Genomic DNA, 72,089 nt, shown 5'->3' on the forward strand with positions numbered 1-72,089 from the left:
GATTGTTGCATATTACTAGTGTGGAATTTCTCTGGATGTTTGCAGCAGGGTGAGACAGAAGCTATAAAAAAATGAAAAGACTGGGAAGAAAAGTGATTTCTAAGACTTTGAAACATATCATCAACACGAAGACATTGTTAAAATGGAGTGGGGAGGGAGGTAAAAATATAACCAAACAATTTGTTTTCTCCCCAAATCACAGGAACACTCTTTTCCACTCTCTGCCAGGCTGTTGGGTTACTTCCACCACTCAGGTCCTCCAGCACCACCCCCATCACTGCAGGACTGTGGGCTGATGAAACTGGAGCAAACCTGGGGCCAGGGAGGAAGGTCTTTTCATTCACATCAACCCTTTTCTCTTATAGGACTGAGCTCCCCAGGTGGTGGCAAAGAACCCACCTGCCAATCAGGAGACACAAGAGATGCAGGTTCGATCCTGGGTCGGGAACATCCCCTGGAGGAGGAAATGGCAACCCACTCCAGTATTCTTGCCTGAAAAATCCCGTGGACAGAAGAGCCTGGTGGACTAAAGTTCAAAGTCAGGCACAACTGAGCAACTAAGCAGGCACTACCGGGCATCAGGCTATTTAAATTATTAATTAAATTAATTTATTAATTATTTTTACAATTAATTTATAAAATTATAATTATATTAATTATAAAATTAATAATTAAATTTATTTAATTAATTATAAATTAAATATATAAATAAATATAAAAATATTAAAAATAAATTATAAATTAAAATTTATAATTAAATTAATAAATGCATTCATTATCTTCTTTAATCCCTGTAAGAAGCTTTGACATGAGGACCATTACTCCCTTTTCACAGATAAAGAAACTGAATCAGAGGGGTGTTAAGTGACTTGTCAGGGGGCCAGGCCGTACAGCCTGAATGCAAGCCAGATACAGATTCTTAAATGTCAGAGCCCTTATTCTAAGTCCCGACACCCCATAGAACCACAGAGGACTGTGGGGCCAGACAATTTGGGGATCAGCCAGGGACCACATGGTGGGAGAGTGGTTGACCAAGGAGCAGAACTCAGGCCTCCCCAAATTCAGTATAACACAGTTCACCTGCATGTGGAGCACCCATGCACTCTGTAGCTCTTTCATACACACACACACACATTCATTCACCAAATCCATTCCTTCATTGGACTCAATGGGTAATCAACACTACTTGTTCAAAGTTCACTGATCATTTGTTAATAACCATTTGACCAGAACCTACACAAGTCCGTGTGGTGTAGACGGAGGTGTTGACGGGCTAGATGAAGTGGGAGGGATGCAGGAATCCAGTGCTGAGCTCCAGTCCTCTGGGAGGCCGGATGCAAGTGCTGAGCATGCTAGGTGAGTGACACAGCCGTAAACGCAGGGGACACGAACCCATAATCAGTGGAAGCCAACGTATAAACACACGAGCACCACTGATAAATGCAGTTCAGAGGGCAAAGTCCACAGGGTAACAGTCCCCCAGAGGGCACACGGGCTGGCCACAGGGGTCAGCAGGGAGCCATCCGGATGAGCTGTCACAGCATGACTGCTGATGGCTGGGTGGTCTGCCCAGCAGGCCGGTGAGGGGTGGAGGGGTGCGCCTTGAGGGCCAGGAGCCCCAAGGCGTGGGCCTCGCCTGAGGCCTGGGCACAGTGCAGTCAGAACAGCATGGGCAGGGCCTCTAGGAGGCAGCTGATGTCACAGCTGGGCAGCAGCCTCTAGAGTCAGAGCTCACACCAGCCACGCATCCTGCTTGCCTGTAATAAACATCACGGAAAGCTGACTTTAAGGGGCTATTCTCAGAGCTGACCTAATCGGATAACCTCAATTATAGATTCATATTTAAGAGTGGAGTCAGGGGTTTCCAAGGTAGCACTAGTGGTAAAGAATCTGCCAATGCAGGAGACGAGGGTTCAATTCCTGGGTTGGGAAGATCTCCTGGAGAAGGAAATGTCAACCTGCTCTAGTATTCTTGCCTGGAAAACCCCAAGGACAGAGGAGCCTGGTGGGCTACAGTTCATGGGCCTACAGAGGTGGACACAACTGACCACATCTAAGAGGGGTGTCTAGGTGTTTAATGAACAGCAGAGAAGCCGCAGGCAAAGAATCAAGGCCAGAGACAGCTGGTTATGAAGAGGCATTTAGTAGCTGAGTTTCTTCAAACTAGCTGCTTCACTTTTCTGTTCCTTGATTTCTTTCCTTACTTAAGCTGGGAATATTCATGTTACATTCACAGAAGAACATTGTGGGGCAACATGAGAGAGTGTAACTTTTACAAAATGATTAGCCTGTCAGAGGTACTGAAGATATATTCTAATATAATAAATTAGGTATATTAATAAAAGTCTAACAAATATGTATCTAATTAATAATATATGTAAGTCTGAAATTCATTAAACTTTACAAAACAATTATTTTAAAGTGGTAACTGTTATGTTTTATCTAATAAAGTCACTTCAAGTAATTTTTTTTCCCTTTTGGGATCTTCAAATTCCATGTAAATTTCATGAGACATCCCCATGGTAGGAAGGGGGATTTAAAGAGGTAATGGTTTGTAAAGGCGATTTAATTCAGCATACTCATAAGTATAAAACCACCTTGTCTATTTGGCTTCAAAAGCTATGGTTTTTCCAGAAGTCATATACAGATGTGACAGGAAGGCTGAGAGCTGGAAAATTAGTGCTTTTGAATTGTGGTACTGAAGAAGACTCTTGAGAGTCTCTTGGACTGCAATGAGATCAAACCAGTCAATCCTAAAGGAAATCATTCCTGAATAGTCATTGGAAGGACTGACGTTGAAGCTGAAGCTCCAATATTTTGCTCACCTGATGCAAAGAGCCAAATCATTGAAAAAGACCCTGATGCTGGCAAAGATTGAAAGCAAAAGGAGATGGGGGTGGCAGAGGATGAGATGGTTAAACAGTATCACTGGATCAATGGACATTGATTTCAGCAAACTCTGGGAGATAGTGGAGCTCAGAGGAACTGGCATGCTGAATTCCATGGGGTCACAAAGAACTGGACACAACTTAACGACTGAATAACAACAATATTATGTGCACCAGTGATTTAAAAAATATATAATAGAAAATCTCCAACATATAGAAAAAGAGGTACAACAAACTTTATGTTTCCACTTTAATAATCCAAAATTCATAGCCACTCTTTTCATTAATAACTCATGTAATAGATTATTATTTTATTGAATTGCAGTTGCTTTACAATGTTTTGTTGCTGCTGCTGCTGCTTCTAAGTCGCTTCAGTCGTGTCCGACTCTGTGCGACCCCATAGATGGCAGCCCACCAGGCTCCCCCATCCCTGGGATTCTCCAGGCAAGAACACTGGAGTAGGTTGCCATTTCCTTCTCCAGTGCATGAAAGTGAAAAGTGAAAGTGAAGTCACTCAGTCCTGTCTGACTCTTAGTGACCCCATGGACTGCAGCCTACCAGGCTCCTCCGCCCATGGGATTTTCCAGGCAAGAGTACTGGAGTGGGGTGCCATTGCCTTCTCTGACAATGCTGTGTTTAGTTTAGTTCGGTCCCTCAGTCATGTCCGACTCTTTGCGACCCCATGAATCGCAGCACGCCAGGCCTTCCTGTCCATCACCAACTCCCAGAGTTCACTCAGACTCACGTCCATCGAGTCAGTGATGCCATCCAGCCATCTCATCCTCTGTCATCCCCTTCTCCTCCTGCCCCCAATCCCTCCCAGCATCAGAGTCTTTTCCAGTGAGTCAACTCTTTGCATGAGGTGGCCAAAGTACTGGAGTTTCAGCTTTAGCATCATTCCTTCCAAAGAAATCCCAGGGTGATCTCCTTCAGAATGGACTGGTTGGATCTCCTTGCAGTCCAAGGGACTCTCAAGAGTCTTCTCCAACACCACAGTTCAAAAGCATCAATTCTTCGGCACTCAGCCTTCTTCACAGTCCAACTCTCACATCCATAAACGACCACAGGAAAAACCATAGCCTTGACTAGACGAACCTTTGTTGGCAAAGTAATGTCTCTGCTTTTGAATATGCTATCTAGGTTGGTCATAACTTTTCTTCCAAGGAGTAAGCGTCTTTTAGTTTCATGGCTGCAGTCACCATCTGCAGTGATTTTGGAGCCCAAAAAAATAAAGTCTGACACTGTTTCCACTGTTTCCCCATCTATTTCCCATGAAGTGATTGGACCAGATGCCATGATCTTTGTTTTCTGAATGTTGAGCTTTAAGCCAACATTTTCTACTCTCCACTTTCACTTTCATCAAGAGGCTTTTTAGTTCCTCTTCACTTTCTGCCACAAGGGTGGTGTCATCTGCATATCTGAGATTATTGATATTTCTCCCAGCAATCTTGATTCCAGCTTGTGTTTCTTCCAGCCCAGCGTTTCTCATGATGTACTCTGCATAGAAGTTAAATAAGCAGGGTGACAATATACAGCCTTGACATACTCCTTTTCCTATCTGCAACCAGTCTGTTGTTCTATGTCCAGTTCTAACTGTTGCTTCCTGACCTGTATATTTCCTGCTATATAGCAAAGTGATTCAGCTATACATTTATACATGTAGATAATACATATCAGTCAGTCAGTTCAGTCACTCAGTCATGTCTGACTCTTTTCGACCCCATGGACTGCAGCAAGCCAGGACTCCCTATCCAAAACCAACTCCTGGAGTTGGACAAACTCATGTCCATAGAGTTGATGATACTATCCAACCATCTCATCCTCTGTCATCCCCTTCTCCTCATGCCTTCAATCTTTCCCAGCATCAGGGTCTTCTCAAATGAGTCAGTTTTTCACATCAGGTGGCCAAAGTATTGGAGTTTCCGCTTCAGCATCAGTCCTTCCAATGAATATTCAGGACAGATCCCACTTTAATAATCCATTATTCAGAGCCATTTTTTTCATTAATAACTCATCTAATAGATTATCATTTTATTGAATTACACTTGATTTACAATGTTGTGTTAGTTCCTGCTATATAGCAAAGTGATTCAGTATACATATATACATGTAGATAATATACATAGAAAGAAATATACTGTTTTTCAGTTTTCCATTACAGTTTATTATAATTTTGAATATAGTTCCCTGTGCTATACACTAGGACCTTGTTGTTTATCTACTAGATTATTTGGAAGCAAATCCCAACATTATATCATTTCTGTGATTTTCAATTGTTTCTGTTTATATGTTTCTAGTATAACAGAAGAATTTAGTAACGTGATTTTCTTGAATTAATTTATGTTCTGTTACATTGTGAAGCACAGATTTGATATGATTTCCCATCTTTCCACGAGATGGATCACCAGCATCCCTCCTACCAGCATTACTCACTAATGAAATAATAGTAGTATATTAATAGCAGTAATGAGGACTATTATTTATTGAATATCCATTCTATACCAGCACTCAGTTCAGTTCAGTTCAGTTGCTCAGTCGTGTCCGACTCTTTGCGACCCCATGAATCGCAGCACGCCAGGCCTCCCTGTCCATCACCAACTCCCAGAGTTCACTCAGACTCACATCCATCAAGTCAGTGGTGCCATCCAGCCATCTCATCCTCTGTCGTCCCCTTCTCCTCCTGCCCCCAATCCCTCCCAGCATCAGAGTCTTCTCCAATGAGTGGTGGCCAAAGTACTGGAGTTTCAGCTTTTCAACTTCAGCATCATTCCCTCCAAAGAAATCCCAGGGCTGATCTCTTTCAGAATGGACTAGTTGGATCTCCTTGCAGTCTAAGGGACTCTCAAGAGTCTTCTCCAACACCACAGTTCAAAAGCATCAGTTCTTCGGCTCTCAGCCTTCTTCATAGTCCAACTCTCACATCCATACATGACCACAGGAAAAACCATAGCCTTGACTAGACGGACCTTTGTTGGCAAAGTAATGTCTCTGCTATTGAATATGCTATCTAGGTTTGTCATAACATTCCTTCCAAGGAGTAAGCCTCTTTAAATTTCATGGCTGCAGTCACCATCTGCAGTGATTTTGGAGCCCAAAAAAATAAAGTCTGACACTGTTTCCACTGATTCTCCATCTATTTCCCATGAAGTGATGGGACCGGATGCCATGATCTTCGTTTTCTGAATGTTGAGCTTTAAGCCAACTTTTTCACTCTCCACTTTCACTTTCATCAAGAGGCTTTTTAGTTCCTCTTCACTTTCTGCCATAAGGGTGGTGTCATATGCATATCTGAGGTGATTGATATTTCTCCCGGCAATCTTGATTCCAGCTTCTGTTTCTCCCAGTCCAGCGTTTCTCATGATGTACTCTGCATAGAAGTTAAATAAGCAGGGTGACAATATACAGCCTTGATGTACTCCTTTTCCTATTTGGAACCAGTCTGTTGTTCCATGTCCAGTTCTAACTGTTGCTTCCTGACCTGCATACAGATTTCTCAAGAGGCAGGTCAGGTGGTCTGGTATTCCCACCTCTTTCAGAATTTTCCACAGTTTATTGTGATCCACACTGTCAAAGGCTTTGGCATAGTCAATACCAGCACTGGTCCACACCAAATATTTTCCAAAAAATAAAACGTAGACAGATGAGCTACTTTGTCCCATCTTAGGGAACTGGTCACTGTCTAAACGGGTTTCACAGATGGCCCTAGTGGTAAAGAATCCGCCTGCCAATATAGAGGACACAGATTGGGTCCCTGGGTTGGGAAGAGCCCCTGGACAAGGAAATAACAACCCGCTCCAGAATTCTTGCCTGGGAAATCCCATGGGCAGAGGAGGCGGCTGGCAGACTACAGTCCCTGGGTACGCAAAGAGTCAGACACGACTGAGCAACTGAGCATAAGTGTGAGCATGGGAGCTGTCTGAATGGAGATTGATCTCAGGTCTTTAGAAATCTAAGCTTGCGGTTGTCTCATTGGGAAAACTTATTGAGACTGCATGTTTCCTTAGATGCATCTCCATGTGTGCCTCGATAATATTTAAAATGTGAATCAGTGCAGTGTTACCATGTCTTTTGACCTCATCATCCTTTCCATTCAAATGAGACATTAACTTTCACAGGTGAGTTGTTATGATAGAAACGGGAAGCAAGAACACAAGCAGTGAGTCCCGGGCTTCTGGGTGTAAAGAGAGATATTTGTGAACACTTATAGGGTTAATGTGCAACGTAAGCCTCTCACTTGCTCACACTGCAACACCCAGCCCCTGATTGATAAGACACTGGAGTAAGTTGCAACATTTCCCTGTAACCCCCAGGGAGCTCTGAGCCCATGGAGAAGTGGAGCTGAGCAGAGAGGTTGCCATCCCCTCCAGTTCATTGGAGGAAGAAGCTGGTGCCTCCCTTTCACATAGTAAGAATGATGCATGACCCGAAAGACAGGACCCATATGAGGGCGCCTGCCTTGCAATTATTTCCAACTGCTCAGGACCTCCAGAAAGAGTATAATACGCACTTGGGCAAATGCCCACATGGTCAGATGTAGTGACTGGAGAAATCACATCCCTTTGCCAGAGAAGCCAGTCCTTTGTTGTAATTTCTACAAAACACTGAACTAAATAAGCATCTATGTGACTAAATTGACCCTAATTGTCTAATAGTAAGTTTCTGCCTTTGGGCCAAGTAGAGGCTTGATAGAGAAATTTTGCTCAGTTACAGAAAACAAAGAAAATGATAATGTTTGCCTAAAACGAGTGTCCTATATAATCTCACCTGCTTTTAGTAAGTAATACCTGATGTAGGTTTGAATCACAACCTTTCACTTCATGATACTGACGTTATCTAAATGGTGTATTCATCATGAGTGTTTCTCAGTCCATATGTGTGGCTTTGCACCCTCTGATCACAGACTTGCATTTCCTCAATTTCAGGCTTGAATGGGGCCATGTGACCAGTTTCAGCCAACAATGCTCAAGGAGACTTGACAGAAGGCATTCCTGGGCAAGCGTATCTGCTGCTGCTCCAAACTCTGGAATGACCAGAGACACTTCTAGCAGTGGCCTGGGTTCTGGAGTGATGTGTGGCTTTGTGGCCCTGACTGATGTAAATACTGCAGGAGGTGAGCCAGAGACACCATTTTTCTTTTCTGTCATCACACCATAAGGTGGCTCAGCTGGTAAAGAATCCACCCCCAGTGCAGGAGAGCTGGGTTCGATCTCCGGGTTGAGAAGACCCCTGGAGAAGGGAAAGGCTATTCACCCCAGTATTCTGGCCTGGAGAGTTCCATGGACTGTATAGTCCATGGGGTCACAAAGAGTCAGACACAACTGAGCAATTGAACAAAAACAACAAATTTTAAATATATCTATAAATGTTTTAAATAAACTTTTTAAAAGCTCACATATTTTAAAAATTGCTGCCTTCATTTCCACAAGGAAAAAAATAAATACCTCTGGCCACACTGACTCAGATAATATGGTAAATACTGTAACATAAGAAATGCTATAAAGTTGCCACTCTTCACTTTGGGAAACAATTTGTTCATCGTGCAGACCCTGCTTCTCTTGTGGGTGATGTCAAGTCTCCCACAGGCGGCGTTTAGGGGAAGGCAGCTCATGATCCTCTTCAGTTCTGTAATGTAGATGAATCAGCCTCTTAAGACAGTGGAGCTGTGACTGCAGAGACAGGGGATGCAGGATGGCAAGTGGCAGGAGGGGTGGCTTTCCTACTCCTGTTCCCATCGTCATTCGGTCACTGTGCCTGAAGCCGCTTGCCGGATATGACAAGTGTGACTATGTGCCACCATTTGCACGTGACATGTCTCTGCCAAGCACACTCCCCCACTTCCCCAAGCCCAGGCCGTGTTCCCAGGAGCACTCTCTGTGGTGACTCAGGGGCGCCAGGACAGAGGACGCTCTCCTCTGCACCTTCCCCCGCTGTTCTCTCCACATGGCTTCATCTCACCAGAGCTCCAATGCTGGCTTCCCCAAAATATAGAGTCTATGACCCACTAACACACATCCCCCTGATGTTCTTAGCATAATTGTGGATGTCCTTCCCAGACAGTTCAGTTGGTAAAGAATCCGCCTGCAATGCAGGAGACCCCGGTTCGATTCCTGGTTCGGGAAGATCTGCTGGAGAAGGGATAGGCTACCCACTCCAGTATTCTTGAGCTTCCCTTGTGGCTCAGCTGGGAAAGAATCCACCTGCAATGTGGGAGACCTGGGTTTGATCCCCGGGTTGGGAAGATCCCTGGAGAAGAGAAAGGCTACCCTCTCCAGTGTTCTGTCTGGGAGGATTCCATGGACTGTACAGTCCGTGGTGTGGCAAAGAGTAGGACAAGACTGAGCGACTTTCACTTTCACATTCCGAGATAAATATTAATTTGTCATTTCTGTGCAGTGTGCAAGAAAGAGGAGTCTAGGATCTGAACCTATGGAGTTGGAAGTGTACTGTGATTAAAGCAAATGGCAGGCAAGACAGTAAAAGTATTGCATGAGCTTGCTTGGGCTGCCGGGACAAAGTACTGAAAACCGGGCAGCTTGAATGACAGAAGCTTGTCGCCTCCCAGCTCTGGAGCCAGAAGTCTGAGGTCAAGGTGTTGGCAGGGTCGGTCCCATCTGAGGCTGAGAGCGAGGTCAGTTCCAGCTTCTCTCCTTTCCTCGGGGGCTTTGCTGACAGTCTTCGACGTGTCTTGACTTACAGATGCTTCGTACGAAGTTCTGACTTCATCTTCACATGACTTCACTCTCTGCATGTGTCCATGTTCAAACTTTCCCGTTTATAAGGACACGAGTCATACTGGGGCTTCTGGCTCAGGTGGTAAAAACTCTGCCTGCAGTACAGTACTCCAGGGTTCGATCCCTGGGTCGGGAAGATTCCCCTGGGGAAGGGAACATCAACGCACTGTGGTATCCTTGCCTGGAGAATCCCAAGAACAGAGGAGCCTGGTGGGCTACAGTACATGAGGTCGCAAAGAGTAGGACACAACGGAGCACACACAGCAGTGTTCCATTGTACGTGTGTACTACATCTTCTTTATCCATTCATCTATCAGCATTTCCCTGCTTCTTAATCAGGATATAGACTTATATCTTTTTCTCTATGGCAAGGTAGTGAACCCTGGGGAGGTAATAACACTGAATGATTCATCTCTTTAGTCCCAAAACTAGCACAGCACCTCACATGTACTTATGGCTAACTGATGCTTTTGGAATCAAAACAAATTGAGTGCTGAATATAAACATAAACTCATATTAGCAAGTCAGCTTTATCATATAGACAACAACTAATCATAGCACTAGGTTCAGTGCAGTCTTTCAGAGGGACAGGATGGGTGGGACGGTGAAGACTGACTCTAAGTGACACTAAAATACCTACCCTTGCTAGGTTCTGATGTCTGCATTTGACAGTTCTTCTGTCTCTTTCCTCAAAGCCTTTTTTTGCTCATCTTCCTTAACAGCCACATCCTACCTCCTAATGTGTTATTTTCCAGTCTGGAGAACTATCCTCGTTCTTCCTCATGTATGTCAAATGCATTTCCACTTCAGGGCCTTTGCATTCACTGTACCCTGCTCCCTGGCTCTCTCATCAACTTTCTTCACCACCCTCCACTCAGTCTCAGCTCCAGTGTCATCTAGACACAGGGACCTTCCCGGCCAGCCTGTGGTCCTTTGTCCTATAGCAAAGCCTTCCCGTTTTCGCAGAAACCCTCTCTATACCCCCAGCCCACGTAAGTGCCCTTCACTCATGGACTTACGTGTATTTGTTTACGTAGCGTCTCCCCTCCTTATTCCATGAAAAGAAGGACTTTGTTGTGTCCCTGCTACTTCCCAGAAGCCAACTTGGCGCTTTTTACAGGCAGGTCCATAGTGACGTGTGGGCTGAAGGAGACCTGCAAGGCTGTGAGCCTTTGGCCAGGAATAGACTAAATATTCATGAGAACTGAAGAAGCCTTTCACAAGCCCCAGTCATAAGGACAGGCTTTGCATTCTCTGTTTGGACCTGCCAGAGGCTTTGGCAGGTCAGGAACTGGCCCCTGACACTCTCTGCAGGTTCTGGGTCGCCCTCCAGCACTGAGGTGAGAGGAATAACCTCTGAGGCAGAGGAGTGTCAGTGACTGTAGTTATCAATGTAAGCCCCCCTTCAGTCCGCATCTGCTCTTTATGAGCACTTCACACACACACACATCAAGAAGCACAGGTGTGTCTGACTGAACAGCACGCAGCCAGTTGTTTTCCGGGTCTGCAGAGGTCCAGTTTGTGACTTCTGTTTCTTCACACGCTGGTGTGGCTGCAGAATTGTGTCCTGACCGAGCAGCTGGCCGGCCTCTGATCCCACGTCTGGACCCGACGCTGGCACCAAACTGTCAAGGTCCCCAAATGGGTGGGCTTTCCTCAAGGTCACCACAGATACACACCATGGCTTTCTCGGCACCCTCTTTTTACAGAGATCACAGAGATGTTCAGGGTCTTACTGGGGGGCTGCTGGGGCAGAAGTGGAATGTAAGACAAATTTTAACACAGGTAGGATCGATTGCAGCCCAGGGAGCCTCTCCCAGTGCCTGGATGGCGCAGAGTTAGTTCTCCTTTAGAGCTTGGGGACTCCCATGCTCCTCTTGGAGTTTTCTTATCATAAACATAGCCCATCAGTCATTTTCAGAGCTACAAAATGAATACCTGTCCTCCCCACATACACTGTACCTTCTCAGTCAGGTCAGTGGCTCAGTCGTGTCCGACTCTTTGCGACCCCATGAACTTCAGCAAGCCAGGACTTCCTATCCAAAACCAACTCCCAGAGATTACTCAAACTCATGTCCATTGAGTTGGTGATGCCCTGCAACCTTCTCATGCTCGGTTGTCCCCTTCTCCTCTCACCTTAAATCCTTGCCAGCATCAGGGTCTTTTCCAATGAGTCAGCTCTGCATCAGGTGGCCAAAGTATTGGAGTTTCAGCTTCAGCATCAGTCCTTCCAATGACTGATGGAAGTCCCTCTATTCATCCTTTTTTATTGCTGTACTCCTCCTGACTTTGTCAGTGAATTAAATAAATTTGATCAATAATACATTAAACAGAATTCACATCAGCTACAAAAGTCTGAGAGGGCTACAGGAAGCTTTAGGTGATTGGCAAGGATACAGTGCCTTTGGGGACTGGTGGACTCAGATCCTGCTTTCATGAGCATCCCTCAGCCATTCTGGTGGAATCTCATGGAGTAGAAACATTTAAAAAGACCTTTTTGTCAAAACTATTGCTTATTGATAGGGGAAAGGTTAACAAAACCGGAGAGTAAACATATTATATGAGAAATATAAATGACCTCAGATACGCAGATGACACCACCTTTATGGCAGAAAGTGAAGAGAAAGTAAAGAGCCTCTTGGTGAAAGTGAAAGAGGAAAGTGAAAAAGTTGGCTTAAAACTCAACATTCAAAACACTAAGATCATGGTATCTGGTCCCATCACTTCATGGCAAATACATGGGGAAACAATGAAAGCAGTGACAGACTTTATTTTGGGGGGCTCCAAAATCACTGCAGATGGCAACTGAACTGACTGAGGTTGGTCATAGCTTTTCTTTCAAGGAGAGTTGACCTATAAGGAAAACTGAGTGCTGAAGAACTGATGCTTTTTAACTGTGGTGTTGGAGAAAGCTCTTGAGAGTCCCTTGGACTACAAGGAGATCCAGCCAGTCCATCCTGAAGGAGATCAGTCCTGGGTGTTCATTAGAGGGACTGATGTTGAAGCTGAAACTCCAATACTTTGGCCACCTCATGTGAAGAGTTGACTCATCGGAAAAGACCCTGATTCTGGGAAAGATTGAAGGCAGGAGGAGATGGGGGACAAAAGAGGATGAGATGGCTGAGTTACGGTATCACCAACTCAATGGACATGAGTTTGAGCAAGCTCCAGGAGTTGGTGGTGGATAGGGGAGCCTGGTGTGCTGCAGTCCCTGGGGTTGCAAAGAACAGACAGGACTGAGCTACTGAAGTGAACTGACTGAAACATATTATGCTAATCTTTCAAAATCTTTTCTTGAAAAAAGTTAACAACATCAAAAGCCTACTCTACAGTATTAGGTGATTAAAAGCAAGGGAAGCAAAACAATATTCAGCTTGGTGCTAATTTTTTAAAATACTATGTATGTGTGTGTGTGTTTGGGTGTGCGTATGTGTATTTGGGTGTGCAGAGAGAAAGAGCATGACCGCACCAATATTTACCAGGGGTTGATATTGAGAGTATACTTGTGCTTTTTATATTTATGATCTCCCATATTCCAGAAGTCTCTATCATGGATGTATACAAAAGGGTTCAAAATAAATGGTTTGCTTCTACTTTCTTCCTTTCAAATCACCGTAAATAGTAAAGGACTTTCATGGGAGATTTCTGGTGCTAGTTAAACTCTATCAGACTATTCAGAAAGAATGCCCAGGTTCTTTCTACAGGAAGAGAAAAAAAACCTGATTTAAGGAAACTGGCAGGTCTGGATGGGAGGAGAGTGGGGGTGGAGGACGGATATATATGGCTAAGTCATGTCACTCTGCACCTGAGACTATCACTAACTATCACTAACCGGCTATACTCAATACAAAATAGAAAGCTCAAAAAAAATTGGCAAGTGATAGTACAAATCATGTATCTTAATCACCTGTATCTGTGTGTGTGTTTGTGCAGACATGCACACACAAATGTCTATATCGGATTCTCCCTGCATCAGTCTTCCTCCCAGCTTCAGGAAATTTCCTACCTTATAAATATTGCTGTCTCTCACTCAAGAAGCTGAGAAAGACCAAGACAAGCATTCCCAGCCGGCTAGATGCACTGGCTTAGAACTTGGAATCATGAACATGGAGCTAGGCCCTGGGTGTCAGCGATGGAGCATTTCTGGGGGCGTCACAGCTGTGGGGATTGTGGAATTGTCCCCCACGGGCTGCTGACACAGAAGCCACTGGGTAGCTTTTGGGGCGTGGATTTTGGGCTCGTGCTAGCTGCTACCCAGCCTTCTTTGCTTTTCTGTTTCCAAACTGGGTTCTGCAGCTTTTCAGAAGATTCTACTCTTTAGTACATTTGTCTATTTTTATTTGTTGACCAGAGCTGATTTCTACTGCTTGCACCTAAAAGCCCTGGCTATTTGCTCTGTGTGCTATATGACAGTGCTTTGGATTCAGGGCCAAATGTGACCTTGAAAAGCACATGAGAAAACAGTTCAGAAAACATTGCAGACATTCTACAGGAGGGGTTCTGATTTAGATGCTAAAGGAACATAACTTTCCGTTTAGGAAGCCTGAGTCCATTAGTGAACTCCACTAATAGGTCACAAAAAGTAATAGCTAATAAATATTTTATTAGCATTTTTTTGTATCTTACTAATGGGGAAGTCAACAATTTCAAAAGTAGCAAGAATCACATTTGGCACCAGGCCATTATTCAATGCTTAGTGTCTGCTCTTTCTTAGGATATTTTGTGGAATAATTAGAGAAGCTCAAATAGAATTATGTGGGCAACCACGAATGTTTTTATTTTTATATTGTAAACCATCATATTTTCTTACCTACATTATGTATGCAATACTAATTTTCTATCTATGGCATAGTAAATTTATGGCTATGTTAATATGCTAATATTTCTCCATCTAGAAAATGAAATGAATGATTTTTATATGCTTTGTTTGTGAAATATTAACTGCAAAAATTCATTAAATATAATAATAAGACTCATTACATAGTATCTTTCATCCTGAAGATTATTAGAAACCTTTACAAAAAAAAGAAAAAGAACCAACAGCAAAGAAAAAGAAAAAAAAAACACCCAAAGCTAACAGAACCACCATCCGTCACTGAAATAGAGCTCTGCAATTGTTTTCTCTGCTTAGTCTATTTGAAGTCTTTGCTGTTGTTGTTCTATTGTTATGTCCAACTCTGTGACCACGTGAACTGCAGCATGCCAGGCTTCCCTATCCTTCACTATCTCCCCGATTTTGCTCAAACTCATGTCCATTGATTTGGTAAGGTGATGCCATGCAATCATTTCATTCTCTGTCACCCCCTTCACCTCCTGCCTTCAATCTTTCCCAGCATCAGGGTCTTTTCCAATGAGTCTGCTCTTCACATCAGGTGGCCAAAGTATCAAAGCTTCAGCTTCAGCATCAGTCCCTCTAGTGAGTTGATTTCCATTAGGATTGACTGGTTTGATCACCTTGTTGTCCAAGGGACTCTCAAGAGTCTTCTCCAGCACCACAGTTTGAAAGCATCAATTCTTTGGCATTCAGCCTTCTTTATGGTCCGACTCTTACATCTGTACATGGCTATTGGAAAAAACATAATTGTCTTACCTGTCAGGAGACAAAAAATCAAGCTTAAACTGCTAAAAAGAAAATTACCACCTAAAAATTAATATGATATTCTGATTCCCTTAAATTATTGTGCTTTGTTTTAAGGAATGGAATTAGTTAGAAGTGAGAGAAAATCACTATGGGTGTTAGGATTTGGAAATAGGACTGGAAATCTATATTAGTCCAGGCTGTTCAATAGGATTCATACAGATGTGTAAGAGGGGATTTAATATGGCGACTGGCCTCTATGATCTCGGAGGCTAAGAATGCCATGATCTGCCATTTGCAAACTGGAGACCCAGGAAAGCTGGTGGTCTAATTCTTTCTAAGGCCAAAGGCCTGAGAAACAGGGAAGCTGCTAGTGTTAGTTCGCCAAATCCAAAGGCCAAAAAACCAGGGGCTCCAATGTCTGAGGGCAGGAAAAGGTGGACACGCAGCACAAAGTCAGCAGAGAGCAAATCCAACCTTCCCGTGTGTTTTTGTTCTACTGGGGTCCTCACAGGATTGGTGAGGGTGGTTGTTTTTCCCTCTGTTGACTGGTTCAAATGCTTATTTCTTCCCATAACATCCTTGCACACACCAAAAAATAAGGTTTTATCAGCCATTTGGGCATCCCTTAGCCCAGTCCCATATTCATGGAAATTAACAATCCCAGGGACCACTCTGGACTCCCCAACATTTTCTCTAAAAGTTTTTGACTGGCCTTTCCTATTAAAGTGCTGTGGCCCCCAGCTGTCAACACAGTGACTAGTCACTTAGCCAGGCACACTCCTTCAGCAGTTGACTAAGTCATTCCACGTCTCCTCAACTCTAAACCAAACCCCAAGCCGCATCCTCCCTGCATGTCCTTTTTGCTTTGTGTCTTTGTTAGCTCTTGTAGAACATCTCCGTTTCCTGTTTCATTTTGTATGTAAAAGTATATAACAAACCATCTGTCCCAACTCAGATTTTTTTTTCTTTTCTTTTCTCTCCTTTAGTACCCATTCCCAAGGCTTTGTATCACTGGACCTGGACATCAGTTTTAATGCCCATTAATTTAAATCGGTAGGCCTCCAAAAGCTTTACAAATGTTAATTAAGCAAGAGAAGACCCTCATGAAACAAAGATTATGGTCCTCATTTCACAGGTAAAACTCCAAACACATGAAGCTTGAGTGACGCTGACGCCCGCCCATCATTTGAGAACCGCCGTTGATTTCATTGGAAGGACTGATGTTGAAGCTGAAACTCCAATACTTTGGCCACTTGATGTGAAGAGCTGACTCATTTGAAAAGACCCTGATGCTAGGAAAGATTGAAGGCAGGAGGAGAAGGGGACGACAGAGGATGAGATGGTTGGATGGCATCACCGACTCAATGGAGATGAGTTTGGGTGACGTGGATGGGTCGCACAGAGTCGGACACGACTGAGCAACTGAAATGAACTGAACTGTTGATTTCATTGCCGGGCATCACAATGTTGATGGCTGGGCATGTGTCAGAGCCACTGCCCCACTATCCAGAAGATACAATGAGATGAGCGATTAGGACAGTGTCTGAACCGTGTTAAACACTCAGACTGCTCATTATTTACAGGCCTGTAGGACTTCCCATTTTCCTTTATTTTCTCACCATCCCTCCCTTCAGTGACAGCCACTCAGTGAACAAGCAAAGAAAAGTCAAGGTGTGGCAAGACAAGTGTGTGTTTATTCTCATTACTTGGTCCTAAGACGCTGCTTTGGGGCAAAATAAATTTTTGTTTTGTATGATTCTCTCTCAAATTTAGGACCCTGGGTCTCAGAAGCTGGTCTGTGGCCCCACAGCCTCAGAATCACCTGGATACAATGGTTAAATGTACAGTTTCCAGGTCTCACTTCAAAGACACCGAATGAGTATTATGGGAAGTGGGCCCAGAAGTCCGTAATTTTGACTGTGTGATTTTGTCATTTATTTCTTACGTTTGAAAACCAGATTCATGTTTTGTGAAATGTTACCTGTTTTAATGCTGTAATATGCTTATGCTTTTGCAGTTAAAGATGTTCATCAGCTGAAATAAAAATGATTTTTTAAAAAAACTTCTATCCACCAGCATGGAGTTTCCTTTAAAAATGAAAAATACAATTACCACATGATCCAGCAATCCCACTCCCAGACTATATCAGGAAAAGACGAGATCTCTAATTTGAAAGTATGAATGCACCCCAGTGTTCATTGCAGCACTATTTACAGTAGTCAAGACATGAAAGCAAGTTAAATGTACATTGGCAGATGAATGGATCAAGATAGAGTACTACTCAGTCATAAAAAAGAATGGAATAATGCCATCTGCAGCAGCATCAGTGGATGCAGACATTGTCGCACTCAGTGAAGTAAGCCAGACAGAGAAAGACAAATACCATAGGATGTCACTTATATTGTGAAATCTTTAAAAAATGATACAAATGAACTCATTTACAAAACAGAAATAGACTCACAGACATAGAAAACAAAGTAATGGTTACAAAGGAGAAATGGAGGGGGATGGATAAATGGGGAACTGGGATTAACAGATGCATACTTACATTGTCGTTCAGTCACTATGTCATGCAGAACTATATAAAAAACAGATAACAAGGACCCACCACATAACCCAGGGAACTATATTCAATATACTGTAGTAACCGATAATGGAAAATAATCTGCAAAACAATATATATAATACACATAGATACAAAATAACTAAATCATTTTTCTACACACCTGAAACTAACACCACATTGTAAATCTACTATACTTCAATGAGAAAATAAAAAAAACCTTGAGATTGAGAATTTCCTTACCTCAAAAATAATTAACTTCTCTCCTCTCTTTTAAAGTGCAACACAGACCTGCCCCGAAACAACAGAATGAAACACAGGGCCAAGGGCCCTTTAGTTCGGACCAGTGGATGTTTGAAACATCAGTTAGGCCTTGTCTCTCCAGCTTCCACGGGCCACGGGGTGTCTGGTTGTCTTCCTTATTCCTTCCTTTATAGGACCTGCAGATTCTGAAAGCACAAATTTATACCAATGCCTCCAAACAGGCCCTCTCCAAGTAAATAAATGTTGGCTGCTTAGACCTTTCAGGTCTAAGTTAGTTCTAAGAACTTTCAGGCCTAAGATAGTTCTAACAACTATCATTTAGTTGTTAGACCTGAAGGGAATCTCAAATATGATCTAGTTCAGCCACCAGTTTATGCATGAAGACACAAGGAACCAGAGAGGCAGAGCAAGTAATTCAAGGCGGCACAGCTGAACAGGAGACTGGACAGAATGGGAAACCACTTCCCTATTTCTTCACCCACTGCTCCTTGCAGTAGAGCACGCTGTCTCTGTATTCCAGTACAGACAGAGGCTTCTATTCTTGTCACGTCCTTCAATCCTGGCTATTAAATTTTTTGAGCAATCACCCTCAATGTAAGTATTATTTTCCAAATTATATACATGTGCCACCGTCAATCTAATCAGTAAATGCTATGAAAGGATAATATCATTTCCATAAACTAGAAAAGAAATATAAACAAAGCACAACTATTTTCCACCGTCATCCTTCAGAGGATGCTAAGCAACCTCTTTCGGAGATCGTTGCATCAGGACCTGAATTGAACTTCTCAAAGAAGAGCGATAAGTCCTTAAAGAGCTCACAGAAAAATGATTTCTAACTGGTAATTGATGGCTTTGTTACCTTTAGAGACCACTGAACTACTTTAAAATGACAACGTATCAAAAAATCACTTCTAACTCTTATTCTTCGCCTCCTTACATAACTCCTTGATGGACGCAAAGCTGAGATCTGTATTTAATGCATGGTTTTTCTCACCTATGGAGTAATCCAAGGTGACCAACCGTCCTGACACCACCTCACTAGTCAGGAATTACAAATCACTGTCATCCCAGTAAGATTGTGTCGCTATTTAAATTGCTTCTCTGCTGTATTTTTAAGAGAGTGCCTCCAAGGTAGCTGGGGATGACCTCCTTCAGGTGTGGCAGCAGGAAGCTCCGGCTGAGAATGCAGCGCGGGAAAGTTCTCCTGAAACATCAGTGAGCTGCCTTGTGCTCTTCCCTGGGAGAGGAGGAAAACCCTGGAGGGCGTGTTAGTGGCCAGTCTCCTTTCTGGAACTGACCAGGCTTCTGCTCCGACACTGGCCGACTCACCATGAGGCCTCTTCTCCACTCACAGGGTCGGCCACCCGTGCTCCCCAGTGAGTCCCCAGAGCCCCAGCCCAGAGATCTCTGGTCCAGCCTCACTTCTGACTTACTCCTGCAGCACACAAGAGAGGAAGTGCCAGGTTCTGGGGACCCAGGACCCCACAAGGCAGCAGGGTCCCTGCCCTCGCAGGGTGACGGCCTGAGGCAGTGCCTTTGATGACTGAACTCTTTCTAGGAGCCAAGGACCGCGTGGTGTCCTGACGACCACGTGTGCGCCGGAGCACAGCTGTACCACTCAGAGCAAGGTCAGGCGCGCGGCATGGTGGTCCCCACTCCAGGACTGTATGGCAGAAAGACAGGAAACCGGGCTCTCCAGGCTGCAGGGTGGGGTCTCCCACAGACACGCTTAGTCCCTTCTGCTCCGGTTTCATCTTGTGGGGGGAGGGGCGAGGCGGAGAAGCAGGGTGACCACGTGGAATTACCATCCACATAGGAACTGGAAGAGAAAGGGCAGGAAGCCCAACCAGACCTCTCTCTGGGCTGCCTGGGATCACCCCTGAGCCAGCTCTTGACTTCAAGGACCTTTCTCCACAGATGTTTTTACAACAACTAAAATATGAAATGTCCCCAAGAGTGCCCCTGGCCTTCCTCCCCCTTCTCCACTCCCATTAATGTCACACCAACCAAGCGAAAAATCAGATTTACAGACTCTACTGTTTCTCTTCCCGGACTCTTTTTTTTTTTTTTTTCTTCCCTTTAATCCAAACACAACCAAATTCCTTTATTCCTCGTGCTGTATTCATCCTCTCGCTCCCTCACCCTCGGAGGTCACCTCCCCTCTGCCAGCTGCCTCCCTCCCCCAACTCAGGGTCCCCAGCCTTCTGGGTCATTCTGGGCTTTTCAGGGTGACTGGCCATCTCGTCTACCCCAAGGCTCCACTCTGAGGGCTCTCCAACTCGCTTTGCTTCTGGCTACACTTACTTGGCCAGGCCTCCTCTCCTCCCCCTCACCCACCATGCCCCTCACGCAGCCCAGAGGCCTTCCTCCACATCTCTGGATCCGTACAGACTTGGACCGAAAAGTGGCATCTTAGCCTCCTGCTCAAGCCTCTCCACTGGGGGCCACACAGAGCTATCTTTCGGTCTTCCAGCTTGCCTGTGCGGCCCCGCCCCCAAGCAAAGGCTCTTTACTTGTGTTAACTCCTGCTAGATTTTGTTCCAAAAAGACTTTTTTTTTTTTTTAATAAACCACTAGCATGTGGAAAGGGCTTAGGCAGAAGTGAATCTTCTAGAACCTTCTGGTTTGATTTAAAATGACGTTGAGTAGAAATATTTAAGACGCGATCTCATATTCCCCAGCCTTGTTAAATAGGTCACAAATGAGCACCGTTTAAACACGTTTTTCATGGCTCACTGTCACTATTATAAACACTGATTTTTATAATGTGATAGAACACAGTGACACATTCAGAATCACCTGAGTGCAGCTGTTTATACTCTCACGAGATGACCCCAGAGTTTTGAGCTATTAATATGTGTGTGTCTTTATAGATTCCTTATAATCTGTCTTCTCTCCCTCCCACTTCTTTCTTCTCCTCCTCCCCCTCCTTCTCCTTCACTTCTGCTTCTTTAGGTCCTGAATTCACTCCACTAAGCTTGTGACTTTTGCCATTCGACAAGTTAGAAAATCAAAATTTTACCTATAAGGGACAAAATAGGAATGAATAGCATTTGAGGACCCCTTCGTTTTGAGATGACATCTACCAACTGAAATAAGCCCTGATTTAACACAAGAGTGAGGAAGGCTATGCTGGGGACCACGGTCCCTGAAGAGTTATTTCTTGGCAAAGGAGTCCTGACACATCTGACAGTTGAAGATGAATGTGGGATGCTGTGCCATCCTAAAGGTGTAAGTATCTACAAATGCAAAGTCGTTCTCAAAGAAATCTTTGATGTAGATGTTTCTTAAAAATGAATCTACAATTTCAGAGGGTAAAGCCAATGTCCTGTGTGACTGTGGAAATGCTTGACATTTCTTTCTTTCCCTCTTTATCATTTTTGAAAACTTATTTTACTTTTGTGCATTTGACTAAACTCTTTCATTTTCCAGTATTTAACACGCTATCCTCACTCTGGCTATCTGAACTGCTTTCGGTTGTTCTCACTGGGTTAAAAGAAACACAGATGCTCTCAAATAATCCCAAAGAAATAGGGGTTTATTTGGTTTCGGTTTGGCCACATTTAAGAGAAAGTCTGTGTAACTGCCACCTACTCAACCCTGAGCTCTGGTTGGGGTGATTTGGCGGGCTGGTCAAGGACTCTGGAATTCCATTTCCCTCTGCTTCAGGCTCATACCTGTGGCTCCAGCCATGACATCTACATCCCAAATGGAAGGAGCCTTTGCAGAATGGCATGTGACCACCCCATATGCCTTCCTGTAAAGGTGTTTTCCTGGAAGTCTCACTGAGCTGGCCTGAGCAACATCTCCCTGCTCAGAACCATGTCACAGGGCACCTCTCTGCAAGGGACGCTACCTTTCCAGCTGGTCTTATTGTGATTCAAACCAAAGTGTGCATTTTAGTAAAGAAAAGTGGACAATCAACTATTGAGTTGACTGCCAGCGTCCACTGATTTCTGTGGTTAACCCCGCTGAACCGGGCCTGCAGCCACCAGGGCACCTCCTCCAGGCAGTGGAGTTCTAAGGAGTCACAGGACTCTCCCTCAGGATTTCTCTGCCTCCCATTTCTGCTTCTCAGTTTCCCCCTTGTTTTTGGCCTCTTTGCAGCTACAATGCCTACTCCAGCCATACGAGACCTTCCCCACCTCTCGATCCAAATCCTGCAGAGAAGTCAGCAGATCTATGTGTTTTTCAAGCCCAAATTTGAGAAGGAGGATTCTGACTATAAGTTCAGCTTAACTCTTGAGAGAGACAGAATGAGTTCCAGGTTTGAAGCAAGCCTTTCATCTATGAGTGACCTTTCTGTTTTATTTTTTGGGGGAAGGTTTGCTTGTGTTTTGTCTGTTTGCCAAGCTGCTTGGTGGCTTATGGGATCTTAGTTCCCCAACGAGGGATCGAACCTGGGCCCTCAGTAGTGAAAGCACAGAATGCTAACCACTGGACTGCCAAGGAAGTCCCCATGAGCTATCCTTTAGTTTGGGGACCTCTAGGCCAAATTAACCTCAGTCAGGGGCCCTAGGAAATACAGGGTCTTCAGGTCCAGCTGAAAAGGGGAGTATGCTAAAGCTAGCAGAACTAGCTAATGATGGGTACTGAAACGATTGGCACCTATGATGTGTAAACTCAAGCTAAATATACACTGGTGATTATTTCATAGAAAGAGACATCAAAAAGGTGAATCTTATCCCTCCTCATTTTTTTCAGTCTACTCAGTGTGCTGTCTATTATGATAAGCTTTAGCTTTCTGTCTGGTCACAGAGGGAACAGTCTGTAGCTGTGCACTTGTTCTGTGAGATGACAAAGTGTAAAGCGATAGTACCTCCCCTGCTATGGCCGTATTCCATACCTGCGAGTCTTAGAAGATCAAAGTGCATCGCATTTTTAATGAAGTTATATGGGCTTGACCCGATAGCAAAATCAGGATTCAGTGATGGCCCATTCACCAGCTATACATGTCATAAAAGAATTTACTTTCAAGTAGAACCAGTGTAGCTTCCAACAAGAGTATCATTCATCCTTGAGTCCAGGCTTACTGTCTCTACTGTCCTTTACAGATAAGCCATCACTGAGGGAGGGGATATCTCCTCTTCCTTTCATTCCTGGCTAGATTTAATGGGACTCTCACCAAGCCAGAGTTTTCACATTTTATGCTTTCCTACCAGTGATATTTTAGTCATAGATGTCTCTTCAATAATTTAACTGGTGATTTTTTTTTTCTGTTTTTATGAAACCCACATCTTGAAAGTCAAGGAGTATAACAAACAGCACAAGGAGTCGCAATGAGGAATTTGAAACACATTCAGGATCCTTTAGTAATTAATTGCAAGGAATGTTTATGCCAGGTATCATTCATACAGGGTCTATTTTTTTTGTTTGTTTCCTTTAAAATATAAATAAAATAAAATTCTACCGAAGTGAAAAACATCCTAGGATATTCATGAAGTGAAAACATTGACTATATTATCTGATGATAAGACTGAGTTGCCATAGATAACTCAGTTATTTGTCCTTTGGTTTGTACTGAAAACTGGTGTAACTAAGCACTTATGTGTGGTTGTGTTACTTGTGCACTTGAAAATTTGTTACAATACAACACAAACATTTCTACAAAAGCAAATTTAATATACAACAAACACTCACCATGTAAACACATCTTTTAAAAAATCTGGTAATAGTTTCAAGGATCACTTACAGGCTTCCATAAAAGTATTTTATATCAAGAATCTCAATACAGAATGATTTCTATGTCAAAATACATTTACGCTGTAAATTGTTATAGAAAAAAAAAGACACAGAGAAACGGAGTTTGCTGGTATTGAATTCAACAGCAGCAACTGCCCCTGATCATCTTCCTTCATTTTCTACTTCAAGCATTTCTGACAACACACGTCCATCTACCCTTCTATAGTCTATGCTTTGACTCACTCAATTGACCAGTTAAAAATCTCAAGACATTATTATCATGCTTATTTGCAACATCAGCAGCTCTCAAACCTGCCCAAAGCATTTCTGGGGGCCTGTTCCTCTCCAGGCTGACACTCAGAACTTTCCAGAACCTGTCCACGGTATCAGTATGGAGGACCACACATTAGAAAATGAACAGTAGTTATCAAGATGCAAAACAGGAAAAAAGCCACATGAAAACCGCAAGTGCAGATCAATCACACAATTTTATTAGAGTCTTTTGAACAAATGTATTCCTCTGTGAAAAACTCTTGCAAAAGAGACATTGGGGTATACTATTTTCAACCCTGAGCAATAGCGCTGCATACCAAGGGGGTGGGGCGAGAAGCTGGTTCCATTGAAACACCAAGCACAGCCACTGATATGCTCTATGTGATCAGGTTTTTACAAAAAAATACATAGTTTTCAATAAATAATGCTTAATTTTACAACTTTGATACAGCAATGTCATACACCGTTTTAACACACGAAACTCTGCATGCTAGACAGGGTACAGAAGACAAGACTTCGCCATGCATTTTCTTTTCCCCTTAGTGCTATCGGACATCATCCTCCAGCGCCCGGCCTCGGGGAGCGGTCCCCTCTGTTTCACAGCCTCTGGTCGTGCGCTGGCATGCAAACTCTAAAAAAGGTTCCCCCCCTCCGCAAACCACTCAGACTTCTAAACAAAAGGGTTTTTTTAGCTTTCCTGCTCCCAAACCTGGAGTGGCTCTGAAAATAGACTTGGGCAGCGTCCTGCTGGAAACTGCTCTGGGTGTCAGGTGGCCCCGTCCTGGTGGCCTCCAGGGAGCGCTGTTACGCCACCACCACTAGGAGCCCCACATTGGAACAGCAGGCTCCTTCCTAAAGCAGTCCGTTCCAGAAAAGGGTGTCATGGAACAAATGCCAAAGACTCTTAAACCCACCACATATGTACAAGAGTAAAAATAGACAAAATGGGAAATTAAGGGTAATGGCATAGAATGTTTTGCCCGATGTGATTCCAAGGGCACTGTGTTTGTGAATAAGAAGCTAGATGAAGAAATGTGTGTCAAGAGGACCCTTTGTCAATATCTATTTGATCAAAATTCTTTAGGTTGCATATTAGCAATATTTCCAGTGGCTTTTTTTTATAACGAGGAAATATAATAGATCTAATAAAATAAGGTCAGCGTCAAAGTCACTTCAAGAACCCTAGAGTGAATTTTGTTTTTACGCATTTTCCAACAGCTTGTCATTCTGCTGTTGTGTCATTTTCACAGCAGAGAAAATCCACGTCTATGTGACTAAGTAAAAGAAGCTTGATCAAACATTGAGAAGGAAGCCTCACGTCTGCCCATCCAGGTTCTCAATTCACCAATCGCTCATGTCAAAACACATCTCCGCTTGACCATATTGCTCTTAGTGGTTTGTTTTCTCTACAGAGAAGTGATCCATTTGCAACAGAAATTCCCGGGTCATGTAAAACAGTCCTGTCTGTGCACTGGCAGAGGTATTGAATCTTCTCGGAGTATCTCTACCCAATAAAATTATTACTTTTATACATGGAACATTATGAACTTATGTTTCCCTTTGTAAGCCATTGTATACTTTCTGCACTTTTGTGCTTTTACTGAGTATAAAAATAGGTCTCCTTTAAAATTCTGTTTAAGTTCACTAAAAAACTACTTGTTTGTGAAATTCTCTTAAAAACTCACTGCATCCACATGGAAGAGATAAAACTAATTAGGCAGCTAGTTGATATAGGTAGTGTTAAAAAAAATAACTACAGTGAAAAAAAGAAAAAAAAAGCTATGTTAAGATTCAAGAAAAAAGCCAGTAGCAAGGTAAAATGGAAGAGAATTGAGTTTAAGAAATTGTGTTTCATCTTTATTGTGATCAAAAATGAGGGCTCCACAGAAAGGGGTAAGAAAAAGGAGTTATCAAAGAGCAGACTTTGCCAGATCATTAAATGAAAGGGGGTGTGGCAGAAAAAACCCAATAAATGAACAGTGAGAAAGGACCAATGATTAAAATAGCCAGATGGCTGAAAAGCACGTCTAAGAGTCATTACATGGAGACGGTTACTTTGGGAGCTTGTGAATTCCCGTGTTAGATACATAAGGCTCAGTCTTGGTATTCTTACAGGCCTAGGCTATACAAAGGGTATTTGAAACTGACATTCCTAATGAAATTTTATAAAATTTGGCCCTTACAATAACTGAGAAGTATCCTGAAAAATCTTCCCTGAAGCTGTAATAAAGAAAGTTTCTTATCTACTGATAAAATCGACAACTCAGTAAACTATTTTCGCTGGTCATCCTACATAAGAAAAAAGCACAAATATATTGGCCTCAGAAATCTGTTAAAAGCAGGGGACCACAGTAAAAGAGTATAAAGATTCTATAAATGGGAGAGTCCAAGAAAACCTCTCTATAAAGTGTTCACAAGGATACATATGCCCATTAGAAGAAAAAGTAAGAATATACATATTATTAATCATATCAGAGAATAAAAAAGGTAAGATTGATATAATATATTTATATTGAATGACTACTTTAAAAAAGAGCAACTTATTTGCTTTATTTCTCAGATTACTTTCAAAAGTCATTTAAATTCTGAAGAGAAAAACAAGTGTAAGTTTCTCAAAGTGTACCAATAGCAAATGACTCTGGTTCCAACTCCCAGAGAAGGGAAAAACAAGTTGCTGTTTGAGTCTTTTTCTTTCTCAAAGAAAAGAAAAAAAAAAAAAAAACCCTAAGTGATCCTGACTGCCATATACATGCATATTTAAATCACTTCCTCTCAATTAACATTAAAATGAAACATCTCTGCTCAAAATGGTTTTAATGATTCCCCCCTCCCCAAAGGATCTAACAAATAATTTGCCCTGTGACTGTAGTCATTCATAACATACATAATATTTGCAAAGCACAGTTTAAATACACTGCCTTCATTAGCATTATATATTTTTAATAAAAGGATGCATATCAGAGTGTAAAAACTGGAAGATTATTTCCACAGTTTAAAGAATTAATAAGAGAATGCTGGTTCAAGTTCTTTAAGATGGAAATCTTAGTAAAATGCCATCCTAAATCTGTGAACAACTTACAAACAGCAGGATACCCACTGACTAAGCTGCAGTGCACTAGGCCTCCCTCCCCCCTCCCCCCTCACTATTTAAAAATATTCTGTCAATGCTTAGTTCAAAATAAGACTTACTTAAGAGACCAAAAAAATGCAATTAAACTTTTATTGAAGACTATCCAGTGGCAAGAATACCTTGTGTATTATATTATGTTTTAGACATTCAATAAAGAATTCATAAGAATGATTTTCACAATGCATTCATCGAAACAGCCTTAAATATTGTTAAAAGCGCATTCAAGCGCCTGTCCTGAGTTCTAACAGGTTTTTAATTTTAGATCGCCGATCTCTATTTTTTTTTTTTTTTCTTCTTTTACTATCAAGAACTTAGGCTACATAGCTTTTTGAAAATTTTCATCCAGACTATGCTTTTCCATTCTGAAGCCAAATCATTACATGTTACTACTGCAAAGTTTCTACCTCACCACAGAAAATGTCCGACTCATCTATGATTGAAACATAAAATGCATGCAAAGTTTTCAGGTTTTCCAAGTACATCGTCTCAGTTTTATGAATGGGTTTGTGTTTTCAACAAGTTTTAGAACTGCAGCAGAGGGCCACTATGTAAAATTCCCAGCACAGAGAAGCCTCAATTGTAAACCGCTGGTTCAATTACTCGTGGCTAAAATAAATGTCCCACCAACGACTACATCAGTCTTATCATTTGGGAGGCGGGGGCGGGAAGGGGAGGTAAACAATTTCAGAGATCCAGTTCTAATGTTGAGAACCTTGTTATTTAACACCCTCAGCCCTTTCTCCTCCCAAGTGTTCTACGGAAATCTGATGATTCCTAGAAATGAAACAGCCACAGAAAAGAAATGTGTCCATCTACGGCCAAAGCTTGCTGGCTTCGCATCCCAGGGGGTAGGGGCCGGGGTGGAGGCTTGCCAAGAAGAGGAGGGAGGCCGGGGGAGGCCAAGCAGGCAGGGACGGGGCCCTAGAGGCAGGGGAGGAGGAGGCCAGGCTGGAAGGGTGCCCGCGCGCCCCTGGCCTAGCAGCTCCCGGCAATGCGTGGACGCTGCCCTTTCATCTCGCCAGCATCTCAATAAAAACGGAGACCAAACCTTGGTAAATCATTGCAGTAGGTGACCAAGAGAGTAGTGGTGATTTTGCACCTAGTTTCAATGAGCCACTGCAAACCTCCCCCACTGCAGGCGTCCGCTCTCTCGGAGGCAGAGCTTGAGGTTGGCGCTCGGGCCCCGGCGCGGCCTCCGTGCAGCCTCCCTGCCTCCCTCGGCGCGGCCCCCGGGGAAAGACGGGCCGAAGGCACCGAAAGGGCGCGGGGCCAGGGGTGCGCGTGCCGGGCGGCGCTTGCCAGCCGGGCCCGCCGCGAAGGCTCCGTGATACACGCGGCCGGGTCTGAGGAAACGAGAGTGGGGGAACGGGAGTAGACGGGCCAGGCAAACGGTGCCCAGCACTGAGAACTCGGCAGGAGCCGAACCACCTAGGAGCCCACCCCGCCCCCGGCCTACCTCCGGGGCGGCCCTAGAAACGGCGCGAGACCCTGGAGCCGGGGGCCCGGGCCGGCTTTCCCGCTCATCCCCGCAGTTTGGCGGCCTCGCGGCCCCGGCGCGGATCTTTCCGCGCGTCTCCAGGCCCCAGGGCGCGGCGCCGAGGGGCGCGCGGCCTCCGCGCGGAGAAAGCCAGGCGCCCAGGACCCAGGGCCTTGTCTTCGGGGTCCCCGGCCGCCGCCCAGGCACCCTTGGTTCCACGCACCATCACCCTCCGCCCCCTCGCCCGGCCAGCTCCTCCCGCAGCTCCGCCCGCACAGACTCTCCGGTGGCCGTGCCCCGTCCCTCCCGCCGCCCTGGGGTAGCCTTCCGCGCGCTCCTTCCCCAGCCTCGGGCCCGCCGCGCCCAGCTCTCCTGGCGACGCCAAAAAGAGACTGAACACCGACCACCACGCCCTAGCGCCGGTCACCGCTCGCGGTCCAGAACTGTAGCAGCGCTTCCCACCAGCGCACAGGCGGACATGCAGCGTCAAGGGGGGGAAAAAAAAAATTCAAAACTGGAAACGGCTGTCCCCCGCCTCTAAGGAGGGAGAACTGCGAGCATCCGCGCGCGCTCAGCGCTGGCCACCCAAGGGCGCGGGTTACCGCGACGCGCAGCCCCGACGCGGCCCCTCGCGGAGAAGGCTAACCCCCGCCCGGCCCGGTGCCCGCGCCCCCCGCCCGCCGTCCGGATGGGCAAGGAGGGGAGGGTGGGAGTCGCGGAGGAGGAGGTGAGAAAGGAAATGGGGTTGCAAAGGGGGAAGGGAAGGGAAGGCCGACAGAAAAGAATCCTCCGCCCCGGGTTTGCCTAACCAGCCACCGAAAAAGAGAAGCGAGGAATTGGCCAGCCATTGAGCACTTCCAGCCGAAGCCCGGAGAATATGGGATTCCCTCCGGCCACCTTCCCACCCGCGCGCACAGGGGCCTTGTCTCTGAATGCCCTGCGACAACACCACCGCCAGTAGGACTTCCATAGAGACTATGGGCGATGCGAGTTTCTATCAGTTCCAGCTGATTTATTAAAATTGTCAAGATACAGACTTCCAGCACCAAAAAAAAAAAAAAACAGGCAATGATGTCGACAGTGCATTGAGTCTGCTTTGCCACCATTTGCTACAAAATATGCAGATGGTCTGTACTTTATTTAGATTATATTGCACAAAATGAGAAACTTTTTAAACTATGTGCCTTTTTCTTTTTGCTAAAAATCGAGAATCCAGTTTCAAACCTTCCATCTGGGGCCCCATCCACATATCACAGCGTATGAGATACATAAAGTCCTACTATAGTACAGTACATATACAATCTTTAAACTAAGATAACAGCTCTGAGGTCTATATCACCGTTTTCAATAAATCTTTACCTACAAATATTGAACAAATCTCTACTATAGCTGTACAAAAAAAGTTTGCTTTTTTTTTTTTTTAACCACAAGGCCTTTAGATGCAAGGATTATTTTAAAATTTTAATCCTTTTTAAACCAGGACATAACGTACCAACATACTTGCATGCTAAAAAAAAAAATAAGAGGAAAAAAAGAAATCAAAAGGGAAGAAGTGCCTGAAAGTCTTACTGAAAAAACACAGCAAGAATGTTCCCTTTTCACTGTACAAAAATACGCCTGAAAATATATTAATTTTTAAAAAAGACTGAGGTCTGTTATGTATCAAAAATGTTTCAATACCTTTTGTACTGAGGTCTAGGCTGCCTGGTATTCAATCAAGGAGGTATAAGGGAACAAGTTACAAAAAAAAAGTTGGCAAGTAGAAATCACATTTGTAAAACCATAAACAATTTGATCTGAAAAGTAAACTCTGATCTTAAGTCAGTTCACAGTTTTTTTTTTTTTGTAAGCGTTTGTACAGTCTGCATTTTTTCAAGCTCCCTGCAGTTTTGTTAAGAATCGGATGCATAGAAGACATCAGTTTTCTCCCTCCAAAAAAATAAAATTAAATTAAAAAATTTGCCATGGTCCCTTTTTTGTTTTTGTGTTTGTATTTTTTTTAAAAAAAATCACCAGTTCTTTAAGATCTCTTAAGAAAAAAATAAAATAAAATAAAATAAAATCTCCAACCAACTCCCCAGTTGTGCTGCCAAAGGGTCCTCTGCAGGCGTCTTCCAGACTTCAAAGACCAACAAGCTTCAAACAGCGCCTTCCGGAGCGGGTCCTCGTTCCCCTCCCCCGCCCCGTCCCCTCCGCCTTTGTTGCCATCGCGAATTTCAGGAAAAAAAAGAAACAGTAATTACAAAAACACATTTGAGGGGGGTGGGGGTGGAAATCACAACTCCAGACTAGGTATTCAACTACCTTGAGACACGATCAAGGAAGGGAGAGGAGGTTGGGGGGGTGGGGGAGGGGACAAAAAAAGGACAGGAAAAATGTTTCAAAAACTACTCATTTCACTTTAACTCCACCAAAATTTTCAGCATCTTTCCAATTTCTTTGTATCACGACATCGTATCAACATCAGCATCTTCTTCTCGCCCCTCCACCCTACCGCCATCACCGCCGACACCAAAACCTTGTTATCATCATCAGCATCATCACGACCACCACGACTTCCTCCCAAGGAACCCTGCTCTGCACCCGCCAGAGAAAAAAGAGCGAGAACGGGGCGCCCCCATCCCACCCCTCCTCTCAATACGTGAACACCAGGTCGGAGAAGTTCGCCTCCAGCCAGTCCCCCGCGATCATCTCGCTCAGCTCGGGCGTGCAGTAGTCGGGGAACTCGAAGTGGGAGCCCAGGCTGCCCTCGCTGAACGAATCCAAATCCTTATCCACCAGCGACAGGGACAGGTTCCCGGCCGCCGCGCCGCCCCCCAGCTGTTGGTCGCCGGCACCGTGCGCGCTTTGGGAGAAATTCAAGCTCAGGTCGAACATCAGGTCGTCGGCGTCCTCGCCGCCGCTGCTGCTGCTGCTGCTGCTGCCGCCGCCACCGCCGCCGGACGAGGAGGACGAAGAGGAGGTGGACACGGAGCGCGCGGACGCGGGCGACAGCGCGGGCTGCGCCAGCGGCGGCGGGTGCTGCTTGGTGATGTTCTTGAAGCTGTAGTAGAGGCGGCTGCCGCCCCCCGCGCCCGAGGCCGCGCCGGCCCGCACCTCGTCGTACAGGCTCGCGCCCTCGGGGGACTCGGCCGCGCTGCTCAGCGTGGGGCTGGCGGGCACTTTCGCGACGCTGTAGCGTCTCAGCAGCGGCGGGGGCGGCGGCTGCTGGCCCGGCGGCTGCAGGAGCTGCGCGTGCGGCGGCGGCTCGTCGTCGTCCTCGTCCGCCTCCTGCTTGATCCGCAGCTGCAGCTCGTCCTCGTCGTCCTCTTCGTCCTCGTCGTCGTCCAGGAATACGCACTTGACCGTCTTACCCGCGCCGCTCACGCGCAGGCTGCCCAGCACGTAGTCGTCGCCCGCGCCGCCGCCGTCCCCGGGCTGCGCCGCCTTGCCCGCGCCCGCCTTGGCGCCGCCGGCCGCCGGGGCCGCGGGCGCCTTGAGCTTGCCGCATTTCTTGCTCGAGCCCTTGGAGGTCTTGGCGCCGCCGCCCGCGCCCGCGCCCGCGCTCCCGCCGCCGCCGCCCGCCGCGCTCTTCTCCGGGCTCTGGCCCGCGCTGGGCTTGGCCGACGGGTCCATCTTGGGCTTTTTCCGGGGCCGGTACTTGTAGTCGGGGTAGTCGGCCATGTGCTTGAGCCGCAGCCGCTCCGCCTCCCGGATGAACGGGATCTTCTCGCTGTCCTTCAGCATTTTCCAGCGCTTGCCCAGCCTCTTGGAGATCTCGGCGTTATGCATGTCCGGCGACTGCTCCATGATCTTTCTGCGCTCGATCTTGGACCACACCATGAACGCGTTCATCGGCCGCTTGATGTGGCCCGACGCCGTCTTGCACCAGTCCGGGTCGCTCTCGTCCAGGGCCACCGGGCTGCAAGCCATGAATTCGCCCTCCTCCGTGTCCAGCGCCTCCCGGGGCAGGTTGCTCTCCGCTTCCAAGCTCTCGGCCTGCTGCACCATGATCCGCGGCGGGGCTGGGCGCTCCCACCCGGGCCGCTCGGTCTCGTGCGGGGCTCCCCCTCCCCCGCTCGGCCCTCCACCTTCCCGGGCAAGTTGCAAAGTCCTGGGCACCCCGCGTCCGCGGCTCCCCCCCTCCCCCCCTCCCCCCCTTCCAGTCTGCACACAGCGGCTGCGGCGACTCGGAGCCGCCCGCGCGCGGGGCAGCTGCGGCCCGCGACGCGAGAGGAGGCGGCGGCGGCGGCGGCGACGGTGGTCGGAGCAGCCCGGGGACCCCCTCTCTCTCTTTCTTTCCGGCTCCTGGCTCTCGCCGCGAGCGCCGGACCCCACGCAACTCCCAGGCGCGCGCGCTCCTTCTGCAAAAAGTTGAGGGCTCTCTCCCAACTAGTTATCAGGGTGTCATCGGGGTGACGTCACCCCGCGGGCCAGCCAATGGCCGGGGCCGGCCCCGCCCCGCCGCCTTGATTAACTCGGCGGCCCCGCCCCGTTCCCGCCCCCGGGCTGCAAAGATGGGGTGGGGGAGGGGTAGGAGGAGGAGGCAGGTCTCGAAAAGTGCTCTTTAAAAAAAAAAAAAAAAAAAATTCGTGTGTGTGCAGCGAGGCGCCCCCCTCCCCGGTACGCTCGGGAGCCGCGCCCGTCCCCGCGGGAGGGCCGAACTGGGCCAGTCCCAGCGTCGGAGCGAACCGAGCGCACCGGGTCCGGGGAGGGGCCCGGCGCCCCTTTGTGCCCAGTCCCCCACCACCCGCCCACCCTGGAGGCCGGTCCGGGTGAGCCGGCCAGGCGCGCTCCCTCCCCGCGGGCGCACGCCCGGGCACGCGCACAGCCCGAGCGGGCGGGGGCGGGGGCGAGGGTCGGCGGTCGGGCCGGGGGGTGGGGGTGGGCGCTGCTGCTGCTGCTCCCCCGAGGGGCGCGGGGAGCCCGCCGAGCCCCCAGGCCGACGGCAGGTGGCGCTTGGACACAACCGCCTTCCCCGGGCACGTGGGCGCTCCCCTCCTTTCTCTCCCTTTCTCCAAGGCCGAGACATCCCCTTAAAGCCCGGCCGGCTGGAGCCCCCCGCCCCGGTTGGCGCTTTCAGTTTAGCCCTTTCTCCGCGGCTGTCTCCCCTCCTCCCCGCGTTGGGACGCGCCGCACGGTGCGCGTTTGGCGGCGCCGGGCCCGTCTGCGCCCCGGCCCCCGGCGGAGGCCGGAGTAACGGTCCGTGGGGCTCGGCCTGGCCGGTCCTTTGGCCGGCGATCGGGCCCCTTCCCCGGGCTGGTTCCAAACCCGGTCCAGACGCAGAGCTGCGTCCCAGCCCTGCCGCGCGCCCCGCGCCCTCCCCTCCCCCCTTCCTTTGTCCCCTCCCCCCTGTCTCGCCCCCCCAAAGCAGCCTCGTCCTGAAATCCAGCAAGGAGCTAGCACGCCTTCTGGATCACTCGCTAGTGTAGCTGAACAACCCAGACCCAAGAAAAAACGGGAGCACCCCAAGTTTCAAGTCGAAATATTCCCTCTTTTCCCGTGGAAAGGTGGGACCGACCGCCCAGAGGACCAGAACGCGGCGTGCAGGCCAAGCTGATGTCCCAGCCCCGCGCCCCGTCTGTCTCGCGCCGCTCCTTCCGAAGCCGTGTTTCTTTGTGTGTGTGTGTATATGTTTGGTCCCTGTTAACCATCCCTGGATATTCTGGGGGCAATTAAGAGGACACCGCTGCTTCTTTTCCAGTCTCTGTCGTCATCCCGGTCTTCACACCCTCCGGGCGTTGGGAGCTGGCAACTTTGAACAGTTCCCGAGATACCGCCCTGAGGATTTCACAAGAAAAGTCAGCTGCTTAGGACTAGTAAAATTAGCCAAACCTGCTTCCTTTCAGGTGCTCTGTCTGCGAGAAAAAGACTGCATTACCTAAGCATTGCAGCTTGTCTGACGTCTTTAGTAACAGGGTACCATTTTTTCACAGATGCTTTTTTTTTTTTTAATCATCCTGGCCATACCCTCCCCCCTTCGTCCATCCTAAAGAAAAAACAAAACAAAACACTGCATCAAATACTTGTGATATTCAGGCCAATAAGACTGGCAGTTTATTTTTTAAAGGGCCAGAGGGACCGAAAGAATTGACAGTCATTCTTATGGGTTAACCTGAAATCTGGAGACGTCTGAAACCCAAAGCAGTGTGTGGAAATTCATCTCCCCGCCCCCCTCAAAGGCACGCACTGCATCTTGTGTTTCTGTAGCCTCACAGGTTTCCCAGCCATTCCAGTCGTTGGGAGCACCACAGGAGGGTGGGGTGGCCTGGGTGGTGACCCTACCCCGGCTGCAACCCCACACTTCAGCTGGAGGGCTTGAAATAATTTAGGTCCTTGCAATATTTTCAGGCAAATTAGGAGGGCACCTAGCATTTTAGAAAGAGAATGCATTTGAAAAGTCTTTGCAAATTCAATATTTAGGTACATTTTTCACTAAATAGCAAAAAATCAGGTTTAACTTCTTACTTATTTAATATTTTACGTGAAAACATTTTGGGCTTTTATTTTCTCATTTCTCTTTGCCTTTGTTACAGAGACTCCTAAAATCTATCCTTGGGAATATACAAGTAAGCTGCATTCATATTCTTCTTAAAGCATCTATTTTTTTTTCAACTTTTAAAAAATTAGCTTTAATCTTAGAATGAGAATTATGTGAGGGCTGTAAAATAATAGGATTTATTCTTACAGTGTGGGTGATCTTCTTAGAGGAAATGTAAGGTAAAATTTACTCTTTCAAATAAGAAGTGTAATTTCTGTGCAAAGATGACCATTTTGGGGGAAGATAAAGCTGGAGGAAGGGGGTTGGTTATTAGGCAGAGAGGACTGGGAATGATAAGTAGAGATGAGTGGGTGAGAGAAAGCCCTGTGATTTGAGGAGTCTTTCAGTAAACAGACACGGGGAGGGGGGCGTTGCTGGTGTGCACAGGAATGTGGAAGAGCAGAGTTCCCCCTCCCTGCCATAGGCAAGGCAAGACAGTTTTCAGGAGGATTAACTAGATTGCTGTTTTGTAACATGGATCCACCCTACACATTCAATGTTAGCTAATTTACTGAGGACTAGGATCGAAGAAAAGAAAAGAAAATTAAATAACTTCTCTCTATGCTTTCTGTTTGTTTCTTAAGTATATCATTAAAAAAAAAAAAAAGGGAACATGTTTGAGACTCGCACATTTCTCACAGGAAGAGTATTTACTCATGAAAAACGAGGTTTGCAACACCAGCAGTACCCAAGTATTTAGAAGAATTTTAGGCTAACAAAAACTGTGGCCTTCTCTAATGATACACCTCTTGGAAGTCTAATTTGGTAAGACGGAAATCTATCTGCTATTTTTTTAAAACACTGAATTTACCTCAGGATTAGATGCATCTGTGTTCTTTTAATAGTGAATATGCATGTCCTATTTGTACAGCCACCTATGTATGCACTTGTTTAGAAGTGAGGGATGCAATCTTCTTACTAAGAATAAACATTGCTGGGTATATACTTAATGTTCAGAGACTTAAGATTTATTTTTGATCATCAGAGCTACAAATGACGATTTTCTGTGGTTATTCCATCTTCATTGAAAAATGTATAAGAATTGTTGTATAAGAGGGTAAGGTATGCTACAGAATCTCTCAACATAACAAAAACGCAATTAGGACGAATATGACATGTTCCTCTTTCCTTTGAAGAAGAAACATTTTGCTAAGTAAATAACACACTAAAAATATCACTGCGCGAATACCCGACTCACTGAAAGGAACATGCCATTTTTAGACGTATTCCACTCCATGCCTGTCTCCATTGCTGAGAGCATGCTGTGCAGAACGGCTCTTCCCTTCTCTGCCTGGACCTGCTCTCCCAAGGTGAGTCCTTGGCTCTTCTGATTCATCTACATCAGACCTAAATCCTGAGTTTGGATCTGAATCTCTTCCATTTATGGGGGTCCGTTTTGTGTGTCCCTCAGACATGCACTAAGTCACTTCAGTACTGTCAGACTGTGCAACCCCATGGACCGTAGCCCGCCAGGCTCCTCTGTCTATGGGATTCTCCAGGCAAGGGTACTGGAGTGGGTTGCCATTTCCTCCTTCAGGGGAATCTTACCAACCCAGGGACCAAACCCACATCTCTTATGTCTCCTGCATTGGCAGGCTGGTTCTTTACCACTAGTGCTACCTGGGAAGCTGGGTATAAATTGAACTTACCCTAATTTCCAGGTGTGTGCACACACACACACAAACACACACACATGCTGCTCTTTACTGCTGCTTTTCATGTATTTCCTACCTTGGTGAAACCTACCACAACATCATGTTTAGTCACTCTGTTGTGTCTGACTCTTTGCAACCCTATGGACAATAGCCCAACAGACTCCTCTGTCCATGGAATTCTCTAGGCAAGAATACTGGAGTAGATAGCTGTTCCCTTCTCCAGCAGAACTTCCCGACCGAGGGATCTAACCCAGGCCTCCTGCATTGCAGGCGGATTCTTTACTGTCTGAGCCACAAAGGAAGCCCCTGGTGGAATGTTGGTTGCCAGGACATACACATTCACTAAAATAGAATGTGGACACCATCTCAGAATCATTACTCGATACACTTACTTAAATACTGAGGTCTTTATAAGGTGACGATTTCTGTCTCAAAGAATTCCACAAGTCAGCATGATCGGACTCCTGCCTCCCTCTCCAAATCACCTCATTCTTCTCATGATGCTTTGCCTTGGCATTGTCCTACCCACCTGAAACTTTCCCATCACCAGATGTCTGCATGTGAAGGGCATTCACTACATTCAGACCTCAGGTGCAGTGCCCCTCACCCAGGAAACAGGCTGCCAAGGACTTGTCAATACCCTGCTTGGCCCATCACACCTCTAAAGTGAAGATTTTCTTGCATTCTCACTTGTTCATTCTCTGAGTCACCCAGCCAGAGAGTACGCTCCATTAAAGCAGGAGCAGTCCTGGCTGGGTTGGCGTAGGATGGGAACTCTGAAATTTATAAAACTGGATTTTACATTGTACACACCTTACAAAAACCAAGGTGTCAATATCAAATATTGATGTCAAATCATTCTCTCTCCTTAGTAAGTACAGTTCAGGCTATTTCTTTAAGCAATGTTGGCTAAAACCCACCAAATTCACCTATTAGGTCTGTGCTTTTGGAGTTAAAAAAACACTGACTTTTTGAGAGCTAATGCTCAGAATATTCTGTCTTGGATGGAACATTCTGGTTCCAGCATCTTTTTAAATTTTTTTTATTTTTTTAAATTTTATTTTATTTTTAGACTTTACAATATTGTATTGGTTCTGCCATATATCGAAATGAATCCGCCACAGGCATACATGTGTTCCCCATCCTGAACCCTCCTCCCCCAGCATCTTTTTTTAAACTGATGGATCTCATCATGTAGTTCCCTGAGTTTTATTTAATAAGAGCAAAAGAATTATATAAACTGCTTTTGAAATTAATGTCTTTTTTATTAATCATTGGAACAGTGTATTATTTTTTTAAAAAATAGACTATTTTTTGAGAGTAGTTTTAGCTTTACAGCAAAGTGGAGTGGAAAGTACAAAGGATTCCCCAATATTCCGTGTCCCCACACATGCACAGCCTCCCCTACTATGGACATCCCCCACCAGATAGTTAAAGTGATGGACCTGCCCTGACACATTACAATCACCTGAAATACATAGTTTACATTAGAGTTTGCTCTTGGAGTCATACTTGCTTAGGTTTTAATAAAGAGATAATGACATGTATCCATATTACAGTATCTTGCAAAAGTTTCACTGTAAAAATCTTCCTCATTCTCCTCCTTCCAGCCCCTGACAACTTGTGTCTTTGTACTGTCTTCATAGTTTTTGTTTTCCAGAATATCTTATAGTTGGAATCATATGGTATGTAACCATTTCCATTTCAGAATGGATTATTTTACTTAGTGACAGGCATATGGAGTTCCTCCATGTCTTTTCATGACTTGACAGCTTACTCCTTTTTATCGGTGACTAATATTTCATTGTATGGTTGTACCTCAGTGTATTTATCCATTCACTTACTTAAGGTTATCTTGGTTGCTTCCAAGTTTTGGTAATTATGACTAAAACTGATGTAAAAATTCATAGGGGCTTCCCTGATGGCCCAGTGGTAAAGAATCTGCCTGTAATGCAAGAGATGAAGGAGATACATTCAGTCCCTGGGTTGGGAAGATCTCCCAGAGGAGAGCAATATTCTTTCGTGGAGAATCCCATGGATAGAAGAGCCTGGCAGGCTACAGTCCATAAGGTTGCAAAAAGTCAGACACAAATGAAGCAACTTAGCAAGCTTGCACACAAAAGTTTACAGAGAGGTTTGTGTGGACAGAAGTCTTTGATTTTTTTGAGTAAGTGCCAATGGTCATGATTGCTGAATCAAATAGTAAGAATATGTTTAAAACGGCACCATGAATGAGAGTTGCTGTTTCTCCACATCCTCACCAGCATTTGATGTTGTCAGTGTTTTGGATTTTAACCAATCTCATAGGTGTGTAGTGGTATATCGTTGTTGTTTTAATTTGCGTTTATCTGATGACATCTGGTCCAATCACTTCAAGGCAAATAGATGGGGAAACAATGCAAACAGTGATAGACTTTATTTTCTTGGGCTCCAAAATCACTGAAGATGATAACTGCAGCCATGAAATTAAAAGATGCTTGCTCCTTGGAAGAAAAGCTATGACAAACCTTTTGCATATTAAAAAGCAGAGACATTGCTTTGCCAACAAAGGTCCATCTAGTCAAAGCTATGGTTTTTGTGAGAGTTGGACTATAAAGAAAGCTGAGTGCCTAAGAACTGATGCTTTTGAACTGTGGTATTGGAGAAGACTCTTGAGAATCCCTTGGACTGCAAGGAGATCAAATCAGTCCATCCTAAAGGCAATCAGTCCTGGGTGTTCATTGGAAGGACTGATGCTGAAGTTGAAACTACAATACTTTGGCCACCTGATGTTAAGAGCTGACTCATTGGAAAAGACCCTGATGCTGGTCAAGATTGAAAGCAGATGGAGAAGGGGATGACAGAGGATGAGATGGTTGGATGGTATCACGGACTCAATGGATATGAGTTTGAGCAAACTCCAGGAGTGGGTGATGGACAGGGAAGCCTGGCGTGCTGCAGTCTATGGGGTCGCAAGGAGTTAGACACAACTGAGCGACTGAACTGACTGAACTGATGACATATGATACGGAGCAATTTTTCATATGCTTAATTGGCATCAGGATGTCTTCTCCGATACAGTGTCCATTCAGGTCTCATGCTCATTTTTGAATCAGGTTGTTCATTTTCTTATTGTTGACTTTTAAGAGTGCTCTGTATGTCTCCGACAGCAATCGTTTTTCACATGTGTCTTTTGCAGACATCTTCCCCGAGTCTGTGGCTTGTCTTCTCATTCACTTGAGAGTGTTTTTTAACTAAGTTACTTCACCCCTCCGGGACTTCAGTTTCCTCATTTATAAAACGGGCTAATAGTAGCCACCTTACAGAAGTGTTGTGATTATTGAACACAAGAGTCTAGAACAGAGCCTGTGCCCCTAGTGTTATTATGGTTATTATTCTAATATTTTATGCTCCAACGTCTGAAAGAGTTCCTGGCATGTTATTCTATAAATGTCCACTGAATGGATAACTTTTCATATGTGTTCACATACACCGGTAAGCTCGGTTTTCACTCTAAATCTCTTCTGAGTCCATTCCATCGTGAGCATTTCTCCCATCACTGTGCATGTGTAGGCTCTCCTCCATACTCCAGTGGAACTTTATCACAGACTCCAAACCCCCGGCCCCTCTGTTCCTGCACTGCAGCCAGGCTGTTCCTTCTGGCACAAAACTTGGACACAGGACTTTCCTAATTCCATGTGCAGGAAGGCCTTCACCCTTGAGTGAAGTCCCCTCCCCTCTGCAATTCAACTAAGGCATGTAAGTGTCTTCTCCTTGTGCCTCTCCAGCTTCATCTGTTTCACAGTTAACATGATCACAGAGAAGTGCTAGGGTGGTCAGCACAGGGCAGGGCTTCCAGACACATCTGGACAAGGACCTGCTGTACAAAATACTTTTTACACCGCAACTCAGCACACCCACACTCTGCACAAATACAAGTGATGCTAACTACAGGAGGGATGTTTGTGGTTCCAGATAAAGCATTTTCACATGTTCTCATGTGTCCTATTAACCAGACATTTGCTAGAACTTGATTTCTTTCGCAATTTAAACAAACTTTATTTTCATTTAAAGTATATTAATCCAACTGTTTTTCTTTCTTTTTCGAGAAGCTGCTCTGGAAAAGGCATTCAACTGGATACCCCAGGGATTTTATAAAGAAGGTGAATAACTGTTTCCTAAAAGCACGTGTTTTTAGTGTCAGCAGAACTGCCCTGTGACACTGACCGCTCTCAGTGGCAGGCCTTCTCCAGCTGCAGACACAGAGCTCCAGGAAGGGAAACACAGAGGTGGGGAGGGGGCAGGAAGATGGCTTCTGCACATTATGCTGATCCTTTATGGTCTGAACAAAAGAGAGAGATAGAAGCACTGCACACACGCCTGAGTGCCTGCCTGGAGTTGCGGTCTGAAAGGAGAGGAGAAAGGACCACTGTCTGCCCTCTGCTACTCTCCTAGACTGACTCCACTCCCTTTTGTGCCAGCATCCTTGTCTTTCATCCTCAGGAAGATGATGTATATGGTTGTATGTGCGCATGTTTGTAAGAGCGTAAAATAAAGTGTAAAAAAAAAAATACAATGGATGGATAATTTTGAAAGGACAGTTTTAAAATTCTTCCAATCTGATTTCTTCACACATGACTACTGCCTTGGGTGATGTGCCTTAATCTTGTCTTAGAGAAAACATCCGTGTCCAGAGCTATGCTGTGTCATTACTTTTGGCGATGTCTCCCCTGGGGAAGGGACAGAGCCAGTGGCTGTCTTGCAGGTGAGCATCCTGTCCATTTCCAGGATGCTGCCGGTGCCGATGTGGAGGGAGATGCCTGCAGGGGCCGACCGGGAAGGGGAGATCATCAGTCGTGTCAGATACCACACCTCTGTTCTCCGGTCTGGATATGATGAGGTGAAGTCCGGCATGACTCTCTCTGACTATGCAACTTAGCTGTGGCCTGCGAGGCATCTCCCTCCCTCCACGGGCCCCATAATCAGCTAAATCTTTTCCTTAATTGACTCCTGAACTCCAGCGTCTATGGCTGTTTTCTTTTCTGGCCCTTGCTGAATAGATTGCTCTCTCTGTCTCACTGTCTCTCCAGGCACTGCTGCGCACTTTCTGTCTCTCTCACAGTCTGTCTCTCCTTTTCTGTCTCATCTTTTTTCCTTTGCTATAGCTGTGATTCTTTTCTTTGGCCTTGAAACGTTCAGAGTGTTGGTGAGACCTCCGTAGTATAGGCAGGCTTCCCTGGTGGCTCAGATGATAAGAATCTGCCTGCAGTGGCAGGAGACGTGGGTTCAGTTTCTGGGTTGGGAAGATCCCCTGGAGAAAGGAATAGCAGCCCACTCCAGTATTCTTGCCTGGAAAATTCCATGGACAGAGGAGCCTGGTGGGCTACAATTCTTGGGATTGCAAAGAGTCAGACACGACTGAGCGACTAACACACACACGGTATAGGCAGAGCTGCAGGCAGTACACATTTTCAATAGTCATAGCACAGACAAGAAGTGGAGTGAGACAACTGGAGTGGAGGGGATGGCTTCAGTTCCTCTCCTTGAAAAGTGTGTTCAGGAGCCCACCTGCCTGTGCTCCTCATCACGGGAGCTGTCTGCTGCAGAAATGGAATAGAGGGTGTTTCCTGGCAGGGGTGGTGGAGGATGGGCAGTGAGAGGACTTGCGTGTCCCCTTCCCTTGGAGAGACACTTGTGGGGGCCGAGCAGGGGGGCTGTATCCCAGATCAGGGGGAGCTGCCTCCATTGCTGGTAGTGATGACCTGTGTGACCTCCAGGCCGGTTGGCACCACCCTGGATATTGGTTCCTCGCGCACTGGACAAGTCAGACCGGATGACTTCCTGCCTGCTTCTTACCTCTTAATAGTTATGCATGACTAAGCTCATCATTCTCACAGAATTCGTAAACCAGGGGACGTTGTTTGGGTTTTATTCTATTAAATCACCTTTCTGATACTTGCAGACTCATTGTATTTTAAATATGCTCACTTCATTGTGACTCCAGTACTTTATGGTATTTATGGTTTTTCCTTCTTCCATTTAAAGGTAACGCACACAGGCCTATCCTTTTTTATTGCACTTCACAGATTAACTGTGTTTTTCACAAACTGAAGGTTTGTAGCAATCCTGCATGGAGCTCGTCTATCAGTGCCATTTTCCCAGCAGCATTATTTTTCAATTAAGGTCTGCACATAAAGAAGACTGAGCATCGAAGACTTGATGCTTTTGAACTGTAGTGCTAGAGAAGACTCTTGAGAGTCCCTTGGACAGCAAGGAGATCAAACCAGTCAGTCCTAAAGGAAATCAATCCTGAATATTCATTGGAAGGACTGACACTGAAGCTGAAGCTCCAATACTTTGGACACCTGATGCGAAGAACTGATTCATTGGAAAAGACCCTGATGCTGGGAAAGATTGAAGGTGGGAGGAGAAGGGGAAGACAGAGGATGGGATGGTTGGATGGCATCACTGACTCAATGGACATGAGTTTGAGCAAGCTCCAGGAGTTGGTGATGGACAGGGAAGCCTGGCGTGCTGCAGTCCTTGGGGTGCAAAAGAGTCAGACATGACTGAGTGACTGAACAATGATCAGCACTTTTTTTTAGACATAATGTTATTGCACACTTAATAGACTAAAGTATAGTGTAAACATAGCTTTTAAAATCAATTATTTCTTCATTTTGTTTTAAAAAAAACTATGGTATATACATATCATGGAGATATTATACAACCAATAAAGATAATATAGATATGTATTTATTGACATGAAAAAGTATCAGTGTAAATAAATACATATAGGTATTTATTAACTTACATATAGGTACACATATAAAGGGAAAAACATAGCAATGGAAAATGTGTAATTTAAAAAATTTTTTAATTTAATTTTTTTAATTGGTTTATAGTGGATTTATAATGTTGTGTTAGTTTCAGGGACACAGCAAAGTCATTCAGTTATACATATATGTATATTCATTCTTTTGCAGATTCTTTTCTTTTACAATTTATTTTTGGCAGTGCTGGGTCTTTGTTGCTGCATGGGATTTTCTCTACTTTCAGCGAGCAGCGGCTACTCTCTAGTTATGTTGCTCAGGCTTCCCATTGCTGTGGCTTCTCTTGTTGCAGAGCATGGGCTCCAGGGTGTGCAGGCTTCGGTAGTCACCTCACATGGGCTAAGCATTTGCGGCTCCCAGGCTCTGAGCGCATTCCTCCAGACCTGTGGTGCACTGGCTTAGCTGCTGCGCAGCATATAGGATCTTCCCAGCCCAGGGATTGAACCTGTGTCTCCTACATTGGCGGGTGGATTCTTTACCATTGAGCCACCAGGGAAGCCCTATTTTTCATATTCTTTCCCATGTAGGTTAGCAACGGGGAGATGTGAGGCGGAGGATAAATTAGCAGTTTAGGATTAACACACACTCACTACTATATACACAATAGATAATCCACAAGGACCTACTGTATAGCACAGGGAACTCTACACAATATTCTGTAATAACCTATAAAGATAACTGTTATATGCACTAAAAGCGAAGTGAAGGTGTTAACTCGCTCAGTCATGTCCAACTCTTTGCGACCCCATGGACTATAGCCTGCCAGGCTCCTCTGTCCAAGAAATTCTCCAGACAAGAATACTGGAGGTGGGTTTCCAGTTCCTTCTCCAGGGGATCTTCATGACCCAGGGATTGAAGCCAGGTCTCCCGCATTGCAGGCAGATTCTTTATCATCTGAGCCACCAGGGAAGCACCCAAATGTGTGTGACTTTGCAATACTTGCTTTATTCTGATGGTCTGGAAGCAAACACACCATATCTTCAAGGTGTAGGAATGTGGAATTATAGAAAAGCAGATAAAGAGATCAAAGTTACCTACTGATACCCAGGGCTAACACTGGGGTGCCTCTCCTTCAATCTGGGCGATGCTCATTTCTCTTGCTCCAGGGTCTGGTCCTCAGGACCCTTTGCAGAGACCACATCCTCTTCCTGGCAGCCTGGCAGCATTTCTGTTGTGTGATGCCCTCCCCCAATCTCTGGCATCCCTTCGCCACTGTTCTCCACTGGAGAAAGTTCCATCACTCTCAACCATGAGCACAACCCTCTCTGAGCCGGTCCTTTCAGGGAAGCCCCAGCCATCCTCCTTCTTCCACCTCCTCTGACTCATAGATGCATCCAGAGGGCTCGCCTCCCACCCCCCCAAGACACTGTTGCATTAAAGTCATTTCAGTTGTGTCCAACTCTTTGTGACCCTATGAACTATAGCCTGCCAGGCTCCTCTGTCCTTGGGATTCTCCAGGCAAGAATATTGGAGTGGGTTGCCTTGCCCTTCTCCAGGGGATCTTCCTGAGTCAGGGATCCAACCTGTGTCTCTTATGTCTCCTGCATTGGCAGGCAGGTTCTTTACGACTAGTGCCACCTGGGAAGCCAGCCAGACACTGGGAGACCCCAAGTAGCTATGGCCTCGGTTTCTCCTGAATTCCCTCCCAAGCTGGGGATGTCAGGCATGATGGTGGCCAGCTTCTGCTCCCAGACACAGTCCCCAAAGGATGGTAAAACCTGCCAGGTTGGCTGAGGACAAATCATCAGGGCAAAGAGGATCCTTCTCAAACCTTAGAACTGAATGGGACTGTGCATGCTGGAATTTTGGCTAAGTTGGGCCTGTTACCCCTATTTTCCTTCTGGCTTCTCCTTTTGTGGAGTGAGGGTGCCTACTCCATGCCCAGTCCATCTCTGTGTTTGCTAAGCAGATCACTTGTCTGATTTCCCAGGTTCACAGCTGGAAAAGGATTTGCATCAGGATGAATCAGAAATACAATCTCCTTCATACCTGATTTGTTGTTGTTGTTCAGTCACTAAGTCATGTCTGACTCTTTGCGACCCCATGGACTGCAGCACACCAGGCTTCCCTATCCTTCACCATCTCCTGGAGTTTGCTCAAAGTCGTGTCTATTGAGTCAGCAATTTACATGATACTGAGTAGAGATTTGGGGCTTAGAGTTAATGAAGGAATGGACAAAGATTTGGTGGGGAAAGGGTGTTGGGACTGAGTGAATGTATTTCACATGTGAAATTTTTAATGACATTTTTAATGGCTAGAGAATTGACTGTTAGGAGATCAATTGTGGTCCCCAAACTCATATGCTGAAGTCCTAACCCTAAGGACCTCAGAGTGTGACTGTATCTAGAGAAAGGGTGTTTGCATTTGATCAAGTTAAAATTCAGCCATTAGGATAGGCCTCAGCTGTGGATAGTGACCACAGCCACGAAATTAAAGGATGCTTGCTCTTTGAAAGGAAATCTATGATAAACCTAGACAGCATATTAAAAAGCAGAGATATCACTTTGCCGACAAAGGTCTGTAGAGTCAAAGCTATGGTTTTTCCAGTAGTTATGTATGGATATGAGAGTTGGACCATAAAGAAGGCTGAATACCAACGAATTGATGTTTTTGAACTATGGTGTTGGAGGAGACTCTTGAGAGTCCCTTGGACAGCAAGAGAGCAAACCAGTCAATCTTAAAGGAAATCAACCCTGAATATTCATTGGAAGTACTGATGCTGAAGCTCTAATACTTTGGCCAATTGATTGGAAGGGCTGACCCACTGGAAAAGACCCTGATGCTGGGAAAGATTGAGGACAGGGGAGGAAGGGGGCAACAGAGGATGAGATGTTTGGATTGCATCAACTCAAAGGACATGAGTTTGAGCAAACTCCAGGAGATAGTGAAGGACAGGGAAGCCTGGCGTGCTGCAGTTCATGGTGTGGCAAAGAGTCAGACATGACTGATGAGACTAAACTCACTCAGACATGCTGTTCATGTCTGTGAATGAACAGCAACAACAACCCAGTGTGACTGGTGCTTGTAGAGAAATGAGGGAGCTTGAACACAGACATGCACAGGGGGAAGATAAGGTGAGACACAGGAGAAGAACACCATTCCCAAGCCAAAGAGAAATGTTGGAACAGACTACCAATCTTGACTTTCAGAAGAAATCCACCCTACCCACACCTTGATTTCAGATCTCAAACTTCATGCTTCTGGAACTGGACATCCACACAGGTCCATGGCTTCCAGCCACTCTGTATGTGTGGTGTTTTCTTAGGGCAACTCCAGGAAACTTGGCTTCCCTGGTGGCTCAATGGTAAAGAATCCACATGCCAATGCAGAAGACACAGGGGATGCAGATTCAATCTTTGGTTTGGGAAGATCCCCTGGAGAAGGAAATGGCAACCCACTCCAGTATACTTGCCTGGAGAATCCCATGGATAGAGGACCCTGGTGGGCTACAGTCCTTGGGGTCACAAAGAGTCCGACACGACTTAGTGACTAAACGACAACAGCAACCAGGAAACTAAGAGAGAAAGGGAACAGAAAAAACACAGAACTCACTTCTCTTACATGTTCCATTGAAAGACATTCCCCTTTTACTGAGTTTCTAGTAATTCACTCAAGTCTGTTTGGAACTGTAAACTTTTGCAAAGGCGATGATCCCCATTCTTCCTTTAGAGGATGGCAGGAAGGAAGCATCAGTGAGGTACAGAGTGCCAGGTGAGCCAGGGTAAGTGTATCCCTCATCGTCGCCAGCCCTGGAGCTCCTTGGGCACACTTTCACGACCTCATCGATCACATTTACACCCCAATCTTCCTGGGACAGTGGTTCTGTAAGGGCAGAGGTCTCATGACCACACCCAGGCGGCGGGAAGATGAGACACTGCTGAACAGGGACCTTCTTCTACCCAGTTTTCCAAGTGTACTTTGTAGATGGGAAATGCTGACAAATATAAGAATATTGCTGCACATTTTAGTTGAAAGATGTCACCATCATGCTGTGTGTTACAGGTGGAATAACAAAAGCAATACTGTGGCTGAAGGAGGCTTTCCCATGTGGCCACAAGCTCCCTTCAAGTGGTTAACAAGGTGCCCGCAGAACGGGGTTCCATATGCTCCCTTAGAAAGAACAAACTGACAACTGAGGAGGGAAGCCCAGAGGTCACAGTGGCTTTGAGAGGGCAGCCAGAGAAAGAAAAACCAAGAACAACATGAACCCGCTTCTCCAGATCATTGTTCTGTTTCTGACTCACCAGGTGACCCTGCTCAAGGTCCGGGCCACTGCCCCTGGTGTTCTTTCCCATGATATTCTTCACCCTGAACTTGTCTGTTATTTCCCTGTCCATGCATCTCGGTGTTGTCAATATTGTATCAACATGTTAGCAAATTCACTCTCTCAGTTCTTTGGTTTTTTCCCCCTCTTGCATGAATGCACAGGGGGTGGCCCAAAGAACACCGTATTCAGACACGTGCTTTTATTTTGTTAATTCGTGTGTTTTTCCAACAGTTTTCCTACAGAAACTTCAGCTTCCAGGGATGACTTTTCTGGGCAGATTTCTTCCTGGTTCATGAAACAAGATTCCCTAGGGACCCTTGCAAATTGTAAAGATCTACACAATCTCATGTATTACAGGTCGCTATACAATTGGAGGGAATTTCTTGAGCTTGGAAAGTGGACCATTAGAAGACATCTCACAGCACAGGAGAGAAATAAGTCCACTGAATATGGGGTCCTAACACCCACCCACCCTCCCCACGCTGTGTTGCAAGGAGCCAGCAAGCATGGAAACCACTCATCTGATTCAGGCTGGAAATCTTAACTTACAGAACTGATAGCAGTAACCCCACAGTTTTTGAAAGAGCTCTGTGTCTTTGCCTTCACTTCCCTCACTCCGCTTCTTGGAGCAATGGCATGGTTTATCCTGTGTCTTTGTTATTTTTCCCAGGTCTTAGCTCTGTTATGTCTATACTGGTGTTAGGTCTCTGTTTACCTTCTTATAAACAGAGAGCAAGGGGATAGTTAATGGTATTTGGGTCGAATACATGGCAACAGGAGTGAGACACTGCTGTGTGTATTTTTGGTCCTGGCAGTGAAGAATAGGATCTGTGGCATAAAAGGAAAGATATTTATAGTATTTCCTGGTCATGCATTTACTTGCCCAGCCACCTCAGCTGTAGCTTGTTTATTGTGTTAATGCTAATTACAGCCATGTGACAGAATCCTATTACATCTTGTACAAAAATGTTTAGTCGTTCTATATGACACATTCAAGACCAAATACATGATCGACATAAAAACCCCCACTCCACAAACATAAATCGAGTCTAAATTTGGTCATATTTTCCAGAAGTGAAATACGAGAATCAGGCAAGCATCCCTCTACTCCAACCCCAAACACACAGGAGGTGATCTGCCTTAAGTCCAAAGACAGTGTATGGTATCCAGGTTGCCTGTTTAAGAGAGAAGCAGACTACGAATTCCCTTTACAACGATATTCTTTAGTAACTGATTGGAGCTCCTGATGGCAAATTTCACTGCTGTGTGTTCCGCAGTGTTTAGAAGTGACACTGTTTCTCCTGGTGTAAGAAGCACGTTTCCATACACACTTCACACAGAATATGTAGCACACATAATTTTGAGTCAGAAGTTTTGATTTTATGGCTTAGAATCTTCATTTACTTAATTGATGTGCTTAACCTGGGTAGAGCTCCCTGGTGGCTCAGTGGTAAAGAATCTGCCTGGCAATGCAGGAGACTCTGGCTCAATACCTGGGTCGGGAAGATTCCCTGGAGAAGGAAATGGCAACCCACTCCAGTATTCTTGCCTGGGAAATCCCATGGACAGAGGAGCCTGGCAGGCTATGGTCCATGGTGTCACAAAAGAGTCGGACACGGCTGAGCATAAGCATGTAGTTCCTGCTGAAGTCACTCTGATCAAAGTTGTTGGTATTGGTTCAAGAGTCTGCGTTATTTTGGCTATGGAAACATATTCCACATTAAACAAGTAAAAAGAGAAATTTGTCTTATATATTACAAAAACTGGGCTTCCCTTGTGGCTCAGCTAGTAAAGAATCTACCTGCAATGCAAGAGACCTCGGTTTGATCCCTGGGTTGGGAAGAGCCCCTGGAGAAGGGAAAGGCTGCCCACTCCAGTATTCTGGCATGGAAAATTTCAGGGACTGTATGGTCCATGGGGTAGCAAAGAGTCGGACACAACTGAGTGACTTTCACTTTCACTTCGTTACAAAAAATATCATCTCAGATCATTTTATGTCTCAGTATTTTCTGTTAGAATCAATATTCTTTATTCATTCACATATTTATGCATTTAATTACTATTTATTAAGCACCATAAGCCTGCCTCTCTTATCCTTCTCCTTCAGAGGGCAGACAGACTGAAAACCAAAATCAAAGAAAACTAACCAATCTGATCACATGGACCACAGCCTTATCTAACTCAGTGAAACAATGAGCCATGCCATGTAGGGCCACCCAAGATGGGTCATGATGGAAGTTCTGACAAAATGTGGTCCACTGGAGAAGGGACTGGCAAACCACTTCAGTATTCTTGCCTTGAGAACTCATGAACAGTATGAAAAGGCAAAAAGATAGGACACTGAAAGAGGAACTCCCCATGTCGGTAGGTGGCAAATATGCTACTGGAGATCAGTGGAGAAATAACTCCAGAAAGAATGAAGAGATGGAGCAAAGCAAAAACAACACCCAGTTGTGGATGTGACTGGTGATGGAAGTAAAGTCCGATGCTGTAAAGAGCAATATTGCACAGGAACCTGGAATGTTAGGTCCATAAATCATGGCAAATTGGAAGTGGTCAAACAGGAGATGGCAAGAATGAACATCAACATTTTAGGAATTAGTGAACTAAATGGACTGGAATGGGTGAATTTAACTCAGATGACCATTGTACCAACTACTGGGGGCAAGAATCCCTTAAAAGAAATGGAGTAGCCATCATAGTCAACAGAAAAGTCTGAAATGCAGTACTTGGATACAATCTCAAAAACAACAGAATGATCTCTGTTTGTTTCCAAGGCAAACCATTCAACATCACAGTAATCCAAGTCTGTGCCCTGACCAGCAATGCTGAAGAAGCTGAAGCTGAACTGTTCTATGAAGAACAACAAGACCTTCTATAACTAACACCCAAAACAGATGTCCTTTTAATTATAAGAGACTGGAAGGCAAAAGTAGTAAGTCAAGAAACACCTGGAGTAATAGGGAAATTTGGCCTTAGAGTACAGAATGAAGCAGGTCAAAGGCTAATAGAATTCTGCCAAGAGAATGCACTAGTTATAGCAAACACCCTCTTCCTACAAAACAAGAGAAGACTCTACACATGGACATCACTAGATGGTCGACACCGAAATCAGATTGATTATATTCTTTGCAGCCAAAGATGGAAAAGCTCTATACAGTCAGCAAAAACAAGACCAGGAGCTGACTGTGGCTCCAATAATGCACTCCTTATTGTCAAATTCAGACTGAAATTGAAGAAAGTGGAGAAAACCGCTAGACCATTCAGTTCAGTTCAATTCAGTTCAGTCTCTCAGTCGTGTCCGACTCTTTGTGACCCCGTGAATTGCAGCACTCCAGGCCTCCCTGTCCATCACCAACTCCCACAGTTTACACAAACTCATGTCCATCGAGTTGGTGATGCCATCCAGCCATCTCATCCTCTGTCATCCCCTTCTCCTCCTGCCCCCAATCCCTCCCAGCATCAGGCTTTTCCAGTGAGTCAGTTCTTCGCAACAGGTGGCCAAAGTATTGGAGTTTCAGCTTCAACATCAGTCCTTCCAACGAACATCCAGGACTGATCTCCTTTAGGATGGACTGGTTGGATCTCCTTGCAGTCCAAGGGACTCTCAAGAGTCTTCTCCAACACCACAGTTCAAAAACATCAATTCTTTGGTGCTCACCTTTCTTCACAGTCCAACTCTCACATCCATACATGACCATCAGGTATGACCTAAATCAAATCCCTTATGACTATACAGTGGAACTGAGAAATAGATTTAAGGGACTAGATCTGATAGACAGAGTGCCTGATTAACTATAGATGGAGGTTCCTGACATTATACAGGAGGCAGTGATCAAAACAATTCCCAAGAAAAAGAAATGCAAAAAAGGCAAAACGGTTGTCTGAGGAGGCCTTAAAAATAGCTATGAAAAGAAAAGAAGTGAAAGGCAAAGGAGAAAAGGAAAGATATACCCATTCTAATGCAGAGTTCCAAAGAGTAGCAAGGAGAGATAAGAAAGCCCTCCTCAGTGATCAGTGCAAAGAAATAGAGGAAAACAATGGAATGGGAAAGACTAGAGTTCTCTTCAAGAAAATTAGAGATACTAAGGGAATATTTCATGCAAAGATGGGCTCAATAAAGGGTAGAAATGTTATGGACCTAACAGAAGCAGAAGATATTAAGGAGAGGTGACAAGAATACACAGAAGAACTATACAAAAAAGATCTTCACGACCCAGATAATCACGATGGTGTGATCACTCACCTAGAGCCAGACATCCTGGAATATGAACTCAAGTGGGTCTTAGGAAGTATCACTACGAACAAAAATTGTAGAGTTGATGGAATGCCAGTTGAGCTATTTCAAATCCTAAAAGATGATGCTGTGAAAGTGCTGCACTCAATATGTCAGCAAATTTGGAAAACTCAGCAGTGGCCACAGGACTAGAAAAGGTTAGTTTTCATTCCTATTCCAAAGAAAGGCAATGCCAAAGAATACTCAAATTACTACACAATTGCACTTATCTCACATGCTAGCAAAATAGTGCTCAAAATTCTCCAAGCCAGGCTTCAGCAGTACCTGAACCGTGAATTTCCATATGTTCAAGCTAGATTTAGAAAAGGCAGAGGAACCAGAGGTCAAATTGCCAGCATCCCTTGAATCATAGAAAAAGCAAGAAGGTTCCAGAGAAACATCTACTTCTGCTTTATGGACTATGCCAAAGCCTTTGACTGTGTGGATCATAACAAACTGTGGGAAATTCTGAAAGAGATGGGAATAGCAGACCACCTGACCTGCCTCCTGAGAAATCTGTATGCAGATCAAGAAGCAACAGTTAGAATCTGCACGGAACAACAGACTGGTTCCAAATTAGGAAAGGAGTACATCAAGGCTGTATATTGTCACCCTTATTCAACTTATATGCAGAGTACATCATGAGAAATGCCGGACTGGATGAAGCACAAGCTGGAATCAAGATTGCTGGGAGAAATATCAGTAACTTCAGATATGCAGATGACACCACCCTTATGGCAGAAAGTGAAGAACTAAAGAGCCTGTTAATGAAAGTGAAAGAGAAGAGTGAAAAAGTTGGCTTACAACTCAACATTCAGAAAACGAAGATCATGGCATCAGGTCCCATCACTTCATGGGAAATAAGATGGGGAAACAGTGGCATACTTAATTTTTTGGGGCCCCAAAATCACTGTAGATGGTGACTGCAGCCATGAAATTAAAAGACACTTGCTTCTTGGAAGAAAAATTATGACCAACCGAGACAGCATATTAAAAAGCAGAGACATTAGTTTACCAACATAAGTCTATCTAGTCAAAGCTATGGTTTTTCCAGTAGTCATGTATGGATGTGAGAGTTGAACTATAAAGAAAGATGAGTGCTGAAGAATTGATGCTTTTGGACTGTGATGTTGGAGAAGGCTCTTGAGAGTCCCTTTGAATGCAACTAGATCCAACCAGTCCATCCTAAAGGAAATCAGTCCTGAATATTCATTGGAAGGACTGATGCTGAAGCTGAAACTCCAGTACTTTTGCCACCTGATGAGAAGAGCTGACTCATTTGAAAAGACCCTGATGCTGGGAAAGATTGAAGGCAGGAGGAGAAGGGGACGACAGAGGATGAGATGGTTGGATGGAATCACTGACTCGATGGACACGAGTTTGAGTAAGCTCTGGGAGTTGGGTGATGGACAGAGAAGCCTGGCGTGCTGTGGTCCATGGGGTTGCAAAGAGTCAGACACCACTGAGTGAGTGAACTGAACTGAACTAAGCATCAATTCTGTCTGGGTCATCATATTCAAATCATTAATGAAGACTGCACCTTTTATTTCATCTGAACGTGTATTTTATGTGCACCTGTAATGCACCAGATGTTGGGCTGAGTGTTAGAAATACAAAGGAAAAGACCTAGTCCTGTTGGGGAAGCACAGACACACTCAGGATTTTAGTGCCATATGTGAAACAAAAAGATGCGTGTTAGAAAGAAGGACTAGGTAGACATCATTGGATATAGCTTTCTTCTAAGAATCACTTTAGGATATTTTCCACTGTGTGAGGCAAAGAGCTTGATTCATTTTGGAAGGGAATGTCTGGGAAATACAGTCATTAGGAAGACTGGGGAGCAGGGTCTGTTTGAGAGAATCAGGCCTTGAAATCTAGAAAACAGGGAGCAGCTCCAGGCGCTAATCATCCGTACTGTGTCTCCTGAAATTCTGAGCCCAAGAGTCACAAAAAAGTCACAGAAGCATGCTGGGAGCAAAGTGGCCTTCTCCCCTGTCATTACCTCTTACTGGAAGTTGACCTTGGGAAGATCATATAATTTCCTGTAGACTCTCCTTATCCACAGGCTGGAAGTGATACCATCTTCCTTGTCCAACATCATCATCATCATGTCCATCTCCAGATTTGTTTACAGATGAAGGTGATCACTGCTTGTAACAGGATCATAAAGTATAACCTGGCATAGAAAATGGAAAATTTTTTCTTTCTCTTTTGTCAAACAATCCTTTTTATGCTAAAGTATTAAAGTATATAGATAGATAGATAGATAGTATCACCAACTAAATGAACATGAATTTGAGCAAACTCAGGGAGATAGTGGAGGACAGAGGAGCCTGGTGTGCTACAATCTATGGGGTGGTAAATCACCATATAGTGATGAACAACCATAACAATATAATCAGTATACATATGTGTCTATGTTTTCAAGTGAGTGCCAAGAGAGTTAAGACCTCTGATAGGAGGCTTCTGTGCCTATGTAAGATCTGTCTTTATTTCAGGTGTTTTTTTTTTTTTTCAATTGAAGCATAATTAATATAATATTGTGTTAGTTTATGTCATACAGTAGAGTGACTGCCACACACACACACGTATATATTCTTTCTCAGATTCTTTTCTATTATACCTTATTACAAGATATTCAATACAGTTACCTATGCTACACAGTTGGTCTTTGTTGTTTATCTCTTATATATAGTAGTTTGTATCTGCTAATCCCAAACTCCTAATTTATATCTCCCCTTCCCCTTTGGTAACCATAAGCTGATTTTCTATGTCTGTGAGTCTATTTCTGTTTTATAAATAAGTTCATTTGTATCATTTTTTAAGATTCCACATAGATAAGTGATATCACATGGTATTTTTCTTTCTCTTTCTAATTTACTTCACTTAGTGTGACAATCTGCCAACAAAGGTCCATCTAGTCAAGGCTATGGTTTTTCCTGTGGTCATGTATGGATGTGAGAGTTGGACTGTGAAGAAGGCTGAGCACCGAAGAATGATGCTTTTGAACTGTGGTGTTGGAGAAGACTCTTGAGAGTCCCTTGGACTGCAAGGAGATCCAACCAGTCCATTCTGAAGGAGATCAGCCCTGGGATTTCTTTGGAAGGAATGATGCTAAAGCTGAAACTCCAGTACTTTGGCCACCTCATCTGAAGAGTTGACTCACTAGAAAGACTCTGATGCTGGGAGGGATTGGGGGCAGGAGGAGAAGGGGACAACAGAGGATGAGATGGCTGGATGGCATCACTGACTCGATGGACGTGAGTCTGAGTGAACTCCGGGAGTTGGTGATGGACAGGGAGGCCTGGCGTGCTGCGGTTCATGGGGTTGCAAAGAGTCAGATACGACTGAGTGACTGAACTGAACTGACTGAGTGTGACAATCTCTAGCTCCCTCCATGTTGTTGTAAATGGCTTACTTTACTATTTTTCGTGGCTCAGTAATATTCCACTGCATATATGTAACATCTCTTTTATCCATTCCTGTGTCAAAAGACATTTAGGTTGCTTCCATGTCTTGGCTATCATAAATAGTGCTGCTTTATTCACATGCTTTTTAAAAATTTGGACTAATTCCTCAGTACATAAGAGTACATCAGGCCAATTTTTGAACAACTTTTTTTTTTAAAGTCTTAACATACCAATAATTTGTAAATGTATTTTTTTTTCCTTTCGTGCACATGTCCCCAGGCTGCTGAGTCATTCTGCCTCTCCTGAAAATTTTAACAGAAATATCTGAGTAAGACCTGGCAGAGTTGTTTCAGAGATTCCCTGAGGTGGAGAAGTGGAGAACAGGTGAGTGGGGCTCAGGTCTGCAACATGAGTGCTTCTCTGTGACCTAAGTCAATAGACTTACATTGTGTCCAGCTCTGTCAGATTCATCTTTGAACTTTGTCCATCTTCTGTAGGATCACCAAACTGGCTTCTTCCCACTACTCTACTATATACGCTTCTGGCAAAAGCCTCAAATTCACCATTCATCTCAGTGTTTTGACTGACTAACTCAAATAAAGCAAGCAAAACCTTTTTCTGATATTGGAGAAATTTCTTTTCTAGATACGAACACTAATTGAAAGAATCGGTAACACAGACCCATTGGTGTTAATGTGGGATTCAGTTCAGTTCAGTTCAGTCGCTCAGTTGTGTCTGACTCCTTGCGACTCCATCAATCACAGCACGCCAGGCCTCCCTGTCCATCACCAACTCCCGGAGTCCACCCAAACCCATGTCCATCGAGTCGGTGATGCCATCCAATCATCTCATCTTCTGTCGTCCCCTTCTCCTCCTGCCCCCAGTCCTTCCCAGCATTAGAGTCTTTTTCAATGAGTCAACTCTTCGCATGAGGTGGCCGAAGTATTGGAGTTTCATCTTCAACATCAGTCCTTCCAATGAAAACCCAAGACTGATCTCCTTTAGGATGGACTGGTTGGATCTTCTTTCAGTCCATGGGACTCTCAAGAGTCTTCTCCAACATCACAGTTCAAAAGCATCAATTCTTCGGTGCTCACCTTTCTTCACAGTCCAACTCTCACATCTACACATGACCACTGGAAAAACCATAGCCTTGACTAGATGGACCTTTGTTGGTAAAATAATGTCTCTGCTTTTAAATATGCTATCTAGGTTGGTCATAACTTTCTTTCCAAGGAGTAAGCATCTTTTAATTTCATGCTGCAGTCACCATCTGCAGTGATTTTGGAGCCCAAAAAAGTAAAGTCTGACACTGTTTCCACTGTTTCCTCATGCATTTCCCATGAAGTGATGGGACCAGATGCCATGATCTTCGTTTTCTGAATGTTGAGCTTTAAGCCAACTTTTGCACTCTCCACTTTCACTTTCATCAAGAGGCTTTTTAGTTCCTCTTCATTTTCTGCCACAAGGGTGGTGTCATCTGCATATCTGAGGTTATTGATATTTCTCCCAGCAATCGTGATTCCAGCTTGTGCTTCTTCCAGCCCAGTGTTTCTCATGATGTACTCTGCATAGAAGTTAAATAAGCAGGGTGACAATATGCAGCCTTGACGTACTCCTTTTCCTATTTGGAACCAGTCTGTTGTTCCATGTCCAGTTCTAACTGTTGCTTCCTGACCTGCGTACAGGTTTCTCAAGAGGCAGTTCAGGTAGTCTGGTATTCCCATCTCTTTCAGAATTTTCCACAGTTTATTGTGATCCACACAGTCAAAGCCTTTGGCATAGTCAATAAAGCAGAAATAGATGTTTTTCTGGAACTCTCTTGCTTTTTCCATGATCCAACAGATGTTGTCAATTTGATCTCTGGTTCCTCTGCCTTTTCTAAAACCAGCTTGAACATCTGGAAGTTCACGGTTCACATATTGCTGAAACCTGGCTTGGAGAATTTTGAGCATTACTTTCCTAGTGTGTGAGATGAGTGCAATTGTGCGGTAGTTTGAGCATTCTCTGGCATTGCCTTTCTTTGGGATTGGAATGAAAACTGACCTTTTCCAGTCCTGTGGCCACTGCTGAGTTTTCCATAGTTGCTGGCATATTGAGTGCAGCACTTTCACAGCATCATCTTTCAGGACTTGAAATAGCTCAACTGGAATTCTATCACCTCCACTAGCTTTGTTCGTAGTGATGCTTTCTAAGGCCCACTTGACTTCACATTCCAGGATGTCTGGCTCTAGGTGAGTGATCACACGTTCATGATTATCTGGGTCATGAAGATCTTTTTTGTACAGTTCTCCTGTGTATTCTTGCCACTGCTTTTTAATACCTTCTGCTTCTGTTGGGTCCATACCATTTCTGTCCTTTATCAAGCCCATCTTTGCATGAAATGTGGCATTAAATCTCAGGTATTTCTCTCCCAGCATTAAAGCAGGTCCTTCAATTAGGGGTAGCTTGGCCTGATGGCTTGTGGGAAAGGACAGTAAGTAGTCATGAGATTAAATCTCAAGTGATATTTCCATGGGATTTTTAACAAATATTTAATGTTTGAGCAATGCATGACTAAAAATGTATACAGTTTTTTTTTAGTGTCAGAAAATAGTGCTGGATAAGAATATAACTAACTGTACCTGATTAAACTTGGAAATATGAAGGCTGAGTGCTGAAAAATTAATTCTTTCTAATTGTGGAGCTAGAGAAGACTATTGAGAGTCTATTGGACAGCAAGGAGATCAAACCAATCAATCCTAAAGGAAATCAATCCTGATTATTCATTGGAGGGACTGATGCTGAAGCTGAAGCTCCAGTACTTTGGCCACCTGATGTGAAGAGCTGACTGACTGGAAAAGACCCTGATGCTGGGAAAGACTGAGGGCAGGAGGAGAAAGGGGCGACAGAGGACAAGATGGTTGGATAGCATCATGGACATGAACTTGGGCAAATTCCAGGAGATACTGAAGGATGGGGAAGCCTGACATGTTGCAGTCCATGGGGTCATAAAGACGTGGACATAACATAGTAGCCAAACAACGACAGGAATATGCCCAGGGAGGCATATAAATTACCTACCACTGTGAGTCACTGCCTAAGTATGGATTTTATGCTAATAATCCCACAGATCATTCAGGATGACTCAGTGTGCAATCAATGGCTTTAAAAATCACAGATTTTGGTGGCTTACATGAATATAGGAAAAAAAAAAAAAGGGCATCTAAGTGAGACTTCACTGAAATGAGAAAAGCTTGGCTTTTTAACAGCTCTTAAAAAACAAACTTACTTCACAGCCTAGAACAGGCTCTAGGCGCCTCCATCTCACTAGAACTGACTCAAAATTGTTCTTTTTTGTGGCTGTGTGATGACCTAGGGGTAAGATGGGGGCAGGGAAGGGAGGCCCAAAAGGGAGGGGACACGCGTATAATTATGGCTGATTCACCTTGTTGTATGGGCTTCCCTGGTGGCTCAGCAGTCAAGAATCCGTCTGCAATTCAGGGGACTGAGGAGATGCTGGTTCAATCCCTGGGTCAGGAAGATTCCCCTGGAGGAGGGCATGGCAACCCACTCCAGTATTCTTGCCTGGAGAAACCCATGGACAGAGGAGCCTGGTGGGCTACATTCCATGGGGTGGCAGAGAGTCAGACACAACTGTAGTGAACGAGCACGCCCCTTGTCGTATGATAGAAAGCAACACAACATTGTAAAGAGCAATTTTCCTCTAATTAAAAAACAAAATAAAAATTAAAGTAAAACAAACTCTAAAATACAATCCTTTTCTCTGTCTCCTGTAAAGAAGAGCAAATTCCATTTCAGTTTGACTGTTAGGATGTTTGCTTTAGAAAAGGTCAGGGTGCCTTTTGAGAATCACACATTCCTGGAGCCTTTCTTTGCCAGCCTTGCTCCGCCCCTGGTCCGACCCTCCGTCCAGTGCTGGACTCCAGGCTGGGCTGAGATCATTCCCTTTCATCAAGCACTGTCCTCCCCACCAGCTGCCCCTTCACCTCGCCTCCCTCTTCTCCACAAGGACTTGCTGGCTCCCCAGACACCAGCCTGAACAACATCTCTTGGGAGACCCCCTTTCATAAAACTGGCTGACACCATATGCTTTTCCTTCTGCCAGCTGCCCCATCTCCAGACTTCCAGAGCAATGACTCCCTCTGCACATCCTGAGCCACTGTGGTGCCACTCTCCCTGGAGCCTGCGTGCCCGGCTGGGCAGGTGTTCAGCTGTGGGAGCTGCAGTTGCAGGTGGAGAGGCGCCAGGTGCTTGGCGAGTGTCAGCGCCTCTGGGTGCCAGAGGAGCTGGTGGGGAGGGGATGGGGGCACACTGGCTGGCAGAGCTGGCCACCTGCCATGCTCCTGGATCACGGGCACAGAACCTGGCCTGGCCACCATGGGCCATTGACCAAGGATGCAGTGTCCTGAGCGCTCCATTTCCCCCGACCCTCCCTTCCCACTGCCATGATTTATCACTTCTGTCTGGTCACTTCCTGGCTCAGGCTAAGCCCTTGCTATTAAAATCTGGTCCCCAGTCAGCAAGGTTGACTTCATCTGGAAGCTTCTTAGAAATGCAGGCCTCGGGCTCACCGCAGGCCTGACCCGGAAGCTGCATTTTCACATGCGGCCAAGCGATGGTTGGAGTGCATCTGAAGTAAGGGTGCCCCACCAGCTACCTGGAGTCCTACTACCCCATAGAAGGAGCCAGGGTTGCTGACCTGATGTCTGACCTGTCATTTCCCTGCTCAAAACCTTTCAGAAATTCCCATTATTCCTTGAAATGGGGACAACATCCTCTGCCGCCCCAGGCATCCTAAGGATGCCGACCTGTTCCTTTTCCTGCCCGCCCTTCACTGCCTCCTAGCTAAACCCTGACCTTCAGGAGGACACACCACCCAACAGTGGTGCTGGAGTGAAGACACGTACATCTACATTTATTCAAAATAAAGTTCAGGCAATTTACAAAAATGTACACATTCCCTAGTGGCTCAGTGGTAAAGAATACACCTGCCAATGCAGGAGATGTGGGTTGGATCTCCTGGAGAAGGCAACAGCAACCCACTCCAGTAGTCTTGCTTGGGAAATCCCACGGACAGAGGAGCCTGGTGGGGTACAGTCTATGAGGTCATAAAAGAGTCAGACATGACTTAGCAATTAAAGAACAATAGATATAAAACAATAGAGCAAAATCAAATATGAGAATTCTAGACCAAAGAAAGCCCTGGTTAGAGAAGCCAGTAGAACAGTAATCAGGCTTGATCCCTTTAATGCATCCCACAGGGTTCAGGACTTCTGAGAGCTAAATATTCAGCTTCCTTGGTTCCTTCACATAAAACAAACCAGATACTTTTCCAGAATATGTTATTCTTAGTACTGAAAGTTGGATGCCTTATTTTTCTGTGAAATCTCATGGTGAAAGGATGTGTTTGTGAAGAGCAGCTTCTGCAATATTTCCACAAACTAAATCCAACACTGGGGGTCCTCTTCTCCTTCCACTGAACCTTCAGTGTGAAGTGTGAGCCCCAGGACAATCCTCATGCCCAAGAGTTAAAGCCAAACCTGAGAGGTCAGATGGTAGGATTGAGGGGCAGCCCCATGGATAGAGCAATGGTGCCATGGGCCACACTCCGCGGGTGTCCTGTCTCCTGGGACGCTTACATCATTGCACAGTTTCGGCTGAACTCTCTAGAAAGGGCCAGAACTGTGGAGTTTGAAAACTGGTGATTAAGGGCAGATCTCATCAATTGATGGGAACACATCTCAATTTTCAAACCATGCTTGACAGTCCAGTCTCTTCATCTTGTTAAAATTAGGTAGTATTCACCTATTTGGGTAGATTATTTGTTCAGTGGAGAAGTCAACTATCCTAAAAGTAGACCTCATTGACCCTCCAAAGCATTCTGTGCTTATGACCACTATGTCAACAATCATGGCCAGGAATCAGACAGGCCATGGAACCAGTAACTCCTTCAAATGGGCCAGTACATTTATCCTGTGGTCACTTAAACTCTTTCTAACCTTCCTGGCGTTAGAGAAGAAGAATTATTTCCAGTAAGACATTAAAATGCAATCCCTTTGAAAGATGGATGCTTTGATTTGATTATGGTGTCAATTAACATTTAGACCTTCCTGAGCTGTACAAGACAGGAATGAGAGTCAGGAAAAAGAAAACTAGCCAAGATACAGAAACAATCTGAGTGTCCTTCAGTGGTTAAATAGATACAGAAGAGGAATATATATATATTCATATATATATGTATATATATACACACACACATACACACACATATATATACACATATATACACAATGGATAACACACACACACACACACACACAGTGGAATATCATTCAGCCATGAGAAAGAAGGAGATTCTGACGTTTGCAACAACAGGGATAGACTTTGTCCCAGGTGGCTCAGTGGTAAAGAATTCACCTGCCAGTGTAGGAGATATAAGAGGCACGTGTTCCATCCCTGGGTCAGGAAGATGCCCTGGAGGAGAGCACGGCAACCCACTCCAGTATTCTTGCCTGGAGAATCCCATGGACAGATGAGCCTGGCGGGCTATAGTCCATAGGGTCACGAAGAGTCAGCCACGACCAAAGTGACTTAGCATGGTTGTGGTTTATTCAGAAGTAGAGAAGGAACATCTGAATTCATCATATCACGTTGTCAGAAATCAGTGAACATTTTCATGGAAGCCCTTTGTCTAGAAGGAATTCTTGGAGGACAGGGGCTCCGTCTCATTTTCCTTGTGCCAACAATGCCTGGGGGGCTGCACGCTCATGCTCTTCCCTTGATCATCTTTCGTTTCTGGAAGGCAGTTCAGAGCCTGCTGTAGAAAGTGAGTGCAAATCCGAATCAACCTAAAGTTTGGTGAGACTTTAGGCTGTCTCACCAATCTTTGTACTACGTACATTTTAGAAGTGAAGTGGTTCATGAGCTTTCCTGTTTAATAATTGTAGCGAAGTGAGCTTAAGTACACGTTTTTGTTCTCAATGACTGAGTGTAGGTCAGGATTCTAAAGGTTCAGAGTTCTGATTAAATGATACATCCAAGATTTTAGTGTGAAGACAGGCATATCTCTTCCTCAGGAGTATGTTCAAATGAGGTTTGGTGGTGTTTTTCTTATTTTCTAAATTTTTAAAAATTATTAAAATCGGAGTATTGTTGAATTGTAATGTTGTGCTACTTTCAGATTGACTCAGGTATATATGCATGGGCTTCCCAGGTGGCTCAGTGGTAAAGAACATGCCTGCCGAACAGGAGACATGAGTTCTATTCCTGGATCGGGAAGATCCCCTGAAGAATAAAATGGCAACCCACTCCAGTATTCTTGCCTGGGGAATCCTATGGACAGAGGAGCCTGGCGGGCTACAGTCCATGGGGCATGGGAGTCACAAAAGAGTTGGATGCAACTCGGCAACTGAACAACTATATACGTACATATGAATCTGAAAAATATATATATAATTTTTTCAGATTTTTTCCTTTATAGGCTATCACAAGACATTAAATAGAGTTCCCTGTGCTGTACAGTAGGTCCTTGTTGTTTATCTACTTTATGCATAATAGTGTGTATAAATTAATCCCAAACTCCTCATTTACTCCTCCCCTGTACTTTTCCTTTGGTAACCCTAAATTTATTTTCTGTGGCTGTGAGTCTCTTCCTGTTTTGTAGGTAAGCTCATTTGCAACATTTTTTTTTAAGATTCCACACATGAGTGATATCACTTGTTTTTCTCTTTCTGACTTAGTATGGTCATCTCTAGGTCCATTTATGCCACTGCAGATGCTTTTTAACAATCCATTATTTCCTCTCCTTATTGTGTCCCAGCCCATGCTTGCTTTGTGGTCCTTTTGTTTTGTCACTAAAGTGCAGTCTTTGTAGCCTTTTTCTTCCTCTGATACACGAAGGTCGTAGTAACAAGGGTCTTCATTAACTGAGGTTTGCTGTTGTTCAGCTGCTCAGTCTAGTCTGACTCTTCGCGACCCCATGGACTGAAGCACACCAGGCCTCCTTGTCCTTCACCATCTCCCAGAGCTTACTCAAACTCATGTCCACTGAGTCAGTGATGCCATCCAACCATCTCGTCCTCTGTCATCCCCTTCTCCTCCTGCCTTCAATCTTCCCCAGCATCAGGGTATTTTCCAATGAGTCAGCTTCTTGCATCAGGTGGCCAAAGTATTGGAACTTCAGCTTCAACATCAGTCCTTCCAATGAATATTCAGGACTGATTTCCTTTGGGATTGACTGGTTGGATCTCCTTGCAGTCCAAGGGACTCTCAAGAGTCTTCTCCAACATCACAGTTCAAAAACATCAATTCTTCGGCGCTTATAATTGAGGTTATGGGATAGCAAACTATGGAAAAGGGCTTGTTTCCAATCATATGTTGAGGATTCAGATGTGTATATACTTTAGCACTTTCATCTGTGAATGTGAGTGGTCAGAGTTTCACTTACATAAGACTGCAGTGGTCTAAGGACCCAGGAACTCGTGCCCTGCCGTCCTGCAGGTGGAGATTCATGTGGATTTATAACCCAAGGCAACTCATTCTCATGTAAATATCTGCATGGATAAACCACAAGGACTACTGTTCAGGTGGCCACAGCACTCCTATGGGGAGTCGAATGCTGTATAAAGATAAACACAAACTGAATACTTGGATCCACATTTGCACACACACCTCAGCTAAGTTCACGTGTAAAGATGGACAGTTTGATGTCATCTTCAGAGTAGAAGGATGGATTCATGCCTCCCTCCTTCTTCCCTTCCTTCCTTCTTTCCTCTTCTCTCTCCACCCCATCCCTCCTCCTTCTCTACCTCTCTTTCCTATCAGAGTCTTAGAGTCCTGCTTTCTCAAGGTGGGTGTGGCCTCTCCTCACCAGCCGCCTTTCTCCCGCATCACTGGGGTGTCCTTTTGGCCAAGAACATGGTTCTCGGAATTCCCCATTTCCCTACAGCTGAGCCCTGTGGCAGACCCAGACTTCCGGCAGCGTGTTGGGAGGGGTGGCAGTTTAATGATATTCAGGCCTTGGAGCAGAGAGCAGCTGCCCTGCAGGTGGTCTTCTGGAACCGCTCCCCCGCACCCAGCAGGAAGCTGGGTAAGTTTAATTCAGTGAAGCAAATTTGATCATTTGCTTCTTTGTAAATGGGGACACAGGAAGAAACAAAAAAGATATTCTTGGTAGAGTTCTAACAAAGCAGCTGCTCCTAATAGCACAAATGTCTAATTTTTTCTTTCATGGGATTTGCAGAATTGCAAGATATTCCAGGAGCTGTCAAGTCTGTGAGCTTCTGCCATCCCGGAGGAGGCGGGGGTCTCCCCTCTAAATCTCGGTAATCGCCCCTTGCATGCAGTTCTGAAAGTGCCATCCACACTTATGTAAAGGAAATGAAATGGATTCAGAACCTTTGGCCCAAGCCAGAGACTTCCTCGACTTTAGGCCATCTTCCCCTTTACTAATTAGGAGCAGCCCCGATTCATTACATGTGCATGCATTTATAGATTTTCAATTGATGTCTGCCTTTTGTCTCAGCAAACCATCTGTAAATTAAATCTACAACAGAAAATCTGCCAACCCAGAAAACCTTTTAGTACTAATTATTACGTGAGGGTAGAAGATTTGGAGCAATCTTTCATTATCACTATCAGAATTTATCTCTGGTTTTATGACAACACCGACGAGTAAATCATGCTGATATGCAGCTATCTTTATGACTGCTCTGTGCTTGCCCTGGGTACTTACACATCTGTCAGGCCTTTCTTTGCAAAGAAACAATTTTTTTTTTTTTTTAAAAAAAGAATGTTAAAATTGTCAGATATAATTCTCGAAGAGTAAAATGAGATGCTCCAGAAAAAGGTCATGGTCATTTTTTATTGTTTTTATTGCCATTAATTGATTTTATTCTTTCGGTGAATAAACTGGGGCAAAAATGTGAGATACTCAGGTGTATCTGGTAAATTGAATTTAATTTCTTTCTTTTAAAGAGAACGGGTGACCTTTTGTGTCCAGGCTTGAGTGTGTTTATTCTGGGTGAAAGTGAAAGTGTTAGTCACTCAGTCGTGTCCGACTGCGACCCCAAGGAGCCTGCCTGGCTCCTCTGTCCATAAAATTCTCTAGGCAAGAATACTGGAATGGGTTGCCAGTTCCTTCTCCAGGGGATCTTCCTGACCCCAGGATCAAACCTGGGTCTCCTGGTGGATTCTTGACCATCTGACCCACCAGGGAAGCCCTTATTCTGGTTAATTCTTGAATTTTAGCAGCAAGCAGGGCTGAAGAGGAACTAACTAGCATCTGATTGCTTCATCAGTCTGACCATGACTGACCATGTCATCACTACCAGCATTACTGTCGTGTATAATTAATTTTTTGCAAACGCGATGCAGATGGTGGCAGGCTGGCTATAGGCAAGTATGCTGCATGGGGAGACCAGGGAACTCATCACTTGTCAAAAGAGACTGACACAAGTGTTGGCCAAAGTTTGGGGGTTTCCTCTCTGCAGGCAGAGTGGGCTCACAGCTGCCTCATGGTAGGGCCGGGGTCCCCAGGGCGCCTCTTGAGGGTCTTTCGCCCCTGGGCCCCTAAACACATAGGGACCGTGACAATGGCTCAGTGTAAGATGGCATGTTGACCAGTGTTTCATGCAGGAGGATCTGGGCTCCCCCTTGGTGAGTCTCTGAGCAAAGAAGTGAAGCTGACCAGGGGCACTGAGAGCCCGAGGGCAGGGAGGAGGAATGGATACCCACTGCTGTGATGCTGTGGCTGCCGGACCAATAGCAGCAGCAGGACCCCAGATCTCATCTTCCGAGTGCATTTCAGGAGTCAGCTTGGCTGAAGAATGGTGCCCAGATGTGGGGACAAGTGCTCATCTAGTCTTTCTCTCTCCTGGATACATATATTCTCCAGGACGCCCCAGTTTCCTGTCTGCCTGACTTGCCCGCCGCCCACTCCATCGGCCAAGCCCTGCTTCGTCCCCGGGGTGCTCACTGCTGACACATGCTCTGCACCCCAGCTCCATCTCAGCAGCTGCTTGTGAAGATGCCCCAAAATACCTGAAGAATCCTCTCCCTATCTTCTCTTATGTCTTACCCCACATGGAAACACAAAGCAACTCCAGTGGTTCACTAGCAAAGTGTCATCTCTTCTGTGAAGGATTTGGACCCTCCAAAGGAGCATTTATGAGTTTTAAAAATTTATTATTATTATTATTTTTAAATTTTGGGATAGAGAAAGGACTTTAAACTTAAGATTTTCCCAATTCTTTAGAATTTTCCAATAAGGTGGTAATACCTATATATCTTAGTCCATAACTCAGAAGTCACAGAAATATAATTTTCTTTCTGTTTTTCTATAATCAGGCACAATTTTTCTTTCTTTTTTCTTTTTCTTTGAGTCTCCAGTCAACCAAGCTGGCAGAGACTTCCTGGTAGATGTTTAGGGATAATTCTATTGCTGGGAGGAGTAAACGTCTGAGGGCTTCCACTGTAAGACTTTTCTCCACTGAGCTGTCTGTTTTTAGGCCCATGGAGCTGGTCACTGTGTCACTGAGGCCTCAAGGGTTCACCTTGCCCTCCTGGAAGGTCATTGTTCCCCGGGGCAGGGTGTCTTGCAGAAGGGTCTTGCTGAGTCTGTGTCACCCTGGGGCAGACACTTCGATTCAACACCATGCAGTGTTGTCTTTCCAGATTCACTTCTCGCTTGTCTTAGTTTTTCTGCCTCCTTGGGTTTCCGGCTACGACTCAGAGAGCCGGACCCTCCACCACCTACAGCTCCACCTTCAACCTTTTTCTTTCCTTCCTGAGAGTTTGGAGAATCTTCATAACAATGAGGGTGTGGCAGGGTCAGGAGGAAAAGGAACTTTCCTCTTAATCTCTCATTTCCTTCCACACTGTGTCTGGAATCCCTGTGTCTTCCTAAGGCAGAGACTTTTAGGTCTCCAAGTCAGAAGATGGGCAGGCGATTGCCTCCTCCTAATGCTGACGCCTTCTTCTGGGAGGCCAGGTGCCTGGGGCATTTCATCTGTGACGGGATTAGAAGCAGGGGCGGGGAGGAGAGACTTGTGAACCACCATAATTTTACATCAGTGAATACTTGTAATGCCTAATACCACCGCCAGGCCAAGAGAAATTCGCATTCCAGGGGTGACTGGGAGCTCTAATGGTTTCAGATCAGATCAGATCAGTCGCTCAGTCGTGTCCCACTCTTTGCGACCCCATGAATCGCAGCACGCCAGGCCTTCCTGTCCATCACCAACTCCCGGAGTTCACTCAGACTCATGTCCATCGAGTCAGTGATGCCATCCAGCCATCTCATCCTCTGTCATCCCCTTCTCCTCTTGCCCCCAATCCCTCCCAGCATCAGAGTCTTTTCCAATGAGTCAACTCTAATGGTTTAGGGCATCCCTTTTTAAAGATTTTGTTCAATCGATTAATATAGCCTGACAGTTTTATCCCATGCTTGTAGGAGCTACATCTTATTTCTCTGTCTGTCTTGCCTCCTGCCCTTTCTTCTCTGGGTCCAGCATAGTGCTTGATCCACTGCAAGGGGACATGTTTATTTGTTAAGTAAGTGAGTGGATGATTTTCAGAGTTCAGAAACCAAAACCCTCTCCCTCAAATGGTCTCCTGTGTATGTCTCTTTGTTTGTGTTTAATGGTATAAAGCATAGACTTGGATTGCTCTGACACATTACCATGGGCGGGTATCGGTGGTATAACGATGCAGGCAAACAGATGCTACTGTGCATGCCGCAAATGGTTGTCTGCAAGGAGTATGTATAAATCAGACTGTTCAGTCTGGAGTCAGTTCGGTACATGCATATCACACTATTGAAGATCTGCTGATTAAATCACCCAAGCCGAAAAGAGTTACAGTAATTCCTGACTCAAATTGGATTCCAGTGTCAAGGCAAATCATTCATAAGAGCTGAGCTCATTTAAGCCTGGGAAGTAAACATCACAGGAAAACTGTTTGCCTTCCCCCGACTCTGCTCCTCGGTCTTTGCATCCGTCACTATGTCTAGCAAATCACACATCAAAATGCCATTAAATAATGGCATTGAATAGGTTTTCTTCTTCTGCACAATTGACTATAATGTGACCTAATAGGTTGTGTTAATACTTCCATGGAAATTTATAGACTCTAAAGAGTGATCTCCAAATCCTCCTTATTTTTCTTTTATTTCAGGAGAGGTGGTTGCTGAGGAGGGTTGTGAAATATTATTTCTAAATGTGGACCTAAATGAAAGTTGAAAACTCATTGGATAGCAGACAGTAAATCTGAAAGATGACAGGGAAACCCAGTGTATACGTGTTGAGGGCCATGTCTCCAGGGGGGCCCATTACTCAAGGTAAAACAACAAATTTGGTGTCAAGGAAATTGGGCTCCAGTCCTAGTGTTTCTGGATTTTCTCATAATTGTGAAGCAAGAAATTGGTACCTAATTTCTATGACTTTATGAACAAGAACTGCAAGATTATGACCTTTTTTTTTTTTTTGGCTCAATGGCTTTTTAGCTGGAACTGAACTGAACTGAACAAGAAAGTAATTTGTGATATGAATTTTGAAAGTCACTTGGCCCTTGAAATTAGTAAAAGATATTGGAAACAGTCTAAATTTTGTATAACAATCAGACAGAGTTAGCTTAATTTCTGAAATTGCCCTTCACTAGTGGTGATGCTAGTGGTAAAGAACCAGCCTGCTAATGCAGGAGATATAAGATACATGGGTTCGATCCCTGGGTCAGGAAGATCCACTGGAGAAGGGAATGGCAACCCATTCCAGTATTCTTGCCTGAAGAATTTCATAAACAGAGGAGTCTGGCAGGCTACAGACCATGGGGTCACAAAGATTCAGACACATTTGAAGTGACTAAGCACTCATGCACACTGATTTTATGATATTTTTAAAGTTACTTAGAGACTTTGGTCGCTTTAATTTCATTTTTTTCAATTTATATGCCACCATAAGATGTTGCTATAAATACTCGATGTTGTTGTAAGTCATGGCTGTTTGGAACACTTGGCAGTGAGAAGAAGAAATGATTTATTCTGGTAGGTGCAGGGAGCAGGAAGACCTTCAGGGAGGAGAAGAATGTGTGCTGGGCTCAGAACAGTGGGATGGAGGTGATGAAAAGGCTGCGGGAGCAAGTGGGGTAGGACCCAGTGATGCGGCAACCACTGGTGGCTCCACGGAACAGTCCAGGCCCAGCACCAGGGCTCCTGTGTTGGGATCTGCTTGGGATAACAGGAGGACTCTGTCTCACACCCAGGGACAACTTCCTATAGTCTAATTTGGTTTTAAAAGACTTTCTCCAATGACTTGAGCAAGAAATGAGTTCTTGGAATAAAGGATGCTTACCATTGTTGCTAGTAACATTGAATACATTTTTCTTGTGAACAGTCTCATTTTTTCCCATCTTTAGAAGGAGCATGGTTTTGGACTTTATGTGATGTTGGACTCATCTGGAGGCTTAGCTTCCTTGTCAGTTAAAATAGGGACATTAGTTTTGGACTCAGAGAGCTGGCATCTGGCCAAGTGGGATGCTACAGGCTAGAGAGCGCACCGCGAGGGTGTGGGTGAGGTATGGGGGTGCTCAGTCACCAAGCCCTGGGGCTGCAGGAAGATCAAGCTTCTTCTGAGTGCCACGTGACTGGTCCTTATGGGGACAGGGACCAGTGTCCATGTGAGTGAACACTGGTTTTGAATTTCATCTTTACATTTATGTGACAAGCATTTTAAGCGTCTGTTTGGCACAGATTGGACAGCCTCTTTGCTGCATGTGATCTTTAGCTCCTGAATACTTGGAGGGTAAGATATCTTGGAAGAGGCTCTTGGTTACACGTGGTGCAGTGCTCGGGCGATTTTGAAACCCCATACACAGCAGTGCAGAACAACTCATATTTGAAATTCTTGTTGTGAGGCAGTGCGGACTCCGTGCTGGTGGGGAGGCTACAGATGAGTGATATCTGGGCTCCTAAATACCATGGAGCTCACACCCATCCTCCCACGCACAGGGAGTCATACAGCCCAGCGGTACCCAGGCCAGAAATAGCTTGAGGATCTAAATTCCTTCATGGTATTTAGAAGCAACAGTTGTGGGAAGAAAGGTCATGGCAATATTGTTTCATCGATATTTTCCTTGTTCCTTCTATAATGGTCACTTAAAATATTTATTTTTCTCTTTTTCTTACTAAACAAGCAATGGAATTTAGATGATACAGAAAAAAAAATTAAAATAAAAACCAAAATTACCCATCATCTCACTGTCCAGGGAAAAACATTGGTAATATGTTGGTTTCATAAGCTTTCAATCTTTGTTTTCTATTCATATAAATATTTTAAAATGAAAGAAACTTGCAGCATCCAGGGCAGACCAAATAAGGATCAGTTTTCCTCACGTTAAAAGATGCTTTCTCCTTGGAAGCAAAGTTATGACAAACCTCGACAGCATACTAAAAAGCAGAGACATCACTTTGCTGACAAAAGTCCATCTAGTCAAAGCTATGGTTTTTCCAGTGGTCATGTATGGATGTGAGAGTTGGACTATAAAGAAAGCTGAGTGCCGAAGAACTGATGCTTTTGAACTGTGGTGTTGGAGAAGACTCTTGAGAGTCCCTTGGACAGCAATCCTAAAGGAACTCAACCCTGAATATTCACTGGAAGGACTGATGCTGAAGCTGAAGCTCCAAAACTTTGGCCAGCTGATTCAAAGAACTGACTCCTTTGAAAAGACCCTGATGCTGGGAAAGATGGAAAGCAGGAGGAGAAGGGGACGACATAGGATGAGATGGTTGGATGGCCATCACTGACCTGATGGACATGAATCTGAGCAAACTCTAGAGGACAGTGAAGGACAGGGAAGCCTGGCATGCTGCTGTCCATGGCATCACAAAAAGTCAGACACAACTGAGTGACTGAATAGCAACAACAGAACAAAGGGAACCTTTCTGTTTTTCTTTGACTTCAAATCATCTTTCTGTCTATTTAGTATTCCATCTGGTGGATGTAGAACAGTTGATTTTTCTGTATGATAATGTTGCACACTTAGGCTGTTTCCAGCCTTTGAGTATGACCAACAGTTGTGTGACTAGGGTTCCTGTAGCTGAAGGCTTCTGTTGTATATCTGATGATTTCCTCGGGTCGCTGTCTCGGTGAAGACTCAGGAAGGGGAGTGAGTGGTCTAGGTCCGGGCTTAGGTGTGGACTGACAACCTGCCCCTCACACCATCCCCATGACATACCTGTTCCCCAGCAGACTCAAAGTGCCCAGAGTCCCGTGTGCTTGAAAAGTGTGATTATTTCAAACCATCTCTGTCAGTTTTATAGACAAGTGACGCTGTCCTCTTCTTGCTATAAATGAGTACGTCTTTGATGATTCTTCACAGATGAATGAATGAAGATCCAGTAAATCTGAGTGAGTTATTTTGGGGGCATGGATGACAAATGTAGAAAGTGTTGGATTCCAGTTCACTTACTGAGTCACTCCGTTTGTAATATTCAAGCCTCTGTGAGCCGGGCGCAGTGCAAAGCTCTAGAAACTGGGAGTCCCAGAAGACAGTGGTCCTGCC

General features: G+C 45.0%; 1 protein-coding gene across 1 annotated transcript; it reads right to left on the minus strand.

The window, feature by feature from the left end:
- Positions 1 to 23,631: 23,631 nt before the first annotated feature.
- On the minus strand, positions 23,632 to 32,939 carry SOX11 (SRY-box transcription factor 11). The gene has a single exon (XM_024999559.2). It carries the CDS (start codon positions 32,580 to 32,582, stop codon positions 31,227 to 31,229), a length of 1,356 nt encoding a protein of 451 aa, XP_024855327.1. The 5' UTR covers positions 32,583 to 32,939; the 3' UTR covers positions 23,632 to 31,226.
- Positions 32,940 to 72,089: the final 39,150 nt, after the last annotated feature.

This window comes from Bos taurus, chromosome 11, assembly GCF_002263795.3.
Source record: "Bos taurus isolate L1 Dominette 01449 registration number 42190680 breed Hereford chromosome 11, ARS-UCD2.0, whole genome shotgun sequence".
NCBI classification, from domain to species: Eukaryota; Metazoa; Chordata; class Mammalia; order Artiodactyla; family Bovidae; genus Bos; species Bos taurus.

Coding starts and splice junctions, on each gene's coding strand:
- SOX11 (XM_024999559.2), bottom strand. CDS start 32,582: ATGGTGCAGCAGGCCGAGAGCTTGGAAGCGGAGAGCAACCTGCCCCGG.